The sequence below is a fragment of the Aethalodelphis obliquidens genome, unplaced genomic scaffold (genome assembly GCF_003676395.1).
Source record: "Aethalodelphis obliquidens isolate GAN/ISIS:26980383/991018 unplaced genomic scaffold, ASM367639v1 scaffold8, whole genome shotgun sequence".
Taxonomy (NCBI): Eukaryota; Metazoa; Chordata; class Mammalia; order Artiodactyla; family Delphinidae; genus Aethalodelphis; species Aethalodelphis obliquidens.
Window position 1 is genome coordinate 15,992,665 of NW_020837952.1, and position 72,089 is coordinate 16,064,753.

The following is a 72,089-nucleotide window of genomic DNA, read 5'->3' on the forward strand; positions in this document are numbered from 1 at the left end:
ATTTACCATTGCAACAAAAAGAATAAAATATCTAGGAATAAACCTACCTAAGGAGACAAAAGACCTGTATGCAGAAAATTATAAGACACTGATGAAAGAAATTAAAGATGATACAAATAGATGGAGAGATATACCATGTTCTTGGATTGGAAGAATCAACATTGTGAAAATGACTCTACTACCCAAAGCAATCTACAGATTCAATGCAATCCCTATCAAACTACCACTGGTATTTTTCACAGAACTAGAACAAAAAATTTCACAATTTGTATGGAAACACAAAATACCCCAAATAGCCAAAGCAATCTTGAGAACGAAAAACAGAGCTGGAGGAATCAGGCTCCCTGACTTCAGACTATACTACAAAGCTACAGTAATCAAGATAGTATGTACTGGCACAAAAACAGAAAGATAGATCAATGGAACAGGATAGAAAGCCCAGAGATAAACCCACGCACATATGGTCACCTTATCTTTGATAAAGGAGGCAGGAATGTACAGTGGAGAAAGGACAGCCTCTTCAATATTTGGTGTTGGGAAAACTGGACAGGTACATGTTAAAGTATGAAATTAGATCACTCCCTAACACCATAAACAAAAATAAGCTCAAAATGGATTAAAGACCTAAATGTAAGGCCAGAAACTATTAAACTCTTAGAGGAAAACATAGGCAAAACACTCTATGACATAAATCACAGCAAGATCCTTTTTGACCCACATCCTAGAGAAATAGAAATAAAAACAAAAATAAAGAACTGGGACCTAATGAAACTTCAAAGGTTTTGCACAGCAAAGGAAACCATAAACAAGATGAAAAGACAACCTGCAGAATGGGAGAAGATAGTTGCAAACAAAGCAACTGACAAAGGGTTAATCTCCAAAATTTATAAGCAGCTCATGCAGCTCAAAAACAAAAAAACAAACAACCCAATCCAAAAGTGGGCAGAAGACCTAAATAGACATTTCTCCAAAGAAGATATACAGACTGCCAACAAACACATGAAAGAATGTTCAACATCATTAATCATTAGAGAAATGCAAATCAAAACTACAATGAGATATCATCTCACACCAGTCAGAATGGCCATCATCAAAATATCTAGAAACAATAAATGCTGGAGAGGGTGTGGAGAAAAGGGAACCCTCTTGCACTGTTGGTGGGAATGTAAATTGATACAGCCACTGTGGAGAACAGCATGGAGGTTCCTTAAAAAACTACTAATAGAACTACCATATGACCCAGCAATACCACTACTGGGCATATACCCTGAGAAAACCATAATTCAAAAAGAGTCATGTACCAAAATATTCACTGCAGCTCTATTTACAATAGCCTGGAGATGGAAACAACCTACGTGTCCGTTGAAAGTTGAATGGATAAAGAAGAAGTGGCATATATATACAATGGAATATTACTCAGCCATAAAAAGAAACGTAATTGAGCTATTTGTAATGAGGTGGATAGACCTAGAGTCTGTCATACAGAGTGAAGTAAGTCAGAAAGAGAAAGACAAATACCGTATGCTAACACATATACAAGGAATTTAAGGGAAAAAAATGTCATGAAGAACCTAGGGTTAAGACGGGAAGAAAGACACAGACCTACTAGAGAATGGACTTGAGGATATGGGGAGGGGGAAGGGTAAGCTGTGACAAAGCGAGAGAGAGGCATGGACATATATACACTACCAAACGTAAGGTAGATAGCTAGTGGGAAGCAGCCGCATAGCACAGGGAAATCAGCTCGGTGCTTTGTGATCGCCTGGAGGGGTGGGATAGGGAGGGTGGGAGGGAGGGAGACGCAAGAGTGAAGAGATATGGGAACATATGTATATGTATAACTGATTCACTTTGTTATAAAGCAGAAACTAACACCATTGTAAAGCAATTATACTCCAATAAAGGTGTAAAAAAAAAAAAAAAAGTGGCCTCAGGCAGAAATATAGCCAGATGCTACCTTTTTCAGTGAAATGTCTGGAATCCTTAAAAATACTCCAAATTCCTCCAGAATAATTTCAATTATTTCCCCCTTACTTCTCTTAAATCTGTCTCTCCCCGACTGCCCCAACCCACATGGATTCTAGATCCTAATTTCTGTGAAGCTAACGCATTTCTCTTCTATGATCTGCAGTTTCTGTTTAAATACTTACATGAGTATTTTGTGTTGTTAATTCTCGTCTTTTACGAACTTTAGCCAGTTTACCTGTTGGTATCCCTAGTAACTTGTAAGAATAGTGAAGGTAGGGAGTGGCTTTGATCCGTGTTAACCTTCAGTGTCTGGTACAGTGCCTAGCACTCAGTAGGTCAATAAATAATTGTTGACTGAATTTGTTGCCAAGTGTTTCCACCATGAAGGTAAGCAGTGCATTGGTTAGAGCTGGGCCATGGCATTGGCGCACCAGCAATTTCTAATTGTTGAGGGCTGGGCATCTTCTTCTAGGGTCTTCTGTTGGGTCTTTCCAAAAGGCAGGATGTATTGGCAATGCCCAGATTGGGAAAGGTCACTTCCAGGGTGACTGTACCAGCCACGTGGCTGTGCATCTTAGAAGAATGACCAGGTGCCCTTAAATGCCATGGGTTGCTGAGTGAGGGTTCAATATCCTTGGAATCATTGGACCCCCACTCATATTTAGCAGAAGAGAGACTTCAAAGTGAGAGTAATCAGATTTGGTAACTTAGCCTCTCTGTGCCTCAGTTTCCTCATCTACAAAGTGGGGGTAATAATTGTACATCATAGAGTTGTTATGAGATTTAAATGAGATAACAGAGGTAAAGCCCTTAGTAGCTGGTACATAGCGAGCCCTGCATAATTGTTAGCTACTATGGGTTTTATATAGCTCACTAGTGTGGCCTGTAGTGCTTCCAGCGATGTGCAGCCACACTCCGTTACCAGAAGACATAATCTTACCAATGGTGGATCCTCAACCCATACCCCAAATCCAAGAAATGGAATTTTTGCTGTTTGAATCAGATCTCCCTTCAGCCATGCAGCATCAAGTTGGGGCCATGCTTTTGGCTTTTGGCTTTCATCTCTCTTTTTGGTTAAGACCCTCTGCTGCAATCTGCTGACCTCCCAAGTGGCACCCCAAGGGGTCAGGGCCAAGAGACTATTATTTCGGCCTCAATGCCACACAGACGAGGTTGGTTTTCTATAGGCTTCCATAGGAGCGAGCCAAGGAGATTTGGAATCTAATCACATCTCACCACCTTCTCCATAGCCACCATTGTCTCCCCTCTGGCCCATGGCCATCCCTGCCAAACAGCTCTCCCCTTGTATCCTTGCTTCCCACAGGGCATTCTCCCCACAGCACCAGATTGACTCCTAGGACTATGCTGCTTAAAGCTCTCCAGTGGTTTCTAGCTGCACTTAGAATAAAATCCAATCTTTGCCTTGATTCACAGAGTCCTGTGTGAGCTGGGCCCTATCCAACTCTCTGACCCACAACACCCTCTGTGTACCCTCCAGGCTTCAGCTATGTAGACCTGCATTCCAGTGCTTCAAATGCAGGATGCATGTTCCTGCCTCTAGGCACTGTCCTTCTTCTCCTAGATTCCTTCTGCCTGGGATGCTCCTCCTTGCATCGTCATGTGGCTGGCTCCCTTCTGGTTTCCATGCTTAAAAGCCTTCCCTGACCCGGTTATTTCAGCATCATCGCCCTCCCCCAGCACTCTTGAGCCCCTTGTAGTGTTCTATAGCCTGCATAGCAGTTACTGCCATTCAGTATTATTTATTTGTGGGTTTATTGTCTTCTTCCTCCCACTAGAGGGAAAACTTCGTGATAACAGAGCCTCGTCTGTCCCCCTGTTTAACGCTGCATTTCTAGTTCCTGGCACATGATAGGTACTCAATAAATATTGGTGGAATGAACAAATTCCTCAGAGGGTGGCATCTACTTAACAAACCTTTCTTTTGCTATCATTGACAGCACAACTCTGATGGCTTATTGTGCTACAAAACCTTCTCTGTAGCAAGGAGAGAAAGAGGAGGGTGAATGGGGCAGAAAAGCATATCTTTGCCACAGTGAGAGGCTGACGTTTCTCTTTATTGTCTTAGGGCATCAGCCTGTGGAAAGACATTTTATAGGGCAGAATGCTGTGTCTCCAGCAAGAATGCGAGTCCTCTTTCAGAGATGCCTGAGGTACAAAGATGCCTGGGTACTTTTCAAGGGTGTCATGTTTTCTTATGGCTCAAGCTCGGACCCAGAAACCTGGATAAAATTCTACACTGGACAGCCCAGTAGTTGGCAACACTCCCCAACTTGTAAGTGACCTGACTGCAACACATTAAAAGGGGACCTTTTTTTTAAAAAAAAGTTAAAACTTTAACAGATAAATTCAAATAACCAAAAATTCCACAATTCCACATCATCCCCAATAAAGGATCTGCTTGGTAGAGTAAGAAAAATATGGAATATGGATTCCCCAAAGCCTGGATTCGAATCATAGTATCACCACAAAACAAGCTGGGTGAAGAGGTAAATTCATTTTAATTCTCTAATACACAGGTATGGCAGCCATGGAAACACTACTCAGATCTCCTGCTGCAGAGGCATAACTGACAGATGCCCCACCCCCTCCTCCATCCCCTGCCAGGTCCTGTCCTTCTGGATCCCCTCCAGCCAAGCTTCCTACAGGCTCTTCCCAGACAGTGACTGGCACAGTGGAGATCAAGGTAGATCCATCCTGGATGCGTTGAGACTTCTCCAGTGGGTAGCTTTGTCTTGATGACCCCCTAAACCTGTCTGAGCCTTTCTTGGAACTGCCCTGCAGCCCTAGACTCTTCCTACCTGACTCCCCTTCCTTGCTCTTCTTCCTCACGGGGGGTCAGGCCTGCATTGGGTCTGAAGGTTTTCCCTGACTACTCATGTTCTTTCCTTCAATAAATCACTTGCAGGTCTAACCTGTCTTGGATTCGGCTACTTGGTGAACCCAACCAACACATTTGGTTTTCTTGTTTGTAAAACACAGTCCATGGTTCAGGAGGGTATTGCCAAACTCTTTGCCTTACTCCCATTTGGATGGAATGGAGGGAATTTGTCCCCACATCACCATGAAACTGTATTGTTGCTGGGATTAGAAAATGAGATTTGCAAAATCGCTGAGCATGGTACCTGGCATAGAGCTGGCACTCAATAAGGGATAGATGAATCTGAATAAATGTCTTCTACTTTCAGGCAAGTTCCTATATGAGGAAAACCTTCTCTGACATGAACTGCTGTGTTACCCCAAAGAAAGACTGTGTGTGTGTGTGTGTGTGTGTGTGTGTGTGTGTGTGTGTGTGTGTGTTTAGGGCACCAGTGAGTTGGAAGCACTGTATTTTTCCTTTTCAAATTATTTGATGTCCTAGGGAGAAACATTAGAACTTCTTGGACTCTTTCATACTTATTTTATGGCTTATCATTGTTTATTTAAAAGTTAACTCTGTGTGGAGAACACTATATCTTCTCAGTGCTGAGGGCCTCTATGGGTCTTAACTGGTCCCCGAATCTTCTCCTCCTGTGATTGACCCCTTGGCCACCAAGGTCAGCAGCACCATACCTTCTGCTGGGCAACTGCCTATTCCCTGGTGCCTTCTTACTGTGTGTAGTTTCGATCATGTTGGCAGACAGATCCCCGAGCAGAGTTTCTGCCTCTTTTGCATTTATTCTTCCTGTTTTCACTCAGACCTCTGCAGACCCAGAAGTCCTAGGGAGTGGGGTAGACAGGGCCTCCTCAGAATGGCTCTAAGTAACCCCATCTCTGATTCCTGGGGGAGGCTGCCAGACGGCAGCAGTGCCGACCCTGGTCGTGGGGATTTTCTGGATCATGACCTCTGACTTCCCTTCAAACTTTGCCTGGGTGCACCCTTCCTCGGGGGAGCAGTCACTATTTGTCTGTGATCCTATTAGAGGGTGTCACCAAAACCATCAGATTCATTCCTTAGGCAATACAGGAAATTTGTCACTCTGATCCCTGCAATTCTCAGTGACAAGGAGAGCAACACGTCCTCCATCAAGAGGTCTCCTAATACAAGTTAGATGCTCTCTATATTTTTAGGCATCTTTGAGATTTGTCATTGACTTTTAATGAAATTCGAAGCACTCTTGTTAAGAGCAATTATTTAAAAAGAGATAAGAGGGCTGTAAACAGGAAAGAAAAGGGGATGACAGAGAAGTAGAGATTTCGCACGGCAGTTTTGGAAAAGCAAAGGAATGGCAGGAGGAATAATTCCAAGTATTACCATTTAGGGTTCTTTGTTGACAGTGGAAAAGGAACTATTTCTGTAGAGACTGAAAAGATCCTGTAAGTAGGAACAGAAACGTAGCTGGAGACAAAGAGGGAGAAGGCCACCTTCCTCGGAGAACTTTATGTTTGTTTGTTTTTATTTTATTTTTCCCATCAAGTGAGGCTTCCTTTTAGTTTTGTGAAGATTCTAATGCTGACATGGTGATTACAAAGATTAAAGAACAGGGTAAAAACAAGACCAAGAGACATTTAGAGGAGAAAGTTGGGGATGACATCTTCTCACGTACCCACTTTCCTACTGACTGACAGAGGCGGCCCTGTCTCCAGCCCAACCCCACTGCAAGCTCTAAAGATAGACCGTGGTTCAGAAGGCCTCTGAGTGGGAATCAACGACCCAGGAGTTAGGAACTGTAGAAAACATTGAGTGTTGGGACAGAGAACTGGACGGAGTGAACTGTTACTTACTACGTGATACACTGAGAATGCTTTTAGGTAGCTAAACGTATTCATTAGAATATGAGGGAAACTGTAGGGACTGCCAGCGTTGTGGAAGAATCAGGGGTCTTTGGAGCCAAACAGATGTGTTTGGGTCTCAGATATACTTGTAGCTGAGAATATCCTATCATTTGGGGACAAATGACAGGTTTGGGGACAAATTTCAAAGTCTAATGAGACATCAGAAGACATCAATCAGAAGGTTATGGAATCACCCTTCTAGCCCGTAGACACACAGGGGCTTGCCCTAAAGGTTGTATTCACCTTAGACAGATTATGTAACCACTGTTAACCTCAGTTTCCTCTGGTGGGAAATGGGGATACGTGAGATAATGTATGTATAGCACCTGATATCAAAATCAGAACTCATTCATTCATTCACGAATTGTTTTTTAAGCACCAGTTATGTGCCTTTATGGGTATAGCCATAAACAAAAATCTACAAAATCTGTTCCTTTATTGACCTACAATCTAGTGGAGGTAGATATAGACAAATAACGGAAGAGGATTAAGCGGTGTGTTAGAAGGAGTCCTATGAAAATATTAGGACAGGGAGTGAGGGTAGGGTTGTCACAGTTTGAAGGAGCCTGGTCTGGGGAGGCTTCCTGAGAAGCTGACATTTGAATAAGGACCGGGAGAAGGCGAGGGGGAGCTATGCAGACATGTAGGGGGAGAGCATCCCAGGCCGGGAACAGCAAGTGCTAAGACTCTGTGGCGTCCTGCACATTGAGCCAGCCCAGTCTGGCTGCGCCGGCATGAGTGAGGGGAGTGTGGTGGACGACGGTGGGGACCAGGGAGGATGTGCTGACCGTGCAGGCTCTGCAGGTCACTGCTAAGACTTCCTTTTGATTCCTAATAGCACGAGAACTTACTGGAGAGTTTTTAGCAGAACCTGAGCTGACTTCTTATTGCAGGATTGCTATGACTGCTGCGTGGAGGACAAACCAAGGCAGGGCAAGAGCAGAGGCCAGGAGACCAGTTAGGAAGCTATTGCAATAATACAGAAAAGAGTCAAAGGTCATTTGGACCAGGGTGGTGGCAGTGGAGGTTACGAGCAATGGTGAGACTTGAAATCCAACGGGATTTTTCATAGATCGGGTATGAGTTGTGATAAAAAGAGAGGAGAAAGGGATGACTAACCGATTTGGGCTAAGCACTTAAAAGGATGGGACTGCCGTTCTCTGAGATGGAGAGGCGGAGCACGATCGTGGAGGCGAGGGGGCATGCGAGCTTGGTTTTGAAAGTGTTAACTTTGAGATGCCTACTTAATAGAAATATGAGTGGAAGTGTTGAGAAGGCAGTCAGATATATGAAAACATGTACAATTCCTATATAGTTCTGGAGAGATCACCAGGCTTGAGGTATGTATTTGAGAACCATTAACACATAGATGTTATTTAAAGCTATGGGGCTGGATTATGTAGGGAGTGAGTGCAGAGAATAAAGAAAAGAGATCCCCAAGCTGAGGAGACTGTCTCCAAGTAAGTGAGTAGAAAGAAAACCAGGAGAGTGGGAGGGTTGTCTTAGAGATCTGCTGAGGGACTATTTCGTGTATGAGGGAGCCATCAGGCATGTCAAATGGGCCAAGAAGATGAGGGCTGGACTTGGCAATGAGCAGGTCGATGGTGATCTTGACAGTAGTGGTGCCAGGGAAGTTATAGGGAATAAATCCCAGCTGGAGTGGGTTCTGGAGGGAACGGGAAGGAAGCAGAAGGGGCAGCCAACACAGACAATTCATTCAAGGACTTTTGCTCTAAAGCAACGATTCTCAAAGTGTGTTGCCCCCTGAGACAGGCAGCATCAGCACCATCTGAGATCTTCTTAGAAATTCACATCCTTTGGCCCCATCTCACTGGATCAGAAATTCTGGCAGTGGGGCCCACCATGAAGGTCATAGAACTGAAATTATCAAGGACAAAACCGTCACCACCCTTTCCCGGAGGAGACTTACTCACTCTGTAATCTTTAACAGAAGGGCACCTGGTAAAATATATAAAGCCGGTGGTCGCTCCCATGAAGGTTCTAATTTAGCAGGTCAGAGACTGAGAAAATGTATTTGTAACAAGTGTCCCAAATGGTTCTTAGGTGGGGAAACCATGGGAAGCTCTGCCCTGAAGGACTTATGCCTGGGGGAAACCAGCTTGAGCTTTTGACCTGATGCAGAGGCCAGCAAACACTCAAAATCTGGAATCCTTTGATCTAGACTAGGTTAGCGATGGAGTTTGCAGTTGTAGAACTGCATACTTTGTAGGGTATTTCTCTTTTTTCCAGTGGTTTCTTTTTGTAGTTCCAGGATAAAATGTCCAATGTGAAGCAATCTAAAAATCTGGTTAAGTTTGGGGCATGAAGTTCAGGAGAAATTACATAAAAATCAACACAGCAATCAATATAGATGGTCTTCAAATCACAGAACTTGGGCTTAAAAATATCCCCAAATACAAAAAAAAATAAATAAATAAAATCCCAAACATATGAAGATGCCGCTGCCCCATCTTCTGTATCCATCTGGGAGTTGCTGATGCCATGGAAACTGCAGGGAGAGAAATGTAAAAGTTCAGGAGTAAAGGAAGGAGAGAAGTGGTGAAAAGCCTGGGTAGCTAAGGACGGTTTTACCTGAAGAAGCTGGGGAACTAGCTCCTTGGGCCTGCCTCTCACACGCCTCTGCCCTCTCTACTCAAGGGGTTGTCACACAGGTCCTCTTCCGGAAATATCACTCCTATAACTGTTCAAGGGGCTAGTCACGTTCTCACTTCTCTGTAAATTAATTCAGTTAGATATGAATTTCTTCTTTACGCTTTAGCTGAGGTCAGCAGCAACGCAGATGGGGGAGGGGCAGAAGGCAGAAGGAAGTCACTGTGCATAGGTCAGGCCAGGTTGGGGGAGGGGATATGCCTTGAAGCCCCAGGGAAGCAAGGAGATACAAAGCCTCTCGGAGGTGAAAGAGAACGTAGGAAGGAAGAGGGTGGAGGCTAAAAATGAATTTCATATCTTAAATTCAGTCTGAGAATTTATTCTGTGTACGGGGCTGGCAGTGACTGTGTGGGAGAGACTAGGTAGTCTGGGACAAGGTGAGGAGACTTGCATTTCAGTAGATACTTAATAAATCATCAAACCAATGACAGATTGTGATAACGTTAGGAAGAGAATTAACAGATTGCTGTGACGGAGAATAGTGCGGGGGATGGGGAACAGTCACTTTTAATAACTGGTCAGGGAACCTCTTGGAGTGACATGGGTACTAAATTTGAAGGATCAAAAGGATCCGGGTGAAATGTTAGGGACTAGCTTTTCTGCCCAAGGGAACAGCATGTGCAAAGGCCCTGTGGAATAGAGAAGCATTGTTCTTTAAAGGGAAGCCAGTGTGGCTGGAGCAGTGGAAGCAAGGGCTTCTGGTAGGCTGCAGCTGGCAGGTTGAGGCAGGGGCTAGATGATGCAGAGCTTTGCAGGCAAGCTTAAGGAGTTGTCCTCTTTCCTAAGAACAATGGGAAGTCATTGGGGATTGTGACTTGGTCACATCTGGGTTCCAGGAAGTTCACTCTGGCTGCAAGATGGAGAATAAGGCAGGGAGGGCAGGATTGAACGTAGGGAGATGGTTAGGAGGCTACTGGAGGTTTCAGAGGATAACTTGGACCTGGGGTTAACAGTGGAGATGGAGAGAAGTGGAGAGATTTGAAAAGTTTAGGGGGCACCATGCACAGACTACGTAAGTATGAGGGACAAGGGAGTGTTCAGGATAACTCTTGGGTGTCTGAATGGATGACTGGGGGGATAGTGGCTGCACAGCTCTGTTGACCTTTAATCTGTCTCTTTAGGTGTGTGCTGTCCCACTTGGTTTTCAGTGTCTGAAGAGTTTTGCTTCTGTATCCCAAGAGGTCCTATACCCACCATTCAGCACATCTGGCTGCTCTGAACACCGTTCCCAGGACGGAGCATCAACTGTGGTAACAAGGAGGAGGGCGTGAGGCAACGGGTGAGCACACTCTGATCAGCTCCCCTCAGCTTTTTATAAAACAGCTTTATTAAGATATAATTTACATACCATTATAATTCACCCATCTAAAGTGTACGAGTCAATGATTTTTAGTATATTCACAGATCTGTGCAACCATCAACACAGTCAGTTTTAGAACATTTCCATCAACTCAAAAAGAAATCTAAAATCCTTTAGCAATCTCCCTCTATTCTCCCCTCTCCTGCCCTCAGCCCTAGGCAACCATTAATCTAATTTCTGTCTCATAGATTTCCCTGTTCTGGGCATTTCGTATCAACAGAATCAGAATGGTCATACGTGGTCCTTTGTGACTGGCTTCTTTCTCTTAGAATAGTGTCTTCAATATTCATCCAACTCATGGCATATGTCAGGCCTTCATTTCTTTTTATAGCCGAATAACATTCCATTGTCTGGATATACCCCATTTTGTTTATCTTTTCATCAGTTGATGGATATTTGGGTTGTTTCCACCTTCTGGCTATTATAAATAATGCTACTGTAAACATGCGTGTATGTCTCTGTGAGGACGTATCCCTCACCATTTGTGTAATCTGCCTGAATGCTCTGATCACATCCAGGGCAGAATAAGCAGCAGGGGGTTGGATGGGGTGAGGCGGCCCCATATTTGCCTGGTGAAGGAAAGGGGTTTCAGTTTTATGCACATGAAACCCAGCCTCTTGTTTGTTCTGCTATAAGGAGTTCCTTTGTTTTTCTCCCACTACCTCTGTGCTCACTCACCATTTTCTCCCAGCTGGTAAGGAAAAGGAGGAAGATAGGGCAAAATGCAAGAACCTTGGGGATTTAACCATTCCTGGTAACAATTCTAAACTTTCCTGTGCCCATGAACCCATTTGTGCCCTCTCTATCATCTGAACGTCCCCCTCGCTCCGGGATGCTTCTGGGTATTTCAGATAACCTGGAACTGTGACCACCAGCCTCTCTGCTTCTCCTCCCATGGTGGAGACTTGGCCACCCGCCAGTCACAGCAGAGCGCCTTAACTCCTTCGGCACGTGTTCAAGAGGGTCCCCTGTATGTGCAGCTTCCGGGCATAACTCTGCTGCCGGGGCAAGAGGAGCATGGCTGCGTCTCGCCTTTCCAGGCCGTTGGGAGGGGGTCTTGGCTTTGGATTTCAGATTTCATCCAACGTGCAGCTGAGCCTTATTGACTGAGTCCTTATCAGATCTTCACTGTAGATTCTGTCTGAGCCACCTCCCACAGGCTGGGGGTCATGAACTCTGTGACTTCTCAGGGTACCCAGAGAGGGGGCCTCTTGCAAAATGCGGCCCCAGGGCCTCCAGAAGTTGGCCCCTGTGACCTGGTGTTCATCGTGCTCTAGCTACCGGTTCTTGTCTGCCCATTTTCTCTGTTTCTGAAACACCCGCACAGGCAGTGAGTGGTGTGCTGAGGTCTGTTTGTACCAGCCCCCAAAAGCTGATTGTGGCCTATCTTCCAAACTCTGCATTCACTCCTATCACGTGGGTAGCTTGAAATCGGCCAGGGTGAGTATTTATACTACAGAAGGGGGCATATGCTAGGGATCAGGGCTTTTGATTACCTCCTGGAGAGCCTGTTGTTAAATGTTTACGGGCATGAGCTGTAAGTGCCCACGGGTCCTTGCTGCTCTGGGGTGGGAAAGGGAGCTGCCTCTCTGGTCTTGAGGAGCATGCTGGAATCTTCGGGTGATAAAAAATGAGAGTTGCAGTAACAAAAAAACAGGCAACCCAATCAAAAAATGGGCAGGGTTTACCGGACTCAGGGCAGTGGTAATGCTGCGTTGACAGTAGATCTTCCAGCACTCGGGGCACTAATGCCTTTTTCTGAGAACAGTTTGTTACTGTAATCTTAAAAGAACAACAGCAACAGCAACAAAAACCTCCAGTGGTGAAGAGGAAACGGGAACCTGTGTCTTTCAAAGGTCCCACCATTTTCCAGTTCTGTTTTTGGATTTTCTACCATCAGTGATAGTTGATGAGGACCCATGGTGTCTGATTTATTGCTATGGAATCACTAAATTTATATGCTTCTGGCCCATTAAGGCAAAATTCTGAGATTTCACACCAGGGAAAGAATCTCAGCTTCAGGCTTATTTCCCAGCTGGTGTGTGAGATGTTCCATGAGGAGGCAGGAAAAGGTCAGGGAAGGCCGCTGAGTGTTGAGACCTCAAAAGGCCCCAAGTGATGGCTAGATAATGGCAGTAGTGTCTTGGGTATCTCCTTGCAACCAATGTTATCAAGCATCTTCTATGTAGACAGGTCCATGTTAGCCTCTTACAGAGGAGAGGGAACAAATATACCATATGACCTTGACCCTCTAAGGGTTTATAGTTGAGTTGAGCAGCTGTGTGAAGCAGTCCTGTCTGTCTCATTCTTCTTTTTCGAAGAGCATATTCCTGGTGGTCTGTGTGCAGCCACAGAACTGTGTGACATGCTAAAGATGCTTTGTGGAAGGTCCTGGCATGTCAGGGCTGGAAAGACAACCAGGCTGCGTCCAGTAAGAGCCGTGAAGTTTCTTCTGTGCCATACAGGGGAGTCCATGATAGTTAGGAGGTTGAGGCGAGTGTCATAGTGACCCCCGAGAATGTTCATCAGATTTCACACACAATAAAGAAGGAGGGAGGGAGAATATGACTCAGCGGAAACCCCTCTTCATAAGACAGTTGCCATGTCCTATTGCAAAGGCAGGTTGGTCCCCATCAGTATATTTTGTATCATCCAGGGTACAGAGGAAATTTTTATCCTGAGCCCCACTTATTATTTCTCTTTGATACTTATTTTAGTTTGATTGCTTTTTTGATAATTACATTTAATTATGATATTCATGAGTAGGGGAATTAAAGAAAGAAGCAGTGCTATTCTTCTACCTCTCTACCTGTTTCCCTAAGCACTTACAGAAATAAAATAACCAGAGACTCTATAGCAGGAGTCTGCATGCTACATCCTGTGAGCCAAATCTGGCTTGTCACCTGCTTTTGTAGAGTTTTATTGTAATAAGCCTTGTTTATCCATTTACATATACTTTCACCCTCCGTTGAGTAGCTGTAAAAAAGGTTTGATGGTCCACAAAGCTGAAAATATTTACTATGTGGTTCTGGGCAAGAAAAAATTTTGCCAACACCTGCTCTTTAGATATATGACTTCTTAGTATAACTCAAGTCCAGTAAAAAACAAATCTTTTTTGAAGGTTACCTTCCCAATCCCTCACTCTTTTTTGGCAAAAAGCATATTTTGATATGGATTTTGACCAGACGAGTTCTAATCACAAGGTTTCATAGGACATCTGACAACAGTTGAACAGAATTAAAAAATAAAATTTTATTTGCAGAATGCACAAAGCTATTTCCCTCATTGTGTGCTGACTATTGAGTGTTAAGCAAGTTGAATTTTTAACAGGAACCCAGAAGGAGGGAAATCAGAGTAATTTTAAGCCAAAGTCATGACGGCAATACCGCACATAAATCTCAAACACATAACCTAGTCAGGATGGAGAGAATTCATTTCACGGTAGGGAACATGGCTCCAAGTTGCAATTAAGCTAATTGATCATTTCAACTGTTTAGTCTACGCTGCTTGATAAAAACAATAATGGAAGAGATTCTCTAGCAGATATGTAAGTTAAGCATAAACATCTTCTGGCTTCCCATTTTTCAAGGGCCTGGTTTGTCTTTCTGGTTGAGAACAGCAGGGCTGGGTGATTCGAGTCTACAGTCAGATCGTGTGGATCTCTTCTGAGAACACAAGAGTCTAGAATGGCTTCTTCTTGGTAGTCAGCCCAGAGCTGTCCCATAGTCACTGGCACTTGGAGTGGTTTTTGTGAGCGTGGTAGGTGGACATATTCCCCACGTGTTCTAGCCCCTCCCATATCTCTGACCTCATTTCCCACCACCCACCACTCAGACCCTGCTCACTCTAGCCACACTGCTCTCCTGGGTGTTCCTCAAGCATGCCCCGCAGGCTCATGCCTTTGCACTTGAAATTCTTATGTTCATTACTCTCTTCTTAAATATCTGCTTGGCTCCCTAACTTGGCTCCAGTATCTGCTCAAATGTCCTCTTCACAGAGATGCCTTTCCTGACCACTCATTATAACAGGGCAACTTGCCTTCTCTCTAGCACTCTGTCCTCCTTAATTGCTTTTTTTTCATAGCATTTCTTGCCATCTGGCATATTATGTATGTATTTGTTTTGTACTGCCTATTTCCTCCCTTGAGGGACATTTGATTTATTCACTGATGGATTACTAACTTCTAGAACTTATACTCGGCACATAGTAGGCTCTCAATAAAGGGTTTTGAATGGAAGAATGTGTGATTGAATGTGTAGTGAAGCTTGCTTTTTTTTTTTTTTTTTGAGAAGGGGAGAACCATAGGAAGCATCTTATCTTCTTTTTACTAAGCCTTCTAAATATACCTTACATCTCCATTTCATCAATGGCCGTGCAGTGAAGCCATTAGGAACACATATTTTGTTTACAGACAGACCTGAGTCCAAGTCTTCACTCTGCCATTTAATAACTATGTCTATAACTTAATCTCTCCAACTCTAGAATTTTTTTTCTGTAAAATGGGTATAGCAATAGTCCTTATTTTATAGATTTGTTAGGATTAAATGAAGCAATAAACATAAAGCTCTTACCTTGACATATCATATGTGTTTTAAAACACTAGCCTTGTTATTTTAGGCATATTTCAAGAGTGCACATTTCAGTTCAAGGTGACTGCCACCAGATTCCTGAATCTGGACCAATATTGGATAACTAAGTGCTAAGCTAGAACCTTTACTATGATTTCAAAACAAACAGTTAAAGTGGTTAAATGGTAGGTTGAAGGGGATATTATGAGGCCAGGAGAAAACTGAAAATCCGTTCAGTTGAGGGAATCATGTTTGATATTTTTCCTCTACAGAGAATTTTAAAACGTATTTTGTCAAATTAATCAATTTTTTCCCTTTATGATTTTAGTTTTTGTACCACTCTTGGAAAGGCTTTCCTCACTCCAAGATCTTAAGGACATTAATATATTATTCTCTTATAAAATTTTTGTGATTATTTTTTGCATTTAAATATCTAGAATTTATTTTGATACATGAAGCTACTTTTTTTCAAAATAGCTATCAATGTATCCTTAATTAAATAATCTAGTACTTCAGTGTTGTAATTTGGGGCATAATAGTACCTTTTGACTATTCAGTAGAGTTAGTCTCCTTCTTTTACCCTTTTAATTCCAGTTAGTAATAAGTTTTTTATGGTTTAATCACTGTCTTATTGCTTTTATTTAAAAAAATTATCATTATAATATCAAATCTCTCTGCCTATGAACAAGATAATTACTTCTTTTTGTTTGTTACTTTAACGCCCTCTAGTCAAATTTTAAAATTCTAAAAATAGAAGTTTTAGATAGGGTTTTGTGGTTGCAAGCCAGAGACTATAACTTTGGCCAACTTAATCATATATTAGAAGGGTACTGGGGAATTCACGCAGTTGAAAGGAAGACCAGAGAATCAGGCTGGGAAATAAGACAGGAACTGAGATAAAAGTTACCTGTTTGTTAAGGTAACACCTTAATACCTGGAATGAATGAACTGTTAGTTTTTTTTTGTCTTCACATCACTCTGTTCAGGAAATCCTAAGAGAAAGCCTCATTGACTAAGCTTAGGACACATGCCTGCTCCTTGGATGTACTGAGGCACCACGAAGAAGGATCAGGCAGAACAAACCTCCAGAACCTTCCAAGAGGGCAGAGCACCTGGATTAACTATGGTGCCAAGACTGAACACAATTTTTTGAGGGAAAAAATCCCCAAGATGAAACAGAATTTGTAGAAAATGAAAATTGCCCACTATCAGAAGAGAATTGACACTTATTGAGATGTTACTCCAAGCTGGAGAAATAGAATTTTGTTTAAAATCATTAACTCCTCAATTGATTTCCTTGGAAGGTATTTGTATACCTAAAGATACTAAGCTTATCAAAGAGATTCAGCCATTCTCCCAGGAACTGGGATAAAAGTTACCTGTTTGGTTACTGGGTTAAAAGTAACCCAAACATGAAATGGCTGCTTTAGGATTAGAACCTAGCTCTGCTTCACTTAAACCTCATCCCACCCATCTTTTCTTGCAAGGGCAGGTAACCACTGAAGGCTCTGCAGTGGCAATAGGAACCCAGTGAACAGACATCAAGCAGTAAGAACCTTTAGCAGCAGGTAGTGAGATCCACCCAGCTATCTCCAATGTTAGAGTATGTGGGTACCAAGTATTAATTCATTAATATATTCGTTTGCTTAATAAATGCATACTGATTCCTCTGTGATACTATGGCATTGGAAGGACAGGTCTAGTGGTAAAGATAGACATTTGTTCATTTTTCAATTTGTTCAACAAGTATTTATTTAGTAACTACTGTGTGCCACATTACTGCTCTTGGCTTGGTATAGAAAGCCTATAGGAATCTCTGTTGTAATCTTTAGAACTTACCCACTCTGCTCTTCGGATAGTGCAACAGACTGAATTGTGTCCTCCCAAAATTCATATGTCGAAGCCCTCAGCCCCAGCGTGATGATATTTGGAATTGGGGCTTTTCGGAAATAATCAGGTTTAGATGAGGTCATGAGGGTGAGGCCCTTAGGATGGGATTAATGCCCTTAAAAGAAGATACACCAGAGAACTAGCACGCTCTCTTTCTTTCTCTTTCTCTCTTGCTCTTGCGTTCTCACTCTCTCACTCTACCATTGAGAACACAGAGAGAAGGCAGCCATCCACAAATCAGGAAGAAAGCTTTCACCAGAAACTGACCATGCTGGCACCTTGATCTTGGATTTCCAGTCTCCATAACTGAGAGAAAATAAGCTTCTGTCACTTAAGCCGCACAGTCCATGGCATTTGGTTATGGCAGCCTGAGCTGACTAATACAGATGGAGTCTAGCTCTGCCTGAGGGAGGTGCATCTCTAAAACTGGACATTTTGCTCATTGAAGCTTAGTCTGAAATATTTAAAACTTTGGTGGCAGAAATCTCAGCAATGCTCCATTAAGAAACTACCTTTATCCTGAATTGTCAAGGAGTTGTTTTGATAGGTCCAAGAAGGTTCTTTTGGCAACTGGTTTCTCCAGCTTCAAATTTGTTGATAAAGAAACTAAACATACTGGTAATAAACATAATGTAATGAACTTTGGGAGTAAACTGAGACTAGAACAGATTAGGACTAGCAGGAAGTTTGGTTATCAAGTGGCAGATATGAACATAGTTGCATCAAAACTTGCTGAGACAGGGGCTTCCCAGGTGGCGCAGTGGTTGAGAGTCTGCCTACCGATGCAGGGGACACGGGTTCGTGCTCCGGTCCGGGAGGATCCCACATGCCACGGAGCGGCTGGGCCCGTGAGCCATGGCCGCTGGGCCTGCGCGTCTGGAGGCTGTGCTCCGCAACGGGAGAGGGCCGCAACGGTGAGAGGCCCGCGTACGGCAAAAAAAAAAAATTTGCTGAGACATTAAGGCTATTTACTAAAGAAATGCTGTATAATATAACAGCAGGAGAAGTAGAATAGAAAGAGATTTCTGAAAAGGAATTATAATAAGTGACTAGAGGGAAGTATTAGTTTTGTTCATAACACGGTTGAAACTGCAGAATACATGAAAGACCTGATGTTACGTACAGAGCAGCAGCTGATTGAAGGATGCACATCAAGAGGCATAGACTGTTGGAGGGATGTTTTGGTCCATTGTCAGAAACTCAGTGTAGGCTGTCCCTCCTTCCTCAAGAGTCATGCCCTCCTGGGACCTAAGTTTCTTTGGCTCTGAACTCAGGAACAGTCCAAGTCCTACCTCTTTTGCAGTTGGTTTCACACCTTCTCAGGAGGTCAAAGGGTTGTATAGGTATCACTCTAACATTTGGACAATGGAAATAATGGCCTCACTTTTTACCATTTTAACCAATTCTGGTCTCTCTTCATATTCAATGTAATTTTAATAATACGAAGAAGAGTTTTTCTAGTTCCTCCATTAGCAAAGTTATTAGAACTATTCCAATACACAATTTCTATGAATAACTTTACTGGATTATGCACATGGAAAAAGATCCTAGTGACTATCCACTATATAGTAAGCAGAATAATGCGTGCCCCCAAAGATGTCTACATTCTAATTCCTGGAACCTGTGACTATGCTATATTACATGGTAAAGGAGAATCAAGGTTGCAGATGGAGTTAAAGTTGCTAATCAGCTGATTTTAAAGCAGGGAGATTATCCTGGATTATCTGGATGGACCCACTGTAATTACAGGGATTTTTAAATGTGAAAGAAGAAGGCAGAAGAGTGAGTGTTAGAGTGATGTGACCGAGGACTTGACCCCGCTATCACTGGCTTTAAAGTTGGAGAGGGGCCATAAGCCAAGGAGTGCAGGTGGCCTATAAAACCTGGAAAAGGCAAGGAAACAGATTTACCTCTAGAGCCTCCAGAAAAAAACGTAGCCCCGTGGACATCTTGATTTTAGCCCAGTTAGACTCATATCGGACCTTTGATCTCCAGAACTGTAAGATAATAAAGTTTAGTTGTTTTAAGCCACTAAGGTGGTGGCAGTTTGTTACAGCAGCCATAGGAAACTAATACACCTGCTATACACATTTTGTCTAACGCTGGAAAGGCAGAATACATAAATGGTTAGAGCGATTAGGCAACTCAAGAATATGCCTCCTGGGATTCTGGTCAAAGACATTTAGGAATACAAAACAAGAAGTTGGGTCTCTCCAAATACCAATATTTAGATCAGAAGGAAGTTTGATCATTCATGTAATGGTTGAAATAAAAACCACAAAAGCTGGTGAAAATATCTTTTTCTTCAGATGTAGAAGAGCCTTATGGCAGGTTTAAAAACCACATCTAAATTTCAGTTTCTTTGGAATGAATGGAACCTTTGAACCATTTTGCTTTTTACCAGATTAGAGGACATCTAAAATGAGGCATGAAGGAAATTCATGAAAACAGATCTTTTGAAAATATTATAGTAATTATCCCCAATCTCAAGTTCTTATGCAAAATTCCGTATAAGTTTTTCGGTGACTGAAAGAATGGTATTTCCCCTGTACTGAAATTGTGAGCTCTGCTTACTGGGAATAATTGGGATAATAATAACTCATTACTCCTCATTCTTTCTTGTGTCTTTAGATGAATCTGGCTTGTCCATACAATAGTGTGTATCTGGAATGAGCAAAACTGCTGTAGGAGTTAACGCCTTGTCTCTGACTTTTCTGCTCTGAGCTGTTGCTGTTCTTGCTTCTTTACCTTCCTTGGCAATTTACTGGGCTCTAAGCCTCAGCTTTGATAATTTTCTCTTGTTCCTCACCCCCACATCCCCATGACATTGATTGATCTATTGGGGGCATACTTCCCTGGTTTCCTTTTAACACTTCAGGGTGCCATTTTGATATTTGCTCAGCCTGCCTAGAGGTAAAAGGCAACCAGCCTGCCTTCCATCCCATCCTCCTCCTACGGCCAAGCCTATGGGAAGCACTGACCCTCCTCCAGCCTAGCAGGACTTTTGTCTCTGCCTGCCATATCCCTTTTGGAGAGAGAGGCAAAACAAGTACTCTACACACCATCATGAATTTCAAAGGGTGAAAACTTCATCATCTCATTGATTCTGTCTTTACAGAATGTGCTGCCTTCATTGTTTCATTGAAATTGATAGAAAGGTATTTGTAAGAACCTTTTAAGATTTACAATGAATCTTAGCTCAGCTCTACAGTCCTGTTTTTTTTTTTTCTTTCTGTATGATCTTTTATTTCTCAAATATAAATTCTTCTACCTTGGGGATTTTCAGAAATCAAATTTCTACAGTTGGTGAGGAACTGTATTGAAAATATGGATGGATTGATTATCTTATATGATATTTGAGATTTTAGTTAGGCATCATTTCCTAAAACATCATTGCCTTTTCAGTGAAAATCATTTTCTAAAATAGAGGCATGGAGGAGATTCCAAGGGAAGTGCTCTCAAGCAGCATAGCACAGATCAGATGCAAATTACCATTTTATTAAACTAGAGCAGCAGTTGTCTTTAAGATCCAGTAGGGAAACACATGTAGCATTAAAGGAGTTGGGGTTGAGATATGAATGCAAGGCTGTCAAAAGAGAAATCCCTACATTGGAAGCACATTCTTCCTATACAGCTTTATCTATAGTGGCCTGGAAGGGATCTGGAGATTTCTGACCTGCATCTAAGGAAGTTTATTGAAGGCAAAGATGAAAGTCTCTGAGTAATGTGGCAGGCATCCTGTTGATGGTGATGGTGTTTCCTTGACCACTGAAGGTGCCCCAGTAGCTTCTCTCTCTTGACTTTGGCTGTGTTATGGTTAACGTCAGGAAATCAGGCAGCATTCTTGGGAATGATGAAGAGCATCGGCCAACCTTTTTGGCACCAGGGACCGGTTTTGTGGAAGACAGTTCTTCCAGAGACTGGAGAGGGGGGGATGGTTCGGGGATGATTCAAGTGCATTACATTTATTGTGCATTTTATTTCTATTATTATTACATTGTAATATAAAATGAAATAATTATACAACTCACCATAATACAGAATCAGTGGGAGCCCTGAGCTTATTTTCCTGCAATTAGATGGTCCCATCTGGGGGTGATGGGAGACAGTGACACCCGACGTGTGTTGCTTATGTCTAGTCTACTCCGTGATCTCATTTTGATCGCTGTCACTGCAGAAAACCCTGTTTCACAAAGATAGGGTGTTGGAAATGGAAGCAGGCTTTTCAGTGCTTTTGTGGCCATCTCAGGATACTCCACCTTGACTTTGATCCAAAACCTATGGAGATTTGAAGTTGTCTCAGACATACTTTTAAGGTCACCATCATTTGCGATCTCAAGCAGTTGATCCTCTTCTAGCTCAGACAAAGTCAATTCACCTGGCTTATTCACAGATAGGTCGTGGGTCCATTCCTTCCCAGTTCTGGAGTCTTTTGTGGTTGGGAAGTAACGCTCAAACTCTTTTGAAAGCTGAGATAGGTGATCATGCCCCAGCTGGGAGAAGGAAGGCCCTGGCTCAGTCTCTTTCAAAATCTCTGCTAATGTTTGAAACATGTCAAAAATCCCAATGTTCACTCGTTGCCCCTGTAATTCCAGTTTGGCTTTGAATGCAGCCACTTTATCTGCCGACTTGAACACAGTTGTTGTTCTCCCCTGAAGTGACAGATTGAGTTTGTTGAGCAGGTTGAATATGTCACACTAGTAAGCAAGTTTTGCAACCCATTCTCTGTCACTGAAATGTGCTGCCAGTGGTGACTGTTTTTCTAAAAGAAATCTCTGGAGCAGCTCTCGTAACTCAGAAACTCTGGCCAGTGATCTACCTTTAGAAAGCCACCTCACTTCTGTGTATAAGAGAAGACGTGTGTGCTCTGGGTCCATCTCCTGTGGAGCTGCGTGAACAGATGTGAGTTAAGGGCATGTACTTTAATGTGGTCGATAATTTGAATCACATCCTGCAAAACGTTGTTAAGTTCAGGTGACATTTTTTTGGCTGGCCAGCATTTCTCTATGGATGACACAGTGCGTAGACTCACATTCAGAAGTGACCTCTTTGACCTGAGTAGTGAAACCAGAAAGCCGTCCAGTCATGGCAGCCGCTTTGCCTGTGCATATACTGACACAAAATGACCAATTCAGTTTTTCTAATATGTAATCATTCAAAGACTTGAATAGTTCTGCAGCTGTGGTGTTGGTTGGCAATGAAAGTGCACATAACATATCCTCATGCACATCCTCCTGAAAAATATATCACACAAAAACAAACATTGTTGCCAACATCAATAGACTCATCAACCTGGGTTGCATACCACGGTGACTCATTAATCCTCTCTAACAATTGTGCTTCAATGTCCTCTGCTATTTCATCAATTCGTCTAGTTATGGTGCTAGCCAAAAGAGAGGAACACGTGCCACCTTTTGAATTGCAGCCTCTCTTAAAAGTTCATGACAAATGTCCTTAGCAACAGGCAGGATCAACTCTTCACCAATAGGAAAGGGCTTCTTAGCTTTAGCAAGGCGGTTAGCCACTAAGAATCATGCTCTCAGTGCAGACACATTTGATGGAGTAGTAGCCTTCAATAATTGCTTCTGTTCTTCGTGTTCACGTTTTTCTCTTTTGAAAAACACCAAAGACTTGTCTTTTAATGCAGGGTGCTTGGTCTCCATGTCGCGAAACAGTCTTGAAGGTTTCATGTCTTCGTTGGATAGCCGGTTGCCATATATTATACAAAGCTGGCTTGGAGAACGTGAATCGCCTGTTGCAATGAACCCGTAATTTAAGTAGGACTCTTGGTATTTTCTTTTAAATGCAGCTTTCTTTTTTTGGCAGTCTTAGAGCCTTCTGCTGTCTCATCATTGGGTCTTTCCCCCTTTCTGAAGAAGCTCTCCAGAGACGTTTGTTTTTTACTCATTTTGGCTAGGGTTAGCCTGTGGGCTTACCAAAACTGTGACTGAGACAAGTGCACAGTGTGGGAAAGAGGCGCGGACAGAAGTGGTAAATAAAATAATGGGTGGGCCACGTGAGGACTAAAATAAGTGTCGGATTCTGACTTACAGCCTGCCATCAGATGCAGCTGTACAATTGAATTACATCAACTCACTTGCCACTCTAAAGCCTGCCACCAGATGCAGCTTAATTTTCACTTGCCACTCACGGATAGGGTTTTGATACGAGTCTGCAAGCAATTGATTTATTATGGTCTCTATTCAGTCAAACCTCTTTGCTAATGATCATCTGTATTTGTAGCCACTCCCGAGTGCTAGCATCACTGCCTCAGCTCCACTTCAGATCGTCAGGCATTAGATTCTCATAAGGAGCATGCAACCTAGATGCCTCACATGCACAGTTCACGGTAGGGTTCACGCTCCTGTGAGAATCTAACGCACCGCTGATCTGACAGGAGGTGGAGCTCAGGCGGTAATACGAGCAGTGGGGAGCAGCTATAAATACAGATGAAGCTTTGCTCGCTCGCCTGCCACTCACTCCTGCTGTGCGGCCTGGTTCCTAACAGGCCACAGACCGGTACCAGTCTGTGGTCCAGGGGTTGGGGACCCCTGATGAAGAGGATCCCAGATAAGCGAGAATTGCTTGGGATAGGCATTGCCTAGAAGCTGTCATTCTTTGGTCAGGGGCCACAAAGGACAGTCAGATCCTCCTGTGATGTAATTAGCACCTTTCAGTGGGGTGACCAGATGGGCAAAAGGGTAGCAATAATAAAATAATATCTGCCTAGCAATTTATACTTTACAAAGAGATTTCACGAGCGTTTCTTTATTTTATCCTTGTAAAAATTCTGTGAAGTAGACAAGGCATGGAGAGTTACCCTTTTTTTAATAGAAAAGAAGCAAGAAGAAATAGAGAGAGGTTGACTTGCCCCTAATCACACCTAATATGTGGGAGAATCCAGGTCCCCTGGTTACACGCTTGCCACCGTACCTCACTCCACTGGGGAAAGAGAATAGCTACCCAGCTCTTCAGACTCACAGCACAAGAGAATGTGGAAAAAAAAGAAGACAAAAAAGAGAATGTGAAATCCATGGCAAGGGTGTGTGTGCTTGTCGTTGCGCTACTTACAGGGCTCATTACAGGAAAAGATGGGAGAAGGCAAGGAATGAAAGAGAGTGAGAATGAGGCAGGGGGCTTGAGGAGAGAGAGAGAATGAAAATGAGAACTGTGGACTAAAATTGAAAACCAGAACGAATCCAAACATTTTCCAAGGGAACAAAACTGAAAGGGAGAAAACCCACAGATATGAGATCACTCGTGACCCCAGCCCTAATCTCGCATAAGCAAAACACTGCTATTAACAAGAAACACCTGAATAAACACACAGCGTGAACTCACTTATTTGAACCTCCTTATTCTGAAGGGGCATTGCATCTGAAAGGATGAACTGCGCATATAGCAGGATGGAAATGGGCTCAAGGTGGGAGTAGGGTTTTCCAGGATTGGCAGCTCGCTGGGGGCAAGTCCAAACGACAGAGCCAGTGGGCAGCCAGCTCCAGGCGGCAGGGATCATGCTTCTGCCTTTCATCACTGTGGAAACTCCCCAGCCTCGCTGCCTCCAAATGTTTGGTTTGACAGAGGGACCGTTAATGGAGTGAGGAGGAAACTTGAATCCGTACTCCGGTCCCTCTGCCGCTCTGACTCATCCACTTCAATATGGACCTCTTGTCCTAGGGCTTTGGTTAGGGTCACTTTGCTGGGTCACGGAGGTGATATAAGTCACCTTGACAAGAAGTTTTCTCTGACCCCTGAGGGTGGGAAAATGAAGAGACTCAGGTGAGTGATGAGCGCCAAAGAACCTTTAAGGAAGATGTCCAATTTATGGTTTCTTCTGGTTGCACTGAATCAACCAGTGCATCAAGCCTGAACAATTCCTTAGAACTGGGAGGGAGGGTAAATACCTGGTGTGCTCCTCACTCATGTCAGACACTGTCAACCACTGTTCTCTTTCCACTAAGCCTGGACACAGCTAGCCATGCCACCATCACCAATCCACCAATTGGAATTGGTATGACAAATGACAACCTTCTTTGCCAACCTTCTCATAGATATTTGGGTAACTTGGCATGCCTGTAGTTCTTCTGTGTTGGACAAAAATCTGGGTCGAGGGAGGTGGCAGAGATGCCATGCAACATTATGGGAAGCTGGGATGAGTTCAGGTCCTCCAGGTGAATACTTGCCCCCATCTTTCCATGGGCCAGTGTTATTAGAGACTCAAGTCCTTTGACAGATGTAGAGGCAAGAATGGAAAAGATAAGAAGGATCACACAAGCACGGACCACTCCAAAAGGTACAAGGAAATAGGTGCTCTTGGAAATATACCTGGTGATTTTGAACAAAAACAAATGGACCAGAACCAATTTGTCCTGGGATAGTATATCATCCCCATCAAAAACAAAACAAAGCCCAAAAAACAGTGCTGAAAGAAAAAACAAGGAAAGGATATCTGGCTGCTTGGATTTTTCAAAGAAAGGTATCTAGCTTACTCTACTTTTATATATCTGGTGTATTTCTAAAGCCACGAAATAAGTTGACAGTGATTTACCGGCTTTAGAACATCATTTGTAGCTGCTTTGTATCTCAGACTGAACCTCAATTTAGTAGTGAATTGAACTTAGCTATGTGAAAACGCAAACTTCAGTTAAGTATTGGGCTAGAGCCTAATGCCAAAACAACCCCTTGTTTCTCAGTTCAATCAAATAATTGGTTGATTCGGGGAAGAAGAAAACAATTGTTTGAGTGAATTGGTCAAAAAGATTAGGGCAGAATCTCAGCACAGGCCCAGCCACTGAGCCTGTGGCCGTGTCATCATGCTGCCCCGCCAACCACCCGCTACAGACTGTGCTCTTTCAATGGCACCAATGTTTTGTGACTATCTGATGAGACCATTAGAAACCCTGAATGGCTGGGTTGTCTCTCCTGCCAGTCTCCTTTCCTCATAACTAAGGCTTATTATGTGTGAAAGAAAAAAGAAATATGTTAAGTGGAAAAGTAATAGAATTGAAAAGACAATGAACAGCTGAATTCAAATATATCTTTTCAATTTAGTGCTTTATTTAAGGGTTTCAACTCAGAGCTTAAAGCCATTATACTTTCTTGAGCCATCCAGGAAATCATATCAGTTTCAAGAAGGTTGACTCACTTGAGCCACTGATTTGCATGACCATTTAATGGAGAAGATAAAGGGCTGCATTAGCCTCACTTCTTTGTCCTTTGTGGGATTCCATCTCCATTCTCTCCAGTCATCCACACGCTTTTTTCCCAAAGACCTATTGACTTCACAGAGGGTTATTACTCCAAATGCAATTTGGTTAGATGTACAAAAGAAAAATGCTTAAATATCAAAAACCACTATCTGAGCTAATTGCCCTTTGAGTACAAAGTAATAAAGCTGAGGTTCTGTGGCAAAATTAGGAACGCTTCCAACATGACAATTTTAGCCTTGGGTTAAGGTTAAATTACTTACACTTATCCAGAAATGAACTTCCTCCCCTTGTTTCACTATTTAAAATTATATAGCATATTGAATAATTATATACAAATTCTGAATATATGTTTGATGTAATAATTTGGGGATTGGAAAGATATAAAAAGGCCCAAACTCTACATCCGAGAATTATGTCCTCTCACTATAGGCATCCTTAGCCCCATTTATATTTGTTAGTACTTCCCTCATTATGTTAGTATTCCCCCATTATCCATAAATAAATTTCATTATTTTTTACTGGTATGGCTTTCCGTTTGGATGACTGCTCTTTAGACCTGTGAGAATGGGGACCCTTGTAGGGCAGTTGACCAGTTTTTACTCTAAGGTAAAAACTCACTCATGTTCACAAGTTTGTTATACTGTCCATGCTGAAGTAATTTAAAGTAAATTGCATTTAATGTATAAATCCCTCAAGAAGTCAGTTAGAAAATATGAAGCCAAAGGGACTTCAGAAAACCCTATTTGTCCCATTATCATCTCTCTTTTTAATTTCCTTCTTCCTTTTTAGCTTTTTCCAACCATCCTCCAACATTTCCATTTGTAATGAACAATCTTAGACATAACTCATTTCTCTGCAAATAAGTGGACTATTTCCCCTACTTTTCTTGTGTTAGATTACTCATAACTTATTGGAAATTTAGTGGATAAGCTATCAATAAAAGGAGAGCACTGACTAAATAGAACCACTAGGAAATGGTGTGAGACCAGGAGACTGCTGTGCCTTTTGAGGCAGGGCTGATAATCATGAAATCTGTACTGTTCAGAGTAAGTGGGGACCAGCAGGCGTGGTGGGTTCATTCTGGGACTGCATAGGAAGAGGGATGAAAACGACATCCGTGGGAATTTACATTTTTTTAAACTACCATATTGGCAAAAAAAATTGATAGCATGAAGATGTGTAGAAACTCATAAAACATTGGCAAGCATGTAAATTGATAACCTCTATTGAGTGCCAGTACCTATTAGAATTATCATTGCATATACACTTTGATCCAGAAATCCTGTCTCTAGGAATTCATTGTGCACATCCATGTGTGTGCAAAGATATATGTAGGAAGATAGTCCTTGTAGCATTGCTTATAGTAACAACTGAAATAAACAGTAGAGGGAAATGGTAAAATAAGGCACATACAATGCAATGCTGTATGTAACCTTTTTTTTTTTTTTTTTTTTTTTTTTGCTGTACGCGGGCCTCTCACTGCTGTGGCCTCTCCCGTTGCGGAGCACAGGCTCCAGACGCGCAGGCTCAGTGGCCATGGCTCACGGGCCCAGCCACTGTGTGGCATGTGGGATCTTCCCGGACTGGGGCACGAACTCGTGTCCCCTGCATCGGCAGGCGGACTCTTAACCACTGTGCCACCAGGGAAGCCCTTTTCCTTTTCTTTTTTTGCCACTGTGGGAAAAAATGCAGTAAATACCCTTATACATATAACCTTGCTTAATATTAATTTTACTTAGAATTTGATAGTTGGGTGAAAGGTTATATGTATTTTTAAATTTACGAGCTATTATTAAACTGCTTTTAAAAAGACAGCAACATTGCATTTCCACCAGAAATCTATGAAAGCATACTTTTTCTTGTACTTTTGCCAGTAATAGGCTTTATCATTTCATTTTTTGTCTGATAGGTGTGAGGTGAGGTCAGCTTTTAGTAACTGGGTGGCTCCAGTGTACCTAGTGTAACTGACTAACTAGAGAAGTGGAGTGAAGGGTGGTAAGAGGGTTATTACTGAAATAACAAACTTCCTGTATTGTGCACTGTAAGGGAGGAGGAGATGAGATGATAGGGTTTTCTGCAAAGGTCTTAGTAGCACAGCTGAGCAAGCTTCCTAATATAAGGAAGATAATGGCTCAGAGGCTTTTATATAATAGAAGTATATAATATAATAATAATATACATTATTATTATTATAATGTCTACTTTCAGCAATTGCATTGGTTAATATCAGGTTCAGCTGGAAGTAGCAGAGACTCGTAATAACCCTGGAAAAAAAAATCTCTCATGCAGTAGTCTGGACATAACAGTTCAAGTAGTCGTCTAGAAGGCTGGTAAGGCCCCGTCAGTGTCAGTTTTTTCTGTTTCTCCAACACGTGTGGCGTCAATTCCCCAGGTCACCTCATAATTAAAAACGGGCTGCTGGAGCTCCAGCAACTACATTCCCATGAAGCAGTGGAAAGAAGGAAGGCACATTTCCTCCCTTGAAGGACATTTCTGGAAATTGTGCACACTAATTCTGCTTCTAACCCATTGGCAAGACCAGGAAATGTCTTATTCTGAATACCCAGATAGAAATCAGAGGGGTTTTTTTCAGGATGAGGGAGAAAAGAAGAATGAATAGTGGGAAAAATTAGAAGTTCCCATCAGAGCTATCACTGGGCCCCAAGTAGAAATCATCTATTAACTACAATGATACCCAGGTTTGGATTATCACACAGAGCCTTAGATAGGAACTGATTATCCTGAAAACAACAGGCATGATTGCGTTCATTTCTGCTAAACATCCTAAACTAGTGGTTCTTAATGGAGAGTGATTTTGTCCCAACTACCAAAGAGACATTTGGTAATTTGAGACATTTTGACTTGTCCCAGTTGGTGAGGGGAAACGGGGGTGGGGAGAGAGGGTACTGTATTAGGGGATAGAGGCTAAACATCCTGCAATACGCAAGACAGCCTCCGCAATGAAGAATTATCCAGTCCAAAATGTCAGTTGTGCTGAGGTTGATAAATGCTGCCCTAAACGATTCCTAACAGTTTTGGTCAAATTTCAGGATCTAAGCAAAGAACAGTGTGCATTGCCAATTTTTAGCGATTAAAATAATTAAATCCCATATTTCTTTGGCTTCATTTATGCCGTGCAATCCTCGTTTGATCCATTAGGCCAGAAATTAAGGAACTGTTTTCCAGAAACACACTGACCTCTTTTTATGTGGAACTTTTTATGTTGCTCTGTAACAACACGACTCTCTTTATAACATTAGTACTCTATGTCCCTTTCAGAATCTTTCTTAACCCTCTAGACATCTACCGCCCTACGCTGCCCTGAAATGGGTAAAGGATGCCTGCTTCTCCCTTCTTCCTTCTCACTGCACTTACCACATGGTGCAGGGATCATATGTTGAAGTGTCTGAATCCCACACTACATGGCAAGCTCCTCCAAAGCAAAGACAATATGCCATTTATCTTTGTATTTCTAGTGCCCAGTGCAGAATATGCAACTTAGCAGGTGCAAAAAAAAAAAACAGGAGCTGAACTGAGCTCCTGTTTATTCTTGGACTGTTCTTCATGCCAGGCCTCATTGGATATGCTCTGGTTTGGCTCCGACAGCCAAGATCGCATCGCTACTTATGTTAAGCAAAATGTTCCCCACTCTGGTACTTTTATCTCAAATCCAGAGTATGGGAAAACTCAGAGACTAGAGGCTGAGGTGTAAATAGTTTGGTTCTCCTGTGCCTTCTCTGGGTACACTCCCTCCCTATGGTTGTATTTTTGCCCCATCATAGCCGGCTTTCAAACACAAGTAGGTCCTAGAAACTCATCGAGATGGTTTCTGTTGTAGCCAACAGGAACTGAGTGCGTTCTATTTTGAAAAGTTCTTGAGAGAAAAATGATCTAAGCTGGCATAAGGTTGGCAGGTCAGGTGCAAGGAGGCTGAGGAATAAAGATGGAGGGAGCCATTGAGATGGAAGGGTTGGCAGGCATATGAGCAGGGCAAGGGGAATTTGCAGCAACTTGGTGTATGGTATTAATGCTAAATTTTGGTTGGTGGGAAAGAGTAGCTGTCAGGGGAATCTACTGTTCACACATCTTTTGCCAGGTTCCTGCTGAAGGGTTTTCCTGCCTGGAGGTTAATTAGAGTGATTTCTCTTTATCTTTTCTGCATTGTATCCACAGAATTCAGCACATTCCATTTTGAGATTTTCTTCAGAACAACTTATACAACCTAACACCTATTAGGTAGAGAAGAAGGATCTTCTCATGGCACTTTGAATAGAATCCACTCTTTCGACCACTCATCCATCTCTGTGGTTCTTTGGGGGATGTTGAGTTTTGCCTCTATTTAATAAGATGAATAGCCAGTGAATTTTTTCCTCTATAAAATTCGATAATACAGTATCTTCTGTACTGCTGCAGTAGCCTCTGATGAGGCTCATTGAATGGCCATGCATGCAGTCTTAACTAAGATCATTTATTCATTCATTCACTCTTGCATTCATGTATGCAATCATGCATTTAATTAATGTTTATTGAGCTCCTACTAGGAGTTAGATGCTCATAAGAATTGTAAGACATTTAAAGCATGGCCCTGCCCTGATAGGTGAGAAGATAAAGCATAAAAGATGACAGCATCATAAGACCAGCTCATGACTAAGAGCTACGGGAGATGGTGCAGAGTCAGAGTGTTGGTAACTTCAGAAGAGCAAGCGGTTCTTTCACATGGACCCCAGGAGGGAGAAGAAACTTCATGAGAAGTTGCAAACTGAGCTGAAACTTGCAGGATGGGTGGGATTTGGACATGCCTTAGGGCTTTACACATGTGGTTCTTTCTTCATGGAATGCTCTATTGCCTGCTGAATCCTTTTAATTTTTTTAACATCTCAGATTAAAAGTCACTCCTTCAGGGACGCCTTCCCTGACTCACCTGACGAGGGAACGTGCTACTGTTACATGTCATCATAATGCCTTATGCTTCTGCACAGCACTTACCAAAACTGCAGTTCAAACTCCCAAAGTAGAGACTGTGTTTGTCATGTTCATCTCTGGATTCCCAGGGCCTATTAAAACTTCTGGAATGGAGCAGGTTCAGTACAAGTATTTATCCAATTAATAAATAAATGAATAAATAGGCAGGGCGAAACGATGGGTTTTCACCAGGTTAAGAACAGTGTAGGAAAGGTGTGGAGATGAGAGGGTGCATGGCATGCTGTGAGATTCCAGAGTGGAGCTGATAGGATGCCCTCAGGGTGGAGCAGTGGGCAAGGAGGTTGAAATGGTAGGTGGACTCTCTACTACTAGGCAAGGTGTTTAGTCTTTTCCTATTGGCCCTGGATAGCCATTGAAAACTTCAGACCATGGGAAAGACATTGAAATTGACATTTTACAGATGAACCTGTTTGCAAGGCAGAAATAAGACACAGACGTAGAGGACAAACATATGGACACCAAGGGGGTAAGGGGGGGTGGGATAAATTGGGAGACTGGGATTGACATATATACACCAATATGTATAAAATAGATAACTAATGAGAACCTGCTGTATAGCACAGAGAATTCCACTTCGCTGTACAGTAGAAACTAACACAACATTGTAAAACAACTATACCCCAATAAAAAAATAATAATAAAAAATGCTGGGAGAGGGGAGTCAAAGGGACAGAGGACCCAAGGGGGGAAAAAAAAGTTAATATGTTCCTATTGGGCAGGTGAATTCAATAAGGAAGAGCGTTTGTGGAGTTCGGGGCCCTTAATAATTAACAGAAATGGGTCTGCCTCCCAAGAAGTGAGTGCTAGTTTATTGAAGAGTGACGAAGTTTCCAAACTAGAGATAATGACAAAGGTCTACTCCTACCTCGTCAATACATGGTGGTAACAATCTATGGAGAGTAGAAGCTTCCCCCTCTCCTATCAGGTGGTATAACCCACGTGTAGGTTGATTCTGGGAGGATGTTAAGTATACTGATCAGACAGCTCTTTCATTTGGGACATGGCACAATGAAGCTTATATCAGATTTTGAAGAATAAAATTTAGTTCCTTTTGTGGGTTCTACTGAACTGGAACATCTTTGAGAACGTCCCAGATTGCAATGCTCCCCTTTCCTATCTCCCTCCTACCTCTCCCTGCCTTCATTCCCTTTCACTTCAGCTTTCTCAGTTCTGGCTCACATGTGGGAAGTTGATTTATTTCTAGAACCTCCCAAGCATTCACTCATAAAAGAATGTCCTAGAGGCAGAATGGAGCCACGTGACCCTGTTCACTGTGATCATGAGCGAAACACCATCCTGCCTGCTTTTCTTCCTTCCCTGGGGTGGTCCCTTAACTGGACAGTATACTTCTTGAGGACAGGGTCCAAGTGTAATTCATCCTTGCATCTCCATATCCTAGTCTGTGATTTGTGCAGAATAGCTCCTCGGTATATTTGTTAACTGACTCAAGAATGGTTCAGATGTTTGGATGCAGTGTGCCAGCTCTTACCTAGGAATAAACGAAAGCTTCTTAGGGACCCTATAGAATGAGGAGTTTTTGGAAGCAGAGTGGAATCAGCCCCACTGACCCTAGTGCGAAGGGAGAACATTTTCAGTGACCTGAGAATTGCCCCTCAGCTTGTTAATAGTGGAAGAGTCTCTTTACTTAACAATCTTACCTTTCCCTCTTGTGCCCTTGACAGGCAATAATAAAGGTTTCTGGGTTCTGGTTTCACCTTAGGCAGATTTGGCTACGGGTACTTTTAGTCATCTGACAGATTTAGTACTGCCAGTAGGGTTAGGTTTCTTACTTGGGAGGTGGCTAGGCAAATGTTAGTGATTCCAGGTCAGAGCTGCAGTAGGGCTGAGAGAAATGACAGTGTCCCATTCTGTGACCTGAAAGTAATCTTGTAGATCTATCAAGATGTCTGAAAATGACTCTCTTCTGCTCCATGTGGAATGGCTCACACTATCTGTATTATTCACATACATAATAAACACATGAATGATGTGTCTGTTCATTTCACCACCCTGCCTTGTAAATACAGTTCTGACCATTGAAAGAGTTGGAAGAGCAGTAGAAAGCACCTGAGAATCAGGTTCTAACTTGCCAATAATTTAATTAGCTTCACTCTTCTCATCTGTAAAATGAGGAGCTGGGCTAGAACAGCTCTTAAGAGCACTCCTAGCACTCAAATTCCATGACTCATCAGTCGGCCAGAGAACACATCATCACCTGCCAGGTATGGACTCAGCACCTACCTGTTACAGAAGCTCCACCGGCTACCCCTCCACACCCGCCTGGCTTCAGCCTCCTACTTCCCGAGCCTCGTCCAAGGCATTCTCACCTACTATTGCCAGCCCATTCCTAAAAAACTGACTTTCTCTTCTTTTATCAGCCCTTTCCTCTCTGCTTCCTCTTACTGTATTTAAATCATATTGGTGGCCAATATATTTTTTCTGTCTGACTTCCATTAGGAATGCATATTCATTCATTTCATTTCAGTCATTCCTCAAACACATATTAAGCACCACATGTTTCCTAGGTCTTGGGCTAGGTTGTGAGTTTACAAAGACGGGAAACGTGATTCTCTTGGTCAGTGCGCTTACAGCCTAATGTGGGTGGATTCTCCAGTGTGACTTTCATGGGCCCTAGGCCCTCTTGCCTTCCTGGTCCCCTTCCTCCATTGAAAAAGATTAAAAGTGGTATTTTATAACTGTGTTAGTATGCAGATGAAATTTTTAAAGTATTCTATATTTAAACATTTTCTTCAACCTCAAAGTTCTTTGGGGAGGGCTACTATGTCTAATGCATATGTTGGCCCTGGAGAAGATAGACAAGTAAATGATTACAGTGCAGTACGGTAATTACACACATGCCCTATGAACAACATTTCCACTCCTAGACCTATACCCAAGAAAAATTCCATTTTGTCTTCTTTGGAGAGAGAGGGACAGACCGGAAACAACCCAAGGAAGCTAGAAATGGTAGATTAGGGCTCCCAGAAATCCCTCTTTACTGGGCTGGGCTCCTATGACCTTGAAAGTCCTCCCTTTGATGGTTGCAGCCTATCTATTCTATATGGCATGGGTCGTTCACTCACTCATTGAACATCCTCTATGTTCCAGGCACTGTCCTAGGTGCTTGGGGTACATCAGTAAGTAGAACAAAGTTTCTTGACCTAACCCGTCTGTCACATAAATCTGAATCTGAACATAGAGCTTTGTGAAGTGCATGATTTCCCACTTTGTGCATTGGGAGCAAGGCTCTGGTGCATTTCCCAGGTAAGTAGACACCAGTGCTCAGAGCTCCCTGGCAGCTCAGTAGGGATGAGCCAGGCTATGAAGAAGGGGGTACCTGAGGAGTCACTTATTGGCAGTTCATATGACCATTTTTTTCTGAACCCTAATTGCTCTTCTGAAGCATGTTTTGAGGGAGTTTTTTGCAGCTGTTTTCTCTAGGAGTTTCATGTTAAATATACCTGTTCGGTATTGACGTAACTATTGCAACAAATATTTTGCATTAAAATACCAATCCTTGTTCCGTTTAGGTTTTTAATGACAAAATGGATGACCTGATTTTATTTTCAAGGTAACAGGTGGATGCTTCCAAATTTTCTACGTGGGAGAAAGAAAAAGAACACAAATGTTCTGCATTTTCAGGGAAAACTCAGAGCATAGCTAATTCAAGTAATAACACTTAGGAATGTATCACAAGTAGGAGATGCAAAGAGGACTTTGAAACTGAAGACTATTAATTCCACAAAAGTGTTGTTCCTAGTGTTGGTCATGCTTCTAGATGATTTTTATTCTTGTTGTTCATTCAAATTTTATGGGTATTGACAAGACTTCAGTGCATTTTCCTATTAGTTTAGACTCTAGGCTGGCTGATCTCATAGTTTCTAAAGTTCTAGAGGAAATTGTTGGCTCCCAGTGGGAAAGAAAGGGGGACAGTAGATGCTATCCTGCCGAGGGGCCTGCATTTTCTTTCTAGGCTAACACATAGAAATCAATCCTGTGGAAGACAATCAGATGAGATGCTTCCAAAGACGGGGGTCTGCCAGGCTCCATTCTAAATCTTCACTGCATCAAAGTGCTCACTATCTATGGTCTGTAGACACCATTCCTTCTGGGTTCAAGCCACTGTATTGAGTGTATGATCAGATTTAAGGAATATATAGTCAATGGAGCATCAACTTTTACAGGACAGAGAGTTACTCTTTAACAAAGAAAGACACTTAAATAAGTCTAAATATCTCTTGCTTATAGTACCATTCTTATGAACAACAAGCAGACTTTTAAAGACAGAATCCTCCCACTGAGGTTTTAGCTTGAACTGCAGTGTGGATGGTCTGGGGCTTATACTGTGAAATAATAAAGTCTGTTTAATATACTCTTCACTGTGAGTTCATTTCCACGACTTTCTATTTCTCTTTGATTTTTTTGGTCATTATACATGCTTTTATTAATATTTTTTCATTCCTCTAAAATAAAGAAGAGTCAATATCAAGGTCAAGTAAAAAAAAAAAAATCACCACAGCCTTGCCATGAAGTTGGGTTATTTCAAGTCCCATCTATCCTCATATTCAAGCAGTGTTCTAGATACAGTATAAGTCATTGTTCTCTTTATCAATAATCCCTTTTTATCTGGTGATATTTTCTTCCTGAAAATAAAATTTATTTAAATTAAAGTTTAAGAAAGATTTTATAATTTAGGGCACTAATTTCTCATCTGTTTTGCAAACCGTTAAATATAAAATAACTCAGAAATCATTTTAGAATGCACTCTATCACGTGGATTAAACTTTTCAAAGAACACACAAAAAATCATTTACTAAAAGGATATTTTGGGCTACTTGTATCTCTCTTCTCACTTTCCACTCCCCTAAATGTACTGCAGTCTGACTCATGTTGAAACAACAAGGATCTCCACAAATCCAAATTCATTTGAATTGAACCTTTCGACCCCGTGGGACTTCTCATTTCTTTATTGGAGATCTCTACTCCCCGGGTTCTCGCGACAGCACAGTCTCAGTTTTCTTACTGGCTTGACCATCCTTACAATCCTTTTCTGGCACTTCTTTTGCCAAGTGTTCAACTGTTTCTCAGGGAAAACATTCTCCTTCTCTCCTCTCCTCTTTCCTTTCGTTGTCTCTCTTCTCTTTTCCTTTCTCCTTTCTCTTTCCCTCCTCTTCTCTCATGCAAGTGAGTTCATTAACTATAAAAGCTTAGCTTTCACTTAGACCAGACACTGTATCTGTAAATATCATCAGGGTCTCACAAGTAACACTATACATGAGTGAGGCAGTTGGAGGTAAGTGTATATGCCTCCTTGATTAGAGGAGGGTGCAGACCTCTTCAAAAGGGGCAGGCTTTACTTCGTAAGTGGGAGATTTGTCATGTGGTAATTTGGTCCAGGGTTCCCTGAATTTGTAATATTTTGAGAATAGCTGAAATTAGTCTCCAAAGGTTGAAATGTTCAAAAACATATTTTCACACTATGCATGTCAAATACAGCACTTGTATAGACCAGATTTGGTTTCAGGGTGGCTAATATTTGATGTTTAATCTCAACCTCCATTTTTAGAACTCTAGACCTTATTTTATATCATTCCTCTGGAAAGCTCCGCTTATCTGTATGGTGTCCTCTTGAAACTCACTCAGTATGTTTCCGAGCTATAATCGCCACATTCATTGACAAACTTTCGTCTCTTTGTTTGCGATTTTCAATAGTATCATTAACATTGAGACCAGTTACCCAAGATAGAAACCTTGAAACCATCTTTGTCTCATTCTTCATCTGCCAATGTTCCCAGACGCTGGATCCCGCATTTCTTGAATCTGTTCTCTTTTCTGTAGTATCACTTTCCATATATATATATATATATATATAATCTCCATTGCCTCTCTATTGCCTCATGAGAATTTTCAAATCTGCTTTTCAAACTTGCTGGAGGGAGTGTTTTGTTAGCTTATCCCTGGGAGTTTTAGAACCCCAAACTCACCATGACTGACCTTACTGTAGTATCCACTGTACTCGTTTTTAAGTGTATCAAAATATCCCTTTCATGTTATTACGAACAAAAGAGTAGAATGCAAAATTCTCATTACTTTTCACAGTAAGGTTTAAGACTTTAATATGTTTTTGCTTGAAGTAGAAACTGCTGCAGATGTTGCCAACAGACCTATGGGGTGTACAAGTTCACTGTCTTCCCTCTGTGTTATTTTTATTTTTTTTAACATCTTTACTAGACTATAATTGCTTTACATTGTTGTGTTAGTTTCTTTTTTTTTAACATCTTTATTGGAGTATAATTGCTTTACAATGGTGTGTTAGTTTCTGCTTTACAACAAAATGAATCAGTTATATATATACATATGTGCCCATATCTCTTCCCTCTTGCGTCTCCCTCCCTCCACCCTCCCAATCCCACCCCTCCAGGCGATCACAAAGCACCGAGCTGATCTCCCTGTGCTATGCGGCTGCTTCCCACTAGCTATCTACCTTACGTTTGGTAGTGTATATGTGTCCATGCATCTCTCTCGCTTTGTCACAGCTTACCCTTCACCCTCCCCATATCCTCAAGTCCGTCCTCTAGTAGGTCTGTGTCTTTATTCCTGTCTTAACCCTAGGTTCTTCATGACATTTTTTCCCCTTAAATTCCTTGTATATGTGTTAGCATATGGCATTTGTCTTTCTCTTTCTGACTTACTTCACTCTGTATGACAGACTCTAGGTCTACCCACCTCATGACAAATAGCTCAATTTCGTTTCTTTTTATGGCTGAGTAATATTCCATTGTATATATGTGCCACATCTTCTTTATCCATTCATCCGATGATGGACACTTAGGTTGTTTCCATCTCCGGGCTATTGTAAATAGAGCTTCAATGAACATTTTGGTACATGACTCTTTTTGAATTTTGGTTTTCTCAGGGTATATGCCCAGTAGTGGGATTGCTGGGTCATATGGTAGTTCTATTTGTAGCTTTTTAAGGAACTTCCATACTGTTCTCCACAGTGGCTGTATCAATTTACATCCCACCAACAGTACAAGAGGGTTCCCTTTTCTCCACACCCTCTCCAGCATTTATTGTTTCTAGATATTTTGATGATGGCCATTCTGACTGGTGTGAGATGATATCTCATTGTAGTTTTGATTTGCATTTCTCTAATGATTAGTGATGTTGAGCATTCTTTCATGTGTTTGTTGGCAGTCTGTATATCTTCTTTGGAGAAATGTCTATTTAGGTCTTCTGCCCATTTTTGGATTGGGTTGTTTGTTTTTTTGTTATTGAGCTGCATGAGCTGCTTATAAATTTTGCAGATTAATCCTTTGTCAGTTGCTTCATTTGCAAATATTTTCTCCCATTCTGACGGCTGGTTTTTGGTCTTGTTTATGGTTTCCTTTGCTGTGCAAAAGCTTTGAAGTTTCATTAGGTCCCATTTGTTTATTTTTGTTTTTATTTCCATTTCTCTAGGACGTGGGTCAAAAAGGATCTTGCTGTGATTTATGTCATAGAGTGTTCTGCCTATGTTTTCCTCTAAGAGTTTGATAGTTTCTGGCCTTACATTTAGGTCTTTACTCCATTTTGAGCTTATTTTTGTGTATGGTGTTAGGGAGTGATCTAATTTCATACTTTTACATGTACCTGTCCAGTTTTCCCAGCACCACTTATTGGAGAGGCTGTCCTTTCTCCACTGTACATTCCTGCCTCCTTTATCAAAGATAAGGTGACCATATGTGCGTGGGTTTATCTCTGGGCTTTCTATCCTGTTCCATTGATCTATCTTTCTGTTTTTGTGCCAGAACCATACTGTCTTGATTACTGTAGCTTTGTAGTATATTCTAAAGTCAGAGAGCCTGATTCCTCCAGCTCCGTTTTTCGTTCTCAAGATTGCTTTGGCTATTTGGGGTCTTTTGTGTTTCCATACAAATTGTGAAATTTTTGTTCTAGTTCTGTGAAAAATGCCCGTGGAAGCTTGATAGGGATTGCATTGAATCTGTAGATTGCTTTGGGTAGTAGAGTCATTTTCACAATGTTGATTCTTCCAATCCAAGAACATGGTATATCTCTCCATCTATTTGCATCATCTTTAATTTCTTTCATCAGTGTCTTATAATTTTCTACATACAAGTCTTTTGTCTCCTTAGGTAGGTTTATTCCTAGATATTTTATTCTTTTTGTTGCAATGGTAAGTGGGAGTGTTTTCTTGATTTCACTTTCAGATTTTTCATCATTAGTGTATAGGAATGCCAGAGATTTCTGTGCATTAATTTTATATCCTGCTACTTTACCAAATTCATTGATTAGCTCTAGCAGTTTTCTGGTAGCATCTTTAGGATTCTCTATGTATAGTATCATGTCATCTGCAAACAGTGACAGCTTTACTTCTTTTCCGATTTGGATTCCTTTTATTTCGTTTTCTTCTCTGATCGCTGTGGTTACAACTTCCAAAACTATGTTGAATAAGAGTGGTGAGAGTGGGCAACCTTGTCTGGTTCCTGATCTTAGTGGAAATGCTTTCAGTTTTTCACCATTGAGGACGATGTTGGCTGTGGGTTTGTCATATATGGCCTTTATTATGCTGAGGAAAGTTCCCTCTATGCCTACTTTTGCAGGGTTTTTTAAATCATAAATCGGTGTTGAATTTTGTCGAAAGCTTTCTCTGCATCTATTGAGATGATCATATGGTTTTTCTCCTTCAGTTTGTTAATATGGTGTATCACGTTGATTGAATTGCGTATATTGAAGAATCCTTGCATTCCTGGAATAAACCCCACTTGATCATGGTGTATGATCCTTTTAATGTGCTGTTGGATTCTGTTTGCTAGTATTTTGTTGAGGATTTTTGCATCTATGTTCATCAGTGGTATTGGCCTGTAGTTTTCTTTGTGACATCCTTGTCTGGTTTTAGTATCAGGGTGATGGTGGCCTCGTAGAATGAGTTTGGGAGTGTTCCTCCCTCTGCTATATTTTGGAAGAGTTTGAGAAGGATAGGTGTTAGCTCTTCTCTAAATGTTTGATAGAATTCGCCTGTGAAGCCATCTGGTCCTGGGCTTTTGTTTGTTGGAAGATTTTTAATCACAGTTTCAATTTCAGTGCTTGTGATTGGTCTGTTCATATTTTCTATTTCTTCCTGATTCAGTCTTGGCAGGTTATGCATTTCTAAGAATTTGTCCATTTCTTCCAGGTTGTCCATTTTATTGGCATAGAGTTGCTTGTAGTAATCTCCCATGATCTTTTCTATTTCTGCAGTGTCAGTTGTTACTTCTCCTTTTTCATTTCTAATTCTATTGATTTGAGTCTTCTCCCTTTTTTTCTTGATGAGTCTGGCTCACGGTTTATCAATTTTGTTTGGCTTCTCAAAGAACCAGCTTTTAGTTTTATTGATCTTTGCTATCATTTCCTTCATTCGTTTTTCATTTATTTCTGATCTGATTTTTATGATTTCTTTCCTTCTGCTAACTTTGGGTTTTTTTTGTTCTTCTTTCTCTAATTGCTTTAGGTGCAAGTTTAGGTTTTTTATTTGAGATGTTTCCTGTTTCTTAAGGTAGGACTGTATTGCTATAAACTTCCCTGTTAGAACTGCTTTTGCTGCATCCCATAGGTTTTTGGTCGTCGTGTCTCCATTGTCATTTGTTTCTAGGTATTTTTTGATTTCCTCTTTGATTTCTTCAGTGATCACTTCGTTATTAAGTAGTATATTGTTTAGCCTCCATGTGTTTGTATTTTTTACAGATTTTTTCCTGTAATTGATATCTAGTCTCATAGTGTTTTGGTCAGGAAAGATACTTGATACAATTTCGATTTTCTTAAATTTACCAAGGCTTGATTTGTGACCCAAGATATGATCTATCCTGGAGAATGTTCCATGAGCACTAGAGAAAAATGTGTATTCTGTTGTTCTTGGAGGGAATGTCCTATAAATATCAATTAAGTCCATCTTGTTTAATGTATCATTTAAAGCTTGTGTTTCCTTATTTATTTTCATTTTGGATGATCTGTCCATTGGTGAAAGTGGGGTGTTAAAGTCCCCTACTATGAATGTGTTACTGTCGATTTCCCCTTTTATGGCTGTTAGCATTTGCCTTATGTATTGAGGTGCTCCTACGTTGGGTGCATCAATATTTACAATTTTTATATCTTCTTCTTGGATCGATCCCTTGATCATTATGTAGTGTCCTTCTTTGTCTCTTCTAATAGTCTTTATTTTAAAGTCTATTTTGTTTGATATGAGAATTGCTACTCCATTTTCTTTTGATTTCCATTTGTGTGGAATATCTTTTTCCATCCCCTCACTTTCAGTCTGTATGTGTCTCTAGGTCTGAAGTGGGTCTCTTGTATAAACAGCATATATACGGGTCTTGTTTTTGTATCCATTCAGCCAATCTATGTCTTTTGGTTGGAGCATTTAATCCATTTACATTTAAGGTAATTATAAATATGTATGTTCCTATTACCATTTTCTTAAATGTTTTGGGCTTATTATTGTAGGTCTTTTCCTTCTCTTCTGTTTCCTGCCTAGAGATGTTCCTTTAGCATTTGTTGTAAAGCTGGTTTGGTGGTGCTGAATTCTCTTAGCTTTTGCTTGTCTGTAAAGGTTTAAGTTCTCCATCAAATCTTAACGAGATCCTTGCTGGGTAGAGTAATCTTGGTTGCATGTTTTTCTCCTTCATCACTTTAAATATGTCCTGCCAGTCCCTTCTGGCTTGCAGAGTTTCTGCTGAAAGATCAGCTGTTAACCTTATGGGGATTCCCTTGTGTGTTATTTGTTGTTTTTCTCTTGCTGCTTTTAATATGTTTTCTTTGTATTTAATTTTTGACAATTTGATTAATATGTGTCTTGGCATATTTCTCTTTGGATTTATCTCTGTGCTTCCTGGAGTTGATTAACTATTTCCTTTCCCATATTAGGGAAGTTTTCAACTATAATCTCTTCAAATATTTGCTCAGTCCCTTTCTTATTCTCTTCTTTTTCTGGAACCCCTATAATTCGAACGTTGGTGCATTTAATGTTGTCCCAGAGGTCTCTGAGACTGTCCTCAGTTCTTTTCATTCTTTTTTCTTTATTCTGCTCTGCAGTAGTTATTGCCACTATTTTATCTTCCAGGTCACTTATCCGTTCTTCTGCCTCAGTTATTCTGCTATTGATCCCATCTAGAGTATTTTTCATTTCATTTATTGTGTTGTTCATCATTGTTTGTTTCATCTTTAGTTCTTCTAGGTCCTTGTTAAATGTTTCTTGCATTTTGTCTATTCTATTTCCAAGTATTTGGATCATCTATACTATCATTATTCTGAATTCTTTTTCAGGTAGACTGCCTATTTCCTCTTCATTTGTTAGGTCTGGTGGGTTTTTATCTTGCTCCTTCATCTGCTGTGTTTTTTTCTGTCTTCTCATTTTGCTTATCTTACTGTGTTTGGGGTCTCCTTTTTACAGGCTGCAGGTTCGTAGTTCCCGTTGTTTTTGGTGTCTGTCCCCAGTGGCTAAGGTTGGTTCAGTGGGTTGTGTAGGCTTCCTGGTGGAGGGCACTAGTGCCTGTGTTCTGGTGGTTGAGGCTGGGTCTTGTCTTTCTGGTGGGCAGGTCCACGTCTGGTGGTGTGTTTTGGGGTGTCTGTGGACTTATTATGATTTTAGGCAGCCTCTCTGCTAATGGGTGGGGTTGTGTTCCTGTCTTGCTAGTTGTTTGGCATAGGATGTTCAGCACTGTAGCTTGCTGGTCGTTGAGTGAAGCAGGGTGCTGGTGTTGAGATGGAGATCTCTGGGAGATTTTCGCCATTTGATATTATGTGGAGCTGGGAGGTCTCTTGTGGACCAGTGTCTTGAAGTTGGCTCTCCCACCTCAGAGGCACAGCACTGACTGCTGGCTGCAGCACCAAGAGCCTTTCATCCACACGGCTCAGAATAAAAGGGAGAAAAAGTAGAAAGAAAGAATTAGTATAAGTATAAAGAAAGAAAGAAAAAAAGGAGGGAGGGAGGGAGGGAGGAAGGAAGGAAGGAGGGAAGGTAGGGAAAAAAGAAAGAAAGAAGATAAAGTAAAATAAAATAAGATAAAATATAATAAAGTTATTAAAATTAAAAAATAATTATTAAGAGGAAAAAAAACGGATGGATAGAACCCAAGGACAAATGGTGGAAGCAAAGCTATACAGACAAAATCTCACACAGAAGCGTACACATACATACTCACAAAAAGAGGAAAAGGGGAAAATATCATGAATCTTGCTCTCAAAGTCCACCTCCTCAATTTGTGATGACTCGTTGTCTAAAGGAAGGAAGGAAGGAAAGAAAGAATGAAGATAAAGTAAAATAAAGTTATTAAAATAAAAATTATTAAGAAAAAAATTTAACAAACAAATTTAAAAAAACGGACAGATAGAACTGTCGGACAAATGGTAGAAGCAAAGCTATACAGACAAAATCTCACACAGAAGCATACACACACACACTCACAAAAAGAGGAAAAGGGGAGGGGCTTCCCTGGTGGCGTAGTGGTTGGGAGTCTGCCTCCCGATGCAGGGGACGCGGGTTCGTGCCCCGGTCCGGGAGGATCCCACATGCCGCGGAGCGGCTGGGCCCGTGGGCCATGGCTGCTGAGCCTGCGCGTTCGGAGCCTGTGCTCGGCGTACCGCAAAAAAAAAAAAGAGGAAAAGGGGAAAGAATCATAAATCTTGCTCTCAAAATCCACCTCCTCAATTTGGGATGATTTGTTTTATATTCATGTATTCCACAGATGCAGGGTACATCAAATTGATTGTGGAGCTTTAATCCGCTGTTTCTGAGGCTGCTGGGAGAGATTTCCCTTTCTCTTCTTTGTTCTCACAGCTCACAGGGGCTCAGCTTTGGATTTGGCCCCGCCTCTGCGTGTAGGTCGCCGGAGGGCGTCTGTTCTTCGCTCAGACAGGACGGGGTTAAAGGAGCTGCTGATTCGCTGGCTGTGGCTCACTCAGGCCGGGTGGCGGGGGGAGGGGCACGGAATGCCGGCGGGCCTGCAGCGGCAGAGGCCGGTGTGACGTTGCACCAGCCTGAGGCGCACCGTGCGTTCTCCCGGGGAAGTTGTCCCTGGATCCTGGGACCCAGGCAGTGGCGGGCTGCACAGGCTCCCCAGAAGGGGGGTGTGGATAGTGACCTGTGCTCGCACACAGGCTTCTTGGTGGCGGCGGCAGCAGCCTTAGCGTCTCCTGCCCGTCTCTGGGGTCCTTGCTGATAGGCGCGGCTCGCACCCGTCTCTGGAGCTCCTTTAAGTAGCGCTGTTAATCCCCTCTTCTCGCGCACCAGGAAACAAAGAGGTAAGAAAAAGTCTCTTGCCTCTTCGGCAGGTCCTGACTTTTCGCCGGACTCCCTCCCGGCCAGCTGTGGTGCACTAACCCCCTCATGCTGTGTTCATGCCGCCAACCCCAGTCCTCTCCCTGCGCTCTTACGAAGCCCGAGTCTCAGCTCCCAGCCCCGCCCGCCCAGGCAGGTGAGCAGACAAGCCTCTCGGGCTGGTGAGTGCCGGTCGGCCCTGATCCTCTGTGCGGGAATCTCTGCGCTTTGCCTCCCCCACCCCTGTTGCTGTGCTCTCCTCCGCGGCCACGAAGCTTTCCCCCTCCGCCACCCGCAGTCTCCGCCCGCGAAGGGGCTTCCTAGTGTCTGGAAACCTTTCGTCCTTCACAGCTCCCTCCCACTGGTGCAGGTCCCGTCCCTATTCTATTGTCTCTGTTTATTCTTTTTTCTTTTGCCCTACCCAGGTACGTGGGGGGTTTCTTGTCTTTTGGGAGGTCTGAGGTCTTCTGCCAGCATTCAGTAGGTGTTCTGTAGGAGCTGTTCCACGTGTAGATGTATTAATGGTGTAACTGTGGGGAGGAAGGTGATCTCCGCGTCTTACTCTTCCGCCATCTTGTTGTGTTAGTTTCTGCTGTATAACAAAGTGAATCAGCTATACGTATACATATATCACCATATCCCCTCCCTCTTGAGTCTCCCTCCTACCCTCCCTATCCCACCCCAATAGGTGGTCAAAAAGCACCGAACTGATCTCCCTGTGCTATGCGCTGCTTCCCACTAGCTATCTATTTTATATCAATGTCACTCTCTCACTTTGTCCCAGCTTACCCTTCCCCCTCCCTGTGTCCTCCAGTCCATTCTCTATGTCTGCGTCTTTATTCCTGTCCTGCCCCTAGGTTCTTCAGAACCATTTTTTTTTAGATTCCATATATATGTGTTAGCATATGGTATTTGTTTTTCTCTTTCTGTCTTCACTCTGTATAACAGACTCTAGGTCCATCCACCTCACTACAAATATCTCAATTTCATTTCTTTCTATGGATGAGTAATGTTCCATTGTATACATGTGCCACATCTTCTTTATCCATTCATCTATTGATGGACATTTAGGTTGCTTCCATGTCCTGGCTATTGCAAATAGGGCTGCCATGAACATTGTGCTACATGATTTTTTTTTTTAAACATCTTTATTGGAGTATAATTGCTTTCCAATAGTGTGTCAATTTCTGCTGTATAACAATGTGAATCAGCTATACATATATCCCCATATCCCCTCCCTCTTGCATTTCCCTCCCTCCCACCCTCCCTATCCCACCCCTCTAGGTGGTCACAAAGCACCAAGCTGATCTCCCTGTGCTATGCAGCTGCTTCCCACTAGCTATCTATTTTACATTTGGTAGTGTATATATGTCCATACCACTCACTCACTTCGTCCCAGCTTACACTTCTCCCTCCCCGTGTCCTCAAATCCATTCTCTATGTTTGTGTCTTTACTCCTGTCCTGGCCCTAGGTTCTTCAGAACCAGGATTGTTTTTTTTTTTTTTAGATTCCATATACATGTGTTAGCATTTGGCATTTGTTTTTCTCTTTCTGACGTACTTCACTCTGTATGACAGTCTCTAGGTCGATCCACCTCACTACAAATAACTCAATTTCGTTTCTTTTTATGGCTGGGTAATATTCCATTGTATATATGTGCCACATCTTCTTTATCCATTCATCTGTCGATGGACACTTAGGTTGCTTCCATGTCCTGGCTATTGTAAATAGAGCTGCAGTGAACATTGTGGTACATGACTCTTTTTGAATTATGGTTTTCTCAGGGTATATGCCCAGTAGTGGGATTGCTGGGTCATATGGTGGTTCTATTTTTAGTTTTTTAAGGAACTTCCATACTCTTCTCCATAGTGGCTGTATCAATTGACATTCCCACCAACAGTGCAAGAGGGTTCCCTTTTCTCCACACTCTCTCCAGCATTTATTGTTGTGGATTTTTTGATGATGGCCATTCTGACCGGTGTGAGGTGATACCTCATTGTAGTTTTGATTTGTATTTCTCTAATGATTAGTGATGTTGAGTATTCTTTCATGTGTTTGTTGGCAATCTGTATATCTTCTTTGGAGAAATGTCTATTTAGGTCTTCTGCCCATTTTTGGATTGGGTTTTTTTTGTTTTTTTTTTTTTTTTTTGATATTGAGCTGCATGAGCTGCTTAAAAATTTTGGAGATTAATCGTTTGTCCATTGCTTCATTTGCTAATATTTCTCCCACTCTGAGCGCTGTCTTTTCATCTTGTTTATGGTTTCCTTTGCTGTGCAAAAGTTTATAAGTTTTATTAGGTCCCATTTGTTTATTTTTGTTTTTATTACCATTTCTCTAGGAGGTGGGTAACAAAGGATGTTGCTGTGATTTATGTTATAGAGTGTTCTGCCTATGTTTTCATCTAAGAGTTTTATAGTGTCTGGCCTTACATTTAGGTCTTTACTCCATTTTGAGCTTATTTTTGTTTATGGTGTTAGGGAGTGTTGTAATTTCATTCTTTTACATGTAGCTGTCCATTTTCCCCAGCACCATTTATTGAAGAGGCTATCTTTTCTCCATTGTATATTTCTGTCTCCTTTATCAAATATAAGGTGACCATATGTGCGTGGGTTTATCTCTAGGCTTTCTAGCCTGTTGCATTAATCTATATTTCTGTTTTTGTGCCAGTACTATACTGGCTTGATTACTGAAGCTTTGTAGTATAGTCTGAAGTCAGGGAGCCTGATTCCTCCAGCTCTGTTTTTCTTCCTCAAGATTGCTTTGGCTATTCGGGTTCTTTTGTGTTTCCATACAAATTGTAAAAATTTTTGTTCTAATTCTGTGAAAAATGCCATTGGTAGTTTGATAGGGATTGCACTGCATCTGTAGATTGCTTTGGGTAGTATAGTCATTTTCACAATATTGATTCTTCCAATCCAAGAACATGGTATATCTCTCCATCTATTTATGTCATCTTTAATTTCTTTCATCAGTGTCTTGTAGTTTTCTGCATACAGGTGTTTTGTCTCCTTAGGTAGGTTTATTCCTAGGTATTTTATTCTTTTTGTTGCAGTGGTAAAGGGGAGTGTTTCCTTAATTTCTCTTTCACATTTTTCATCATTAGTGTATAGGAATGCAGGAGATTTCTGTGCATTAATTTTGTATCCTGCTACTTTACCAAATTCATTGATTAGCTCTAGTAGTATTCTGGTACCATCTTTAGGATTCTCTATGTATAGTATCATGTCATCTGCAAACAGTGACAGTTTTACTTCTTTTCTGATTTGGATTCTTTTCATTTCTTTTTCATCTCTGATTGCTGTGGCTAAAACTTCCAAAACTATGTTGAATAATAGTGGTGAGAGTGGCAACCTTGTCTGGTTCCTGATCTTAGTGGAAATGGTTTCTGTTTTTCACCATTGAGAACGATGTTGGCTATGGGTTTGTCATATATGGCCTTTATTATGTTGAGGTAAGTTCCCTCTATGCCTACATTCTGGAGGGTTTTTATCAAAAATTTTGTTGTTGAATTTTGTCAAAAGCTTTTTCTGCATCTATTGAGATCATATGGTTTTCCTCCTTCAATTTGTTAATATGGTTTATCACATTGATTGATGTGCATATATGAAGATCCTTGCATTCCTGGGATAAACCCCGCCTGATCATGGTGTATGATCCTTTTAATGTGCTGTTGGATTCCGTTTGCCAGTATTTTGTTGAGAATTTTTGCATCTATATTCATCAGTGATATTGGCCTGTAGTTTTCTTTTTTGTGTGTATGATATCTTTGTCTGGTTTTGATATCAGGGTGATGGTGGCCTCATTGGCCACATGAGTTTGGGTGTGTTCCTCCCTCTGCTATATTTTGGAAGAGTTTGAGAAGGATAGGTGTTAGCTCTTCTCTAAATGTTTGATAGAATTCACCTGTGAAGCCATCTGGTCCTGGGCTTTTGTTTGTTGGAAGATTTTTAATCACAGCTTCAGTTTCAGTGCTTGTGATTTGTCTGTTTATATTTTCTATTTCTCCTGGTTCAGTCTTGGAAGGTTGTGCTTTTCTAAGAATTTGTCCATTTCTTCCAGGTTGTTCATTGTATTGGCATATAGTTGCTTGTAGTAATCTCTCATGATCCTTTGTATTTCTGCAGTGTCAGTTGTTGCTTCTCCTTTTCATTTCTAATTCTGTTGCTTTGAGTCTTCTCCCTTTTTTTCTTGATGAGTCTGGCTAATCAATTTTGTTTATCTTCCAAGAACCAGCTTTTAGTTTTATTGATCTTTGCTATCATTTCCTTCATTTCTTTTTCAATTATTTCTGATCTGATCTTAATGATTTCTTTCCTTCTGCTAACTTTGGGGATTTTGTTTTTCTTTCTCTAATTGCTTTTGGTGTAAGGTTAGGTTGTTTATTTTATATGTTTCTTTTTTCTTGAGGTAGGACTGTATTGTTATAAACTTCCCTCTTAGAACTGCTTTTGCTGCATCCCATAGGTTTTGGGTCTTTGTGTTTTCATTGTCATTTTTTTCCAGGTATATTTTGATTTGCTCTTTGATTTCATCAGTGATCTCTTGGTTACTTAGTAGCGTATTGTTTAGCCTCCATGTTTTTGTATTTTTTACAGTTTATTTCCTGTAATTGATATCTAGTTTCATAGCACTGTGGTCAGAAAAGATACTTGATTTCAATTTTCTTAAATTTACCAAGGTTTGATTTGTGACCCAAGATATGATCTATCCTGGAGAATGTTCCATGAGCACTTGAGAATAAAGTGTATTCTGTTGTTTTTGGATGGAATGTCCTATAAATATCAATTAAGTCTGTCTTGTTTAATGTACCATTTAAAGCTTGTGTTTCCCTATTTATTTTCATTTTGGTTGATCTGTCCATTGGTGAAAGTGGGGTGTTAACGTCCCCCACTATTAATTTGTTACTGTCGATTTCCCCTTTTATGGCTGTTAGCATTTGCCTTATGTATTGATGTGCTCCTACGTTGTGTGCATCAATATTTACAATTGTTATATCTTCTTCTTGGATCCATCCCTTGATCATTATGTAGTGGCCTTTTTGTCTCTTGAAATAGTCTTTATTTTTAAGGCTATTTTGTCTGAAATGAGAATTGCTACTCCAGCTTTCTTTTGATTTCCATTTGCATGTAGTATCTTTTTCTGTCCCCTCCCTTTCAGTCTGTATGTGTCCCTAGGTCTGATGTGGGTCTCTTGTAGACAGCATATATTTGGGTCTTGTTTTTGTATCCATACAGCCAGTCTATGTCTCTTGGTTCGAGCATTTAATCCATTTCCATTTAAGGTAATTATAGATATGTATGTTCCCATTACCATTTTCTTAGTTGTTTTGAGTTTGTTATTGTAGGTCTTTTCCTTCTCTTATGTTTCCTACCTAGAGAAGTTCCTTTAGCATTTGTTGTAAAGCTGGTTTGATGGTGCTGAATTCTCTTAACTTTTGCTCATCTGTAAAGGTTTTAATTTCTCGGTCGAATCTGAATGAGATCCTTGCTGGGTAGGGCAATCTTGGTTGTAGGATTTCCCTTTCATCACTTTGAATATGTCCTGCCACTCCCTTCTGGCTTGCAGAGTGTCTGCTGAAAGAGCAGCTGTTAACCTTATGGGTATTCCACACAGGCTTCTTGGTGGCTGCAGTAGCCCTAGCGTCTCATGCCCGTGTCTGGGGTCCACGCTGATAGCCGCGGCTCGTGCCTGTCTCTGGAGCTGGTTTAGGCGGTGCTCTGAATCCCCTCTCCTCACGCACCCCGAAACAATGGTCTCTTGCCTCTTGGGCAGGTCCAGACTTTTTCCCGGACTCGCTTCCAGCTAGCTGTGGCACTAGCCCCCTTCAGGCTGTGTTCACGCAGCCAACCCCAGTCCTCTCACTGGGATCCGACCTCAGAAGCCCGAGCCTCAGCTCGCAACCCCGCCCGCCCCCGGGGGTGATCAGACAAGCCTCTCGGGATGGTGAGTGCCGGTCGGCACCGATCCTCTGTGCGGGAATCTCTCCGCTTTGCCGTCAGCACCCCTGTTGCTGTGCTCTCCTCCGCGGCTCCGAAGCTCCCCACCCCCCACCCACCCCCGTCTCCGCCAGTGAAGGGGCTTCCTAGTGTGTGGAAACCTTTCCTCCTTCATGGGTCCCTCCCACTGGTGCAGGTCCCGTCCCTATTCTTTGTCTCTGTTTATTCTTTTGCCCTACCCAGGTACGTGGGGGGTTTTCTTGCCTTTTGGGAGGTCTCAGGTCTTCTGCCAGCGTTCAGTAGGTGCTCTGTAGGAGTTGTTCCACGTGTAGATGTAGTTTTGATGTATCTGTGGGGAGGAAGGTGATCTCCACGTCTTACTCCTCTACCATCTTGAAGGTCCTCTCTCTCTTTGATTTATTATTCTACAGGGTGCTTAATTATAGAATGACAATGAAAAGAAATACACGCAGACTTACATGCCCAAGGTTTGAAGGAATCGTTTATGACATTTAGCAGTGAGCCTAAACATGTGAGATATGCTTCCTTCCGGGCCTTGCTTTGTTTGGGGTTAGTGTTAGCTGGAATCCTGGGGGATATCTGGCAAAGGGAATAGTATTGAATTAAAACTTCCCTGGGCCTTCTTAGTCCGTTGAACTTAGGAGCAGAAAAGAATGAAACATTAGTCAATATAGATAGAGAAAAGGCAGCCTGGGCTGTTTATCATTTAGTTGCTGAGATTCCTCCAGATGTGGGCTCCCACAGGGCCCAGACGCACCCCACAGGTCATAGGAGCCCTCTAAGCTCAGGGATCAGGCCAAGCAGCCTTCGCTAGGCAAATCAGAGGGGCAAAGGCAACAGGGAACAATTAGCTGCATATGCCATTGGGTAGGTGGTATGAAGAGAGTTTTTATGAAAGTTTTAAAGGAACTGATCAAAGGAAAAAAAAAAAGATGATTACCACACTTTTCACACACTCGCTCTCTGAAGAGATACCATGAAAGAGACAAGGAGCCTCGTTTGCAGTAATTAGAGACACAGTGTTGTCTATACATAAATATTTTAGATTTTGGCACATGTAATGGGTTTGTCATGAATACTGAGATTGAAGGAATAAGAATGAATGGTGGCATTGAATCCTGACACCAAGGCGATCTCAAAAGACAGCATAATTGGTTCTGACAAGAAGTCTGATTCTGAAGCCTTTTGAAAACCACATGAAATGAAGAAGAAAAAAGCTAATTGAGTTATTTGTACTGAGGTGGATGGACCTAGCGTCTGTCATACAGAGTGAAGTAAGTCAGAAAGAGAAAAACAAATACCATATGCTAACACATATATATGGAATCTAAGAATAATAAGAAAAAAAATGTCATGAAGAACCTGGGGTAAGACGGGAATAAAGACACAGACCTACTAGAGCATGGACTTGAGGATATGCGGAGGGGGAAGGGTAAGCTGTGACAAAGTGAGAGAGAGGCATGGACATATATACACTACCAAACGAAAATAGATAGCTAGTGGGAAGCAGCCGCATAGCACAGGGAGATCAGCTCAGAGCTTTGTGACCACCTAGAGGGGAGGGATAGGGAGGGTGGGAGGGAGGGAGACGCAAGAGGGAAGAGGTATGGGAACATATGTATATGTATAACTGATTCACTTTGTTATAAAGCAGAAACTAACACACTATAGTAAAGCAATTATACTCCAATAAAGATGTTTAAAAAAAAGCTTATGCAAAACATCAAGTTTTACAAACCATCACGTGTGATTAAAGAAATTGCATGTTATGCGGCAAAATAAGATAAGTGCAAACGTGGACATAAAATCCAATCTAGGTGCCTGTTATACATCGTTTCATTAGAGGGAAAATGTCTAAGAAAGCGTCTGTTTCCCCCATGGCTTTCCCTGCAGAAAGGAAAATCTAAGAATTGTAACAAACGACCCTGTGCTTTTTCACTTATTCCTGATGTACAACTAAACTTGATTCAAGACGCTGAATCTTATCTTCAAAGCTCTGACTAAATTATACCTGGGCTCGTTTTCTGGTGAAGAATGACAACGGAACCACCAAAGTTTTAGAGATTGTCAACTTATTTGGTACAGCTTTTCAGGCCCTGAAAATTATGATTTTGAGTCAGATCGGAGAACGACTGTGCTTGTACATAATTGTGTCACAATAACCACACCTTGTATGTTTACAAACAAATGGATATCGTCATCATCACCATCATTATTTCTCTTAGAGCCGTGATGTCAGTTGTAAACCAGTGTGCTTGACTTTGCTTCCACAGAGACATTAAACAAAACTTTCTTGGCCCCAAACCCTACGGTTATCACCCTGGAGAAAACTTAGAGGTTATCACCTGTAGTTCAGTATCACTCAAGGAAAAATATCTTGTTCATTATCAGGTCCAGCAAATTCAGCATTTCCATTGACCTTTACGGAAAGCTATTTTAAATTGTGACAATCACACCCTGGCTGTCTGGATAAAAATCTATGACGTGTAAATAGAACATTTGAGTGTTGCACATATGACCTTATATTGTAATTTCTATGTGTTATCAATTCCAATATTAGGATCTGATAAACTCTATGAGTGTATTAAGCAGCATTATCTATTCATAAATTCTCCAGAATCTGTAGTCAATATTAGAAAACATGGGATAGATTTTACACTTCAGCTAACATTATAGTAGATTGAGGACATGCCTTTATATTTATGCATATTTATAAATACAGCAACAATCCATTCATTACCTATAATTCCAAGATATTAAAATTTCTGAAAACTGCAACTAACTTGGTGGCAAAACCTAAACTAACCTGACCCCATTTGGCAGCACTATCCAGCCTGAGCTGACATAAGCCTATTTACTGTCCTTTAACTCATTTGATGTAAGTATTAACACTTCCGTAGAAATATCAGTGTGTCTGATTACAGAGTACTATATCGGAGCATGTATTACAAGGAACACATACTGTAAAATGTGTCCCTAGATCCCTTCTAAAATTCAAAAAGTTCTGCATCCCATCATATATCTGGCTACACAGTTTTCCTAAGGGATTATGGAAATCCGTGTGTATTAGGTATGAATCTCAGTTCCCAAGCTATGGTATGCAAAAAACACATTACTTTCTTTGTTTCCTTTAAAACAACTTAAAGTTGAATCTGTGTCCCCTAAAGCACTTGATCATGACCGGCAGACCCTCTCTCCCTCCATGGGTAACTCCCAGGTGGAAAAGCCATACATGGTGCCCACACAGCAGGAGAAGGTCTTATCTCTACTCCACCATGGCTGCCACTTAGCTACCCATGAGGTAACCAACTCATCCTTATTTGCCCAGGACTTTCCTGGTTTTAGCACAGAAAGTCCCATGTCTCAGGAACTGTACCAGGCAACCTGGACCTTGCTCTCTTGAGGTACACCACGCAGCTTATGGGTCTATTACTTCTTTGGGACACAGTCAAGGAGTGGTTCCAAATCTCAGGTGCTCGTGGAATCCTCAGAACAAAGTTGTTTGGTCTGAAGATCTGACCAAAAGGACCTGAGCAAAGCAGAGTCCATGGTCCCGGGTTCCAGACCCACCAAGATAGCACGAGGAACATATTTGCCACCTGTGGCTTCATTGTAGTACACTGAGATGCTGTCCAGCTGCAGGTCGCTAGCCCCATGATAGGTGCTGGTGGGGTCGATGCCATGTTCATCACTGATCACCTCCCAGAACTTGGCACTCATCTGATTGCCTCACTGACTGGCCTGGTTGTGTACGATTTCCTTCATTGTTAAAATTTATTCTAATCTTAATTTAAGATTAATTTATTCTAATCTTTTTGCTTACCTTAAAGTGTGTATGGGGCAAGAAAATGATATGTAACTAGTTTTTCTCTGCTGCTGGTCACAGGCTGGAAGGATGGGACGGGCTCCAGAGGTTAGAGCAGCGAGTTCTGAACGTGGCAGCAGGAAGGTTCTGAGAGTTGGACTTTCTTTTATGTGAACTAATATTTGTCCTTATTATTCAAGCCAGTTGGAATTGAGTTTTCTGTTCCTTGCAGCCAACACCATCCTAACTGATACAGAGACCTATTCCTTCTCCAGTCTGTCTTCCTTTTACAGATGAAGAAACACGGCCAAGAGAGAGTGTCCCAAGGTTACACAACCAGGATTTATAAACCTGAGATTAGTTGTAAAGGAAATTGCACAAATGGCTTTCAACATGGGTTAAATAGCTGATTTATAACATAGTCTGGCTGACACTTAGAACAATAGAAAGCTTTAAACTAGAGTTTACTCAGTAAACTCTAGGGGAACCTAGGGAACCTCAGATAACATCGAGGGGCCCACTGGTATCCTGGAGTTTCAATCCAGAAGTTCCTTATCCTCCTGCCTTGTGTCTGAAGCTCAAGTACCTGGGGTGCCCCAGGCAACAAAAAGTTCCATTTAACTACCTTTCACATAAGCCAAGGGCCAGGCTTAAGGAGCCAGCTTCTTTCTCTCTCTCTCTCTCTCTCTCTCTCTCTCTCTCTCTCTCTCTCTCTCTCTTCAAGATTCTCCCTTGTCTTCAAGAGTATCAGAATCAAGGTGTCCACAAAGAAGAAACCAGAAGCCCAAACTGGAGAGAGTTTGGATCCCACAGACCCTCAAATTTCTGTGGGCTCAAAGATTTCCTCAGTGATATCTGTCTTTGGAACATGAAGTCCCAGAAACTAAAGATACATTGTAGATCCGAAGCCACGCCCCACCTCCAGCGTTAGAATGGCTCAGAATCCTTTTGGTTTATGCTTTCTTCTCTCTTTTTCCCACATCTCCCCCATCTCCAGCCTTATCATAGCTGCCACTACAGCTTGGGAAGGGGGAGGAGAAAGGATGAGGGATGCAGTGATGCGTCGCTCCCACCCCAGGTCTCAGTCCCAGGGTGGGAAACTATTCCGTCTCCAAGTTTTTACATGTCTCCTGTGGTTCCGGACTTTAAACTCTCCTCAGTGGTTCTTGGTGGCACCAGGTAGTTCTCGGACACACGGCTCTGTCTGAGAAAAATGGAAAAATGGGCCAGTAAGCCCTCAGCCCTCACCCCAATCACCTTGTATCGCAAGGCGATTAATCTCGAGTCTCAGGGTCCATGTCAGTGTCATGGGATGCCATTTAGCACTGCCTTTGGGAGTCAGGCCTTTTTCAGGATCTCTCTGATGCTCCTTATAATTTGAACCTTCTTTTTTACTTTTAGTGTTGATAAATGGACCCTTTCAATTAAAAATGACTTTCTGTATTATTTCACAACCTGTTTCCTTTTTCAGTTTGTGGCATTATGTTAAGAGAATGAAATGTGATAGGTGTGGAAAGGAGTATATTCCTTTTAAGGCAGTTAAAGGAACTCTTTGTTGTGCAGGCTGGCACCAAAGCAAGAAGTAGTGGTTATTTTTCATTGACTGTGCTCTGAGACTTTTCCCAGAAGGCTTAATAGGAGATGGTCCTCTTTGAGGGAGGTTGGCAGAATCAGAGGTATGTGCTGTGCCCAGGGGAGTGCGTCGACAGCTCTTTTTATCTGGCACACACAAAATGATGCTAATGCTACTTCTTGCTTCCCTGTGAGTATCTTTCCTGCCCTTAGGCCTTCAGAGTGAGAGTGATGGAGAACCAGAGAGAAGGAGGCGTGCCCTGACAACCATTGCCAGGAAACAGGTTCACTGAAGCTGTAAATTAGATAACCCACTTCCTGGAGGTGGGTTCATAGGCAATGTTGAAAAATCTGCCAGCGTGGGAAACTTTGCTACCTTTAGTTTCAGTTTAAAACAATATACCATTTATGTTTGCTAATTAAACAAAAGTATATAGAAGGAAAAAGTGGTTCAATATTCTATCATCATATGATCCCTGTTAACATTTTTTTCTCATATAAATGTTTTCTTATGTAAAAATAATAAGTGTACATGGTAAAACAAAAATCAAACAGAAAAGTACGAAACAGCAAGTAAAAGTCTATTTATATGTTTCCAGAAACTTCCTTATGTATGCATGTCTGCTCTTCTATTTATTTACATAACATAGGTAATGCTGCTCACACTTTGTTCTTGCATCTGCATCTTTCACTTTTAGGAACTCTACTTTGATATTTTAATTTGACTCTGCCTGTATCATATTTTACTGAACCAATCTCCTTTGCAAATGTATCGGTGGACATTGTTTTTAATGAACGTTTAAGAGATTTTAGAATCAAAATAGAATCAAAATAGGGAGGAGGAATCAAGATGGTGGAATAGAAGGAGGGATAAAAATAGGGATCAAAAATGACTACCTCAATTATCATTCATTAATTCATGCATTTATTCAACAAACATTTATTGAGCATCTAGTATAGAAGTAGGCATTTTGTTAGGTGCCAGGAATACCAAAGTAGGGTAACTGTCCCTTCGTCAAGTGGGTCACAGCCCAAATGGAGGGAGATAGCTCAGTGTCAGTAATTACTATCACTGCTGAGATGCAGATAAGCAAAGGATACTGCATCTGTAGAGATTAGATGCCCAGAGTAAACTTAAAATGAACGGGTTAGGGGCTTCCCTGGTGGCGCAGTGCTTGAGAGTGTGCCTGCTGATGCAGGGGACACGGGTTCGTGTCCCGGTCCGGGAAGATCCCACATGCCGCGGAGCGACTGGGCCCGTGAGCCATGGCCGCTGAGCCTGCGTGTCCGGAGCCTGTGCTCCGCAACGGGAGAGGCCACAACAGTGAGAGGCCCGCGTACCGGAAAAAAAAAAAAAAAAAAAGAAGGGGTTAGGTAGGAGGAATTCTCAGAGGAAGCCACAGGTCAGAAGGCCTGGAGACATGAACCAGCTCAGTGTATTCAAGTTGCTGCAGGATTTTGGAGCAGTCAGAGTACAAGTTTCATGAGGGGGCCCTGGAAGGACCTTAAGCTAGAGACAGAGGCTGGGGTAAAAGCTGTACCACAAAGACCCTGGAGTTTGAACTTTATCGTAAAAGTCATGGAGAACCAATTGAGGTTCTAAGTATTGAGGGGGGAAAGGAATTGCTGGGTGACATGATAAGTTTTAGATAATCTAAAAAACAGCAGAGGTAAAAAATAAAAACAGAAAAAAATCTGGCTACAAGTTAGTTCTCAGCATAGAGAAAGGGAATAAGAGCTAGATAAGAACAAGAAGCAGACTTCAAATAAAAAATGAACATTGCAGGGTATTGAGAGTATGAACAGCATGCCAAGTTGCTAAGGGGAAGTTAAGAAAGGTAAGGGACATTTTTAATAGAGTATGGTAACTTAAATCGCTTGGATAAATTTTAATTCTTAATAAATATAGTTTCAGGACATGCACCAGGAAAGACTGACCTTGGCAAAGGAAAACTAAAGTCCCTTCCAGTGGTGTGCTGGAGCCAGAGAAAGTGGTCATGGTGGGAGTATTTACATCATGGAAATTAGCAAACACTACAAATCAGATTTAAAAAAGAATTTTTTTTTTCTCCTCAGAGTGCCTGTTAGACATTAGTCAGCACACCTCTGATCCCTCTTCAGTGGAAGAGCTGGAAATCATCAAAAACATGCACAACTTAGTTCCTATTCCCCCTTCCAACTCCCTCAAGTCTTAAGATCCATTTCATTATTAAGATTATCAGCATTTCGGGCTTCCCTGGTGGCGCAGTGGTTGAGAGTCTGCCTGCCGACGCAGGGAACACGGGTTCGTGCCCCGGTCCGGGAGGATCCCACATGCCGCAGAGTGGCTGGGCTCATGAGCCATGGCCGCTGAGCCTGCGCGTCCGGAGCCTGTGCTCCGCAACGGGAGAGGCCACAACAGTGAGAGGCCCACGTACTGCAAAAAAAAAAAAAAGATTATCAGCATTTCAAAAAATATACTCTAAAAGACATCATTAAAGTTGTAAAGGGATAAAAACATTAAAAATCATAAGCATAAAGACAGGTCCGGTGATTCTTGTGTCCAGCGCTGGGGAAGACCAAGAAGCTGGCAGCTGGTGATGGTGGCAACTCTCCATTTTAAGAGCCTGTTTCCCACAGGTGAGATGGACCTGGGCACATGGGTGCCAGCCTGTCAGAGGCCTGAGGTTATTCTGATGATTCATAGGAAAGCAGTCCAGCTCGTTTGGCCAGTTCTTGGATTGTTTTTCCGACAGCCATTAATAGCTTTGGAACTACTGAATTCTCCTCTGATCACCCAAAGTTTTATTTCTTCTGTGAAACTCAAAGAGAAGTGTTTATTCTACTGCTACTATGTTGGTATCATTTTATGTCTTCTCTTTCCACAAGCTGCTGTACTAGAGCCAGAGTAATAGGACTGAATCTGTCCTTTTGGTTTTGTATTAAGTGTCCACGATCCTGCTAGAGAGACACCCACAGCCTGTGAGCTCCTGAGCCAAAAGAAAACAACAGGATTTTCATTGGGCAGTATCTGCATCAATACAGGTCCTGAGCCGGATGGGAGTGTAGGGGTCAGAATTGAGGAGTTGAGTTGAACAGCCAAAGGCGTGTTGGGAGCCTAAAGTTCATGTTGAGGCAATTGCTTTATTGGCTCTGGTTAAAAAAAAAAAAAAAAGACCATCCTACATCATCTCAACAGGACAAAAACTTTCCAATGATTGCAAAAGTGCATGAAACACTAGTCAGCTCCCTGGATGCGAGTGGGAAGAGATAGGAGGGGGTGGGGTGAGCAGAGCTGCCTGGGAGTCAGTTCTGGCTCAGAGATTCCCAATCTGTCACCAAAATAGAACACCAGGACCTGCCTATGGGCAAAGAAAAGTGAGTCAGTTCTGGTTTTAAGGATGGTATCCTGATTAATTTCAGTTTCCTTATTAATATATTACTAAGTATCAGTTACAATGACTTTTCTATCCCCTTCCCATCAGTGACCACCCAGCTTACCCCTTTCTCAGAAAACCTCTTTGCTTTCAGGTGAATAGAGTCCAGATTTATGGAAACACCTTGTTGGCATCTTTTCTGAGGTGGGGATGGTGAAAGGAGATGTTAGCACCAGCCAGCATCCTTCTTATCAAGTAACTTCATTATCGCTAGGGCAACAAGAAACCTGATTTGTTGGGGACTGAAGGGTCTCCAGGATGCAGGGCTTTCTCTTGTGAAAAATGGAGAAACTTCCTGGCAAACTGGGATAGTTGGTCACCCTAATCATAGCAGTATCTGATGAGGTGCCAAGTGAGTAAGAGAGACAATACAGGCTGTAGAAGGTTGGGATCAGTAACATCACAGCAGCTTGGAGTTTTGTCGAGTGCTTTGTATTTCACAGAGCACTTTCATACACCATCTCATTTTAATCTTATAAAAAATTAAGGAAAACAGAGGAGGTACTATTACTGCTTCAAGTAGCTGAAAAATTGAGCCACCAGGATTCAATGACTTGCCCAATAACAGTCACAGCTGGTTGGTAACAAAAGACTCAGGTGTGGCCTCCAGCTCCCTGTGGAGTGCGACGGGGTAGGGCTGACGACCAGTGTTCTGTCCACGGTACTGTGTTGCCTCTGTAGTCACAGGCAGAATGGGATGACTTCTTCTGTCGTTACTTAGCTTTTTTGCCATGATGCTTTGTTGTAGAGTGACAATCTTGCAGAGAATAAGAAAGAATTAAATAAGAATTCATGACCATTTTCTCCCAACCAGTACCCAACAGGAAACACAGACACCAGGATGAGAGCTATGGCTTGCATTCAAAGGCAAGAAAAAGGCTGTTGCCTGAGTACATTAAAATGACGTGTGATGGTTTCCTGCTGGAAGGAAGAGCTGAAGGCAGTGCCAGGCTAGCAGAGAATGCTGAGTGGAGAATCTCAGAAGAAGCATGACTGAGCCATGCATCATCTTAAGGCAAGGTAACATCACCACTAGTGAACAGTCCCATAGCCTAGAAATGTTGAGAAGTACCCAAGGTTCCAGGATGAGAAACATGACTCCGTATTTATATTTTCCCACAAAACATAACAGTGTGTTAAGGTTACTTCTGAAACTTGACATTAAGACCAGTGACAATATCTAATTTATGGTCATAACATGTAAAACTTGACATCAGGTAGAAGGGAAACCCTTTGAATTAGGGAAGGTACAACCAAACCCCAACTTATCAATTCTGTATATAATTTTCAATGACAGTCACAAAAGTATAAGTATCTAGTGGGGAATCATGAATCTATGGTTTCTCTAGCCAGTTGTATGGACATTTTCAAAACTTCAAGCAGCATTTGATTTATGAAAATGGCTTAGTCAAGTTTAAATTCAAGTTGGTACACTGTCTTGTGAAGCAGGAGAACCTGATGGATATATAAAAATGCTATAAGCACAATCTGCAATATAAATTTAGTGGCTTTATGCTAATAAAAAGTCTCTGAGATGTAGTAGAAGCAATATGGTACATTTGTACATATGGTAGAGAGAAAAGAGTTCAGGCTTCACAATCAGACAGATTCAAGTTCAAACTCCAGTTGTGCTGGGTATGTGACCTTTGGTGTCAATTTTTTTCATCTGTAATGAGACTAATAGTACACAGACCTCATAGATGTGTTGTACTCTTTACATGGGATAATGTACACAAAGTGCCCAGCGTAGAGCCTGGCATGCAGCAGGAATTCATACAATGACATTGCTTCTCTCCTTTCTCTCTTGCAGTAGCTGTTGCCCCATGAGCTACCCTTGGTGTTCTTCTTTCCCCAGGTCTGGATGTAGAAATATAGTCTCCTCAGCTCCCTCTGCCTTGCTGTCCCTGAGAAAATCACACAGAACATGGAACGTAAGAAAGTTTCAAAGGATTTAAAGTCTTACAAAGTTTCTCCAAGTCCTGGTTCCATGACCAGAGAGCTTGCCACATCTGGGGTGACCCACGGTAAGCTCCTTCCACTACTTAGGGCCACTTCTCCTACATTAGGGTTAAGCCATAATATTTGTTTAACAAATGATAACTTAAACACTTTTGGAGCAAATGAAATGCTCCAGTAGAGAAAAATATCTCCAGCCCACCTGAGAAAAAGCTACATGGACCTTTTCTTCTTTTAATATAAAACTAATGGCACACCTGGGCACACTAAAGGGTACATAACATAGGTTGGCAATTCAGTTCTCCTGGCCCTTCACCCTGGGTAATACCTGTTTTAATGGCACAATTGAGACATTTCCTCACTTACAGAGAGGCTACAAGACTAAATGGCATAATGGCTTATAAAAGCTCCTAGAAGGGTACCTACCTCAAAAAAAAAAAAATAGCAATCTTCTTCCTTCAAACTTTGTTTCTGGATTCTAAAGTTATTGAGATATTTGACATTTGGTATCATGCTAATTTTTCTTTGCAATGTATACACAAGAATGAATTCTGATGGCTGTATATGTTTTTAGAAAGAGAGCCGAGGGAAACATTTTTTATTCTAAATGATCTAAAAGTTTCATTGCATAATGTGATACCATTATTATTTCAGTTGTTAAGAAACTGCATAAATACAGATAAGATAAAAGTTGAATTATGTTGCTTCTAGTCATCTCCCATCAACCTTTGTACAGTAGTGATTTGATGGCAATATTAGTTTAATGTTAATATTTTCTGTTGTAATCAGTTATGAATCTTTTTTGTATTAGAAAGGGACATGTTACTATCCCCGATAAAGCGTGTAAAATAGAAATTACATGTAAATGAGGCTGTAGGTGCCTTTAGTCATGATGAAATAAACCTCAGAATTCTTAGATATAAAAGTGTTCAGATGTATTTAGTTATAGAAATGGTTGAAAAGCTCAGAATTTTAAAATATTTTTCTGCATATTATATATCTAACCACATTCAGATAAACAGTATATGTATGTATACGTATTTATATCTTTTTCCATGTTGGGATTTTTCTGATCTTTCTCTAAAAGCCATGTACTACAACAAAAAGCAATAAGTTGGAAAAAAATGAAAGCTGAAGTTGATTTGGATAAAAATATGCATTCATTTCTATTTAAGTTTTCAAAATATTAATGATCTCATATAAAACACTTTTGTTGTTGGTCACTATGTTGGTCATAGTTTCACTATGGTTGAAATGATGCATTACAGTAATAAAATAAATCTTAAACAAGGGGCATCTTTTAAATGTTAGCCAAGAAAAAATTGACAATAGGCTTATCTACTGTTAAAGACTGAATGTTTATGTCGTGCCCTAACTTTTATGTTGAAGCTCTAACTCCCACGTGATGGTATTTGGAGATGGGGCCTTTGGGAGGTAACTAGGGTTAGATGAGGCCATGAGGGTGGAGACTAGCCTGATGGGATTAGTGCCCCTATAACAAGAGATACCGGAGCTCTTTCTACCTCTTTCTGCCACATGAGGACACAGCTGGAAGGTGGCCATCTATAAACAGGGAGGAGAGCTCTCACCAGAACCCAAACCATGCTGGCACCTTGATCTTGGACTCAGGCTCCAGACAGTGAGAAAATTAATTTCTGTCATTTAACACACCCAGTCTATGGTATTTTGCAGCCTCTGCAGGCTAATACGTCTAGCACAGGGATGGCAGACGTATACACTATTGCTAAGAAGGAATGATCATATATCATTGAACCTTAATGAAGTGGGATGTCCCCCTCAGACCCCAAATTTAACTTGTGCTTGTATTTTTTGTTTGTTGTTTTTGTTGTTGTTGTTTGCTCCTGGGTCACCCTTGATAAAGTAAGTCACCAGCAGGAACACGGCTTCATCCCCCAAAAGAGGGTGGAGAATATGGACCCTCTGGGAGCAGTCGAGGCCCAATGTCAGGAAAAGGCAAGGAGACCTTTACTGCCAGGGGTGCCTGGGACCCTAAGAGGCAATAAATGGAATACAATGGAGCAGAACAGGGAAATGTTGAAAACATATGTAATGATTAAAAATAGAAAGGCTTGTAATAAACTAAAAAGTTAAAACACTTAAAAAAAAAAAGCCTATTGTGGATCAGGGTCTGAAAATGAGAATCTTCCCCGGCTCACACTTGATATTCAAATCCCTACGAAGATAAAAGGGATGCTGGTTGGGTGTCCTTAAATGGTGGTCTTTTAGGCCTCTTCTGACACATAGCACTACTATGGCAGCTGGTGCCTTGGAGGCTAGTTTAAAATTAAACTGTGAACCTCGGGAACTCAAGTGAGAAGACTCCTTGCCTAAGCTTGGCCTGAGGAACAAACTTGGCCTCATTCAAAGATCCAACATGGTAGAACAAGTCTCCTCAAACTCATGACTCCCCATTCCCATCCACCCACAGGAACCTGGGCCAGAAATATTCCCCCTTGGCCTTTAGATTTTATGGAACAACTTTTCCTTCGTGACACCATGTGCTGGTGAGAATTATGGCAGTAAATGTCTGAGCTCTGCTTGGATATGGAAATCAGACTGAATCCCTCCATTAGGCTGTGTATGCCTTTGGGGTTCTTTGATGTTGAAAGGAAAGGGGCAGCCTCAAGAGTAAGAGAGTAAACTTCTTGCTTAACTGGCATGGAAATAAGCTCAAGCTTATTTTAAAATTTAACTTAGAACATAAAATAAATGTGTGTATCCCTGCAGTGGACAAGTGTGATTGACAACCATGCATGCCTCTAGTAGTGGGTGCATATTGCTTGTAAGGAGATGCTCTTGGGGAGACTTGAGACCAAATGGATGGTGACTCAGAAAGGAATCATGGTTTGGGTGTTACTTTTCAAAGGAATTGGTGAAGAATTTCCTTCCCAAATTGTGAACATGCTGTTGAATATAAAACTAAATGGGACTGAAAATTACAACCTCATTTCTATATTTGATCTTTCTGGCAATGTTCTCTTAATCCCTCTCTCAAACTACTTTCCCAGGTAAAATAAATGGGAGAAACGTGTAAGATCTAACTCTGCAAAAGAAGAGAGTTATAATTTATTCTCCATTTGTGAATCTCTATGAAAATGAAATCACGGATGAGAGAAAATGGAGTCAGGTTGATGCTCTGGTGAACAGGCAAGTATAAAAATCTGGATATTAATGGACCATATTAACATACCTAATTAAGTTTTTAAAAATGAAAATCGATTATGTTTTCTGTTATTAAATGATTTGAACTAGAATTAACTTTTTTCCTCACCTTCATGAGCACAGTAATACTTCCAGATTCTACAACATTTTCAAATGAAAAGGGATTGGGTTTTAATCATAATTTCTATTAAGCTCTTTATCTTGGCATCTCTTCACTTTCCTTCATTCCACATATAAATCCCACCTCCACTCCCAACCATTTATAAAAGAATTTTTTAATTGAACTCATTAGTATTCTGGTAATGCTCTTAAGGATCCTATTTAAAAAGAGTATACAGATTTGAATTATTACATTATGAAGAATCTTGTAAGATCCCAAAATACACATTTCTTATGCCTTCAATATTAGTCTTCTTTCTTTAAGTTTTAAACCTATCCATGTATTATGTGAAACAAAATGAATCCTAATTAATATTTAGGGAAAAAAAGGTGAGTACTTGATTAACTTTCGGTTACGGCTTTTGATTTTCCACACTTTGAATAAGAAAGTTGTGTAAGAAAAATTTTCTAATACTTGTACCCTGAATATTTGGTGCAATCCATCCTGTTCCACAAATATGAAGGATATATAGAATTTGTCTTGCCATGACAAAAAATATAAAAAATTGTGTCAAAACCATTGTGGGCTTGAATAGTCACAGGCATTTAAAGCATCTGCAGATCAGCAGGTTAATAATCCTCAATCTGCCATTTCTATTTAAAAACAAACTCTACCTCTTGTCTAGGATTTATTAAATTGGCCATTTTGTCTTTTCTTGTGAAATGGTTCGTATTCACACATTGAAATCTCACTTTGTATTTGTCGTTGGCAAGGAAAACGGCAACATTGAGCTGAGCTGTGAAGAGGTAGATGACCTATTAAAATAACGATTAAGCAAAGGAATCCAAAAAAGGTGAAACTTTCTGTCTTTTCTGAACTCCATATGTTTTCTGATATGATTCAGCCTTGTTTTTGTGGCTGGCAAAGTGTTTTGTAGTTAAAGATTTGGGCTCAATAACTGTGTTTTAGTTCAGAAAGGCCAACTGCATGTAGTTAATTGTTGGACTGTTTACATTAGTCTCATTTCTAACTGGAAAAGGGCCCTGGAAAATGTTTTCAGCGTCCAACAGAGACAAATTTTTAATGTGGAACATTTCAAATGAAACATTTTTTTCCAATACATAAGTTGTTTTAAAATATTTTCTGTGCTGAAATATATTCAGTATAGCACCATGAATGATAAGGTATCTTATTTTCCTCTTAGTTACTTAGAATCTGGTGGACTTTGATGTATCAATACATATGTTTGATAATTAGGCTGGCAGTTCACTCCAGGTTCTACATTTTGCGTACATTTTCCGCAGTACTGATCACTGATTAACCACGTTGTTACCATTTCCTTGTCTGTCTCTCCCACTGGGTTTTGAGCTTCTTGAGATCAGGAACTGTGGTTTTTATCTCATATACTTCTGCCTAAGACAATCCCATCATTGTAGGCGCGCATTTGTTTTTCTTTAAATATCCACTGGGTACTTGCTAGGTGTAAAGCACAGTGCCAAGTTTAGTTACTTCACATCCACGGAATAAGCTAATGGCATAGGTATATTATCATTCTCATTCTCATTTTTTGAGTGAGGAAATGAAGTTGTGGGAAAAGACCACGACCGTGACATGGCAGAGCCAGGCTTCAAACCCATGCAGCCTGACTTCAGAGGTCCTGCTCCTACTCTCGCCAATATTGCTTTACAAGAATGATATGGGGGTGAAGGCAGATGAGAGAGGAGAGTGGTGAACTTGGCCCTGAAAAGACAGACTTAGGTGGATAATAGAATACAATTTCCCAAATCTGTAAGCCAGAGCTTTGAAAGTTGTTGATTATACAGCTCCACTCTTCACTCCCTCAACCACTCTCTTATATTTCCTGTAATTTATTAGAAATATGTCTGTATTTTCTAAAGGTTGTTAAATAAGATCTGAAGTGCACCATTCAGAAATCCCTACACTTAAATCCCTACACTTAAAACAACAAGAGAAAGAAGAGCAAAGAAAACTCAGTCAGTAGAAGGAAAGAAATCATAAAGAACAGAGTAGAAATAACTGAAATAGAAACAAAGAAAACAATAGCAAAGATCAATAAAACTAAAAGCTGGTTCTTTGAGAAGATAAACAAAATTGATAAACCCTTAGCCAGACTCATCAAGAAAAAAAGGGAGAGGGTGCAAATCAATAAAATCGAAATGAAAAAGGAGAAAGCATAACTGACACTGCAGAAATACAAAGGATTATAAGAGACTACTACAAACAACTATATGCCAATACAACAGATAACCACAAAGAAATGGACAAATTCTTGGAAAGGTGCAATCTTCCAAGACTGAACCAGGAAGAATTAGAAAATATAAACACCTATCACAAGTAATGAAATTGAAACGGTAATTAAAAATCTTCCAACAAAGAAAAGTCTGGGACCAGATGACTTCACAGGCGAATTCTATCAAAAATTTAGAGAAGAGCTAACACCGATCCTTCTCAAACTCTTCCAAAAAATTGCAGGGGGAGAAACACTCCCAAATTCACTCTACAAATCCACCACCACCTTGATACCGAAACCAGATGAAGATGTCACAAAAAAGAAAACTACAGGCCAATATCACTGATGAACATAGATGCAAAAATCCTCAACAAAATACTAGCAAACAGAATCCAACAGCACATTAAAAGGCTCATACAACATGATCAAGTGGGAGTTATCTCACGGATGCAAGGATTCTTCAATATATGCAAGTCAATCAATGTGATACACCACATTAACAAATTAAGGAATAAAAACCAGATGATCATCTCAATAGATGCAAAAAAAGCTTTTGACAAAATTCAACACCAATTTATGATAAAAACTCTCCAGAAAATGGACATAGAGGGAATCTAGCTCAACATCATAAAGGTCATATATGACAGACCTGCAGCAAGCATCATACACAATGGTGAAAACTGCAAGCATTTCCACTAAGATCAGGAACAACACAAGGATGTCCACTCTCGCCACTCATACTCAACATAGTTTTGGAAGTCCTAGCCATGGCAATCAGAGAAGAAAAAGAAATAAAAGGAATACAAATTGGAAAAGAAGAAGAAAAATTGTCACTGTTCGCTGATGACATGATATTATACATAGAAAATTCTAAAGATGCCACCAGAAAAATACTAGAACTAATCAATGAATTTGGTAAGGTTGCAGGATACAAAATTAATGCACAGAAATCTCTGGCATTCCTATACACTGATGATGAAAAATCTGAAAAAGAAATTAAGGAAACACTCCCATTTACCATTGCAACAAAAAGAATAAAATATCTAGGAATAAACCTGCCTAAGGAGGTGAAAGACTTGTACTCAGAAAACTATAAAACACTGATGAAAGAAATCAAAGATGACATAAACAGATGGAGAAATATACCATGTTCTTGGATTGGAAGAATCAACATTGTGAAAATTATACTACCCAAAGCAATCTACAGATTCAATGAAATCCCTATCAAACTACCAATGGCATTCTTCACAGAATTAGAACAAAAAATTTTACATTTCGTATGTAAACACAAAAGGCCCCAAATAGCCAAAGCAGTCTTGAGAAAGAAAAACGAAGTTGGAGGAATCAAGCTCCCTGACTTCAAACTATACCACAAAGCTACAGTAATCAAGACAGTATGGTACTGGCACAAAAACAGAAATATAGATCAACGGACCAGGATAGACAGCCCAGAGATAAGCCCACACACTTATGGTCACCTTATTTTTGATAAGGGAGGCAAGAATATACAATGGAGAAAAGACAGCCTCTTCAATAAGTGGTTCTGGGGAAACTGGACAGCTACATGTAAAAGAATGAAATTAGAACACTCCCTAATCCATACACAAAAATAAACTCAAGATGGATTAAAGACCTAAATATAAGGCCAGACACTATAAAACCCTTAGAGGAAAACATAGGCAGAACACACTATGACATAAATCACAGCAAGATCTTTTTTGACCCATCTCCTAGAGAAATGGAAATAAAAACAAAAATAAACAAATGGGACATAATGAAACTTAAAAGCTTTTGCACAGCAAAGGAAACCATAAACAAGACAAAAAAACAACCCTCAGAATGGGAGAAGATAGTTGCAAACAAAGCAACTGACAAAGGATTAATCTCCAAAATATACAAGCAGCTCATGCAGCTCAATATCAAAAAACCAAACAACCCAATCCAAAAATGGGCAGAAGACCTAAATAGACATTTCTTCAAAGACGATATAGAAACACATGAAAGGATGCTCAACCTCACTAATCATTAGAGAAATGCAAATGAAAACTGCAATGAGGTATCACCTCACACCAGTCAGAATGGCCATCATCAAAAAACCTACAAACAATAAATGCTGGAGAGGGTATGGAGAAAAGGGAACCCTCTTGCACTCTTGGTGGGAATGTAAATTGATACAGCCACTTTGGAGAACAGTACGGAGGTTCCTTAGAAAACGAAAAAAAGAACTACCATACAACCCAGCAATCCCACTACTGGGCATATACCCTGAGAAAACCATAATTCAAAAAGAGTCTTGTACCACAATGTTCATTTCAGCTCTGTTTACAATGGAAGCAACCTAAGTGTCCATGGACAGATAAGATGTGGCACATATATACAATGGAATATTACTCAGCCATAAAAAGAAATGTAATTGAGTTGTTTGTAGTGAGGTGGATTGACCTAGAGACTTGTCATACAGAGTCAAGTAAGTCAGAAAGAGAAAAATAAATACTGTATGCTAACACATATAAAAGGAATCTTAAAAAAAATGGTTCTGGAGAACCTAGGGGCAGGACAGGAATAAAAACATGGACATAGAGAATGGACTTGAGGATATAGGGAGGGGTAAGGGTAAGCTGGGACGAAGTGAGAGAGTGGCATGGACATATATACACTACCAAACGTAAAATAGATAGGTGGTGGGAAGCAGCCACATAGCACAGGGAGATCAGCTCAGTGCTTTGTGACCACCTAGAGGGGTGGGATAGGGAGGGTGGGAGGGAGACGCCAAAAGGGAGGAGATATGGGGATATATGTATACGTATAGCTGATTTACTTTGTTATAAAGCAGAAACTAACACACCATTGTAAATTAATTATACTCCAATAAAGATGTTTAAAAAATAAATAAAATAAAATAAAGTAAAATAGTTGGCTGGTGGGAAGCAGCACCACAGCACAGGGAGATCGACTTGGTGCTTTGCAATGACCTAGAGGGGTGGGATAGGGAGGGTAGGAGGGAGGCTCACGTGTATGCATATGGCTGATTCGCTTTGTTGTGCAACAGAAACTTTCACAGTACTGTGAAGCAATTATACTCCAATAAAGATCTATTTTAAAAAAGAAAAAGAAAAAAGAAATCCATACTCCAAGGGTGGTTAGTTGAGACTGGAAGGATCTTTTTTTTTTTTAAGAGAAAATGCTTTTTTTTTTTTAATTGAAGTATGGTTAATTTACAATGTTGTGTTACTTTCAAGTGTACAACAGAGTGATTCAGTTACATATATGTGTGTGTGTGTGTATATATATATATATATATATATATTCTTTTCAGATTCTTTTCCATTATAGGTTATTACAAGATATTGGGTATAGCTCCCTGTGCTGTACAGTAGGTCTTTGTTGTTTACCTTTTTTATATATAGTAGTGTGTATACGTTAATCCCAAACTCCTAATTTATCTCTCACTGCCTCCCACTATTCATTTTGGTAACCATAAGTTTGTTTTCTGTGTTTCTGTTTTGTATATACATTCATTTGTGTTATTTTTTAGATTCCACATAAAAGTGATATCATATAGTATTTGCTTTCTCTGTCTCACTTATTTCACTAAGCATAATAATCTCTAGGTCCATCCATGTTGCTGCAAAAGGCAATATTTCATTCTTTTTATGGCTGAATAATATTGCATTGTATATATAAACCACATCTTCTTAAGCCAATCATCTGATGATGAGCATGTGGGTTACTTCCCCACCTTCTTCGGATTGAGGCTACAAACAGTGAGATTGTGAATGGCCAAGGTAGCTTAAGACATTTCACAAAACCTTCCTTTCTCCTTCTTTTATAAGATAGTAAACCTTGGCTTTATGTCTATCATTTATGACTGTTTTGGGTTAATAATAGTTAACTATTCCAAAACTTGTCCATTAAATGATGCCATTTATCTCTTGCTGACACTCTCTTCGCACAACCTATGCAAAGACCTTGTTCATGTATAGAGAAATACCTAAGCATGTAACCAGGAAGTGTGAATAGATGAGATCAGCCTTGGCTAAAAGGGCCTACAGAAAAAGTTTTGAGGTCCTAATGTCCCATTAAATGACTACAACAAACCATGCAAATTCAAGCATTGTGTGACAGATTTTCCAGGGTGCCGGCAGCCTCTCCAGGTTCCCTCCTCCTTTCTGAAAATACAAATTTGATAGTGGAGAACAAAAGGGGATAAATACAGCTCGACTTTTGCCCCCAGTTGAATAAATCCATCTGGTCTTTGGGTACCCCCAGAGGATATTAGCAGAAGCATCGCAATAAGCATCCTGCACCTCTGTGAAGGATTGCCATTAAAGCTATGCTAACTGAGGAAAAAGAAATCTACCACATTAGGCATTCACATAATAAAGAAAATGAGATCAGAATTCTGTTTGTCTGCCATTACTATTATATCTACCATCTGGCATGAATATTTCTGTAAGGCTGTTTATAGTTGTAGGATTGTTTTTGATTTAGGTACTTATTCCAGGGATAGGGATTTTAATAGTTTTTCTAAAAAAAGATACTATAGGTTTTCAGTGCAATACTCAAATAAAAAAAAATCTACAGTGGTCTAATTACTGAATATTTGTTTGAGAAATCCTTTAGGTCTTTCCTTTTGATGGGGAAAGGTTTTAGGGATTTATAAGGCAAAATTTATTAAGCTTTCACACTTAAGAACTTGGGGCTGGAAAAGACTGAGACTTCTTTGTCTCGCCCTTCTTTCTAAGTTCAAGTGTAAAACACTTAAGAGAGATTGCCATTGACACTATCCTTAAATATCTGTGAAGTGGGAGATCTCACGTCACCCTTTCATAGCTGTGAAGAAACCACATTCCATCTCTATTTATAAGCTTCACTTTACTCCATTCAGTGTAAAATTTTTAGCTGTGTCTCCATAAACTTGGTCTTACTCTCTGGCTTAAGTTAGGTGGCATCAGGAGGAGTTTCAAAGTACCTGGAGAACTATAGTAAGTTTACTAAGTAAATTTAAGCATTGTATGACTATGATAAGCTATTTGATCCAGCATACGTTCATCAAATGCCTGCTAAGTCCCAGACACTGGCACACAAAGATAAATTAAGTGTGTCCCTGACCTTTCAGAGAACACCTCTATT